This window comes from Lactuca serriola, chromosome 5 (genome assembly GCF_051521515.1).
Source record: "Lactuca serriola cultivar US96UC23 chromosome 5, Lser_US96UC23_V15, whole genome shotgun sequence".
Classification (NCBI taxonomy): domain Eukaryota; kingdom Viridiplantae; phylum Streptophyta; class Magnoliopsida; order Asterales; family Asteraceae; genus Lactuca; species Lactuca serriola.
In genome coordinates, this window is record NC_136412.1 from 18,827,805 (window position 1) to 18,899,893 (window position 72,089).

At 38.8% G+C, this 72,089-nt stretch overlaps 3 protein-coding genes and 1 long non-coding RNA gene across 4 annotated transcripts; 3 read left to right on the forward strand and 1 right to left on the reverse strand.

The window, feature by feature from the left end:
* Positions 1 to 28,320: 28,320 nt before the first annotated feature.
* LOC145049291 (uncharacterized) lies at positions 28,321 to 30,577 on the reverse strand. Its single transcript, XR_013683256.1, has 4 exons — positions 30,479 to 30,577; positions 29,912 to 29,958; positions 29,750 to 29,804; positions 28,321 to 29,460 (listed from the first exon to the last, which is right to left on the reverse strand). It is a non-coding gene; the product is annotated as an uncharacterized LOC145049291 (long non-coding RNA).
* Positions 30,578 to 31,706: 1,129 nt separating this feature from the next.
* On the forward strand, positions 31,707 to 34,998 carry BRIZ2 (zinc finger (C3HC4-type RING finger) family protein). Its single transcript, XM_078999910.1, has 12 exons — positions 31,707 to 31,900; positions 32,141 to 32,411; positions 32,916 to 33,031; positions 33,114 to 33,222; positions 33,321 to 33,432; positions 33,521 to 33,618; positions 33,696 to 34,040; positions 34,114 to 34,167; positions 34,259 to 34,408; positions 34,508 to 34,572; positions 34,644 to 34,698; positions 34,789 to 34,998. The coding sequence occupies exons 2-12, from the start codon at positions 32,163 to 32,165 to the stop codon at positions 34,840 to 34,842; spliced, it is 1,407 nt and encodes a 468-aa protein (XP_078856036.1). The 5' UTR covers positions 31,707 to 31,900; positions 32,141 to 32,162; the 3' UTR covers positions 34,843 to 34,998.
* A 223-nt stretch (positions 34,999 to 35,221) lies between these two features.
* On the forward strand, positions 35,222 to 37,405 carry LOC145052105 (RNI-like superfamily protein). The gene is made up of 2 exons (XM_078999911.1): positions 35,222 to 35,488; positions 35,861 to 37,405. Exon 2 carries the CDS (start codon positions 35,881 to 35,883, stop codon positions 37,282 to 37,284), a length of 1,404 nt encoding a protein of 467 aa, XP_078856037.1. The 5' UTR covers positions 35,222 to 35,488; positions 35,861 to 35,880; the 3' UTR covers positions 37,285 to 37,405.
* Positions 37,406 to 38,466: 1,061 nt separating this feature from the next.
* WIN1 (HOPW1-1-interacting 1) lies at positions 38,467 to 40,914 on the forward strand. Its single transcript, XM_078999912.1, has 4 exons — positions 38,467 to 38,657; positions 39,130 to 39,598; positions 39,665 to 40,099; positions 40,194 to 40,914. The coding sequence occupies exons 2-4, from the start codon at positions 39,170 to 39,172 to the stop codon at positions 40,731 to 40,733; spliced, it is 1,404 nt and encodes a 467-aa protein (XP_078856038.1). The 5' UTR covers positions 38,467 to 38,657; positions 39,130 to 39,169; the 3' UTR covers positions 40,734 to 40,914.
* Positions 40,915 to 72,089: the final 31,175 nt, after the last annotated feature.

Below are 72,089 nucleotides of genomic sequence, written 5' to 3' on the forward strand. Positions count from 1 at the left end.
GGCATCAGATATTTTGTAGGTTTGTTTATTGTAAAAGTCTATATTTCTCCCAAGTGTGACTATCATTAACAAAATATAGTTTTTACATTATCGTTTATGTGAGAATATCACAAATGAATGCAATGGGGAAATAATAATAGTACTGTAGTATTGTGTTATAATAACTATTGTTGTACTAATTGCCTTAAATTGATTATTAAGGTATAATGTGATGGCTAGTTCTCATACTATGTGCTCTCCCTGTCAAAAGATTTTGGGAACCAAATGCGACTCAAGCAAACCGGCGGTTGCATCGTGTACATCCACATTAAAGTTATATGATCATGTATACCCAATTTAACTATCACCTTTTGTTTAGAACAATGAGTTAGTGATTCGATGGTATAATTAGATCTTGTAGTTGTTCCATGCTATAGCATCTTAGTATGTTCGCTCTGTTATAGTATCTTAGTATGTATTGTATGTACTAGTGTATTGTATGTACTGGAGTATTGTAGGTACTCTTTATCTAGTATGTAGTATGTTCTCTTGTATAGTATAGTGTATTGTATGTATTGTTTCTCGTTATAGTATCCACTTAGTTTCTCATAATAGTATGTTCTCCTAGTTTCTCATCATAGTATGTTCTCTTAGTTTCTCATGATAGTATGTATTGACTCATGTATGAACTGACTCTTTGTGTGTTTCATTGTACTTGAAGTAATAAGTAGTATCTTACTAAACTATACCTTTTATAGTTTACTAGTAGAATTGTTTGTATATCTGAATGTGTTGAAATGAGATAACAAGCTTTTATGTCTGTACATATACACATAATATATAACTAAGGATCAAACGACACTCGGACAAACAATAGGGTACTCTAAGTCCACAACCAAACGAGGAACATAAAATAGAGTGTATTATCAGTCCTAAGTCCTTCAAACCTTACTTAGATACTATATATGCATTGGACATGATTTGAAAATATATAAGTTTAAAGAATTGAAAGTAAAGATTTGGTAACTAAAACTGAGTTTTATAAAGAGTTTAACATGTAAAAGTGTTTGATAATCATTTTGAAGTAGTTTTGTTGACAAGATAGTTAAATGTATAGTAATTCCATTTGTTTGCAAGTTATAAATCACATGTGATTGATATAATAACTATCATGGTTCAACTTGTATTCCCCCCATAAAAGTGTTTAAAAATATTTAAAAGGTTGATTAGGGGTATGAACTCACCTGTTGTGAGTGGTTTGGATGAATGAGCAATATAGGATGCTAGGTGTCAAGTGAAGACATGAGCACACACACTGATTCTATTTATCATATAATGATACGTATATGTATACAATTAGTGTTTAAACAACTAATTATACAAGTAAGGACACCCTATTTCATAGAAAACATTTAGATTAAAGTGCTAGAAGTACCAAGGGTTGCCTATAACGGGTGTATGGCCACACATAGGAGTGTAAGGCCAGAATATGGTGTCTCATGGGTGTGTACGGCCAGAGTGTACGGCCCAAGTGAGTGTACGGCCATACACTCATGGTGAAACATGCCATTTTGTATTTTAAAGTCTTCTTAAGCATCTAGGGGTGTGTCTTGACCAATGCTTTAACCTTATTGAAAGTACATTGTCATTTGGGGCCCTAAAAAGGGTGTGTATGGCCACACAAAGAATGTATGTCCGTACACCCTTGTTGATCATCTAAAAATGGTCAAAAGTGTATTTCAAGGTTCTATCTTCCATTTCTTAAGTGTCCTTGATCAAGTGTTGCCTAGAACATGAGTTTTATGGCCTTTAAGCATCAAATGGAGGGGTGTACGGCCACATGGGGTGTGTACGGCCGTACACTCCTATTTGATCATCATTTGGGTGTTTTCTAAGGATTAATTCAGTAAGTAACAAGTATGAGGAGTGGTACTTACGATATAGAAGCCTTTAGGGGTGTTTGTGGTCCAAAAACTTAGTAGGTGCTCTTGGTGTTATTGGTGTTCTTGATGAACACTTGAATATATAAATAAAATCAGTAGTTTTATGGATGAAATTGAAGATCTTTACTATATAGAGTAATGAATCATCAAATAGATGGAAGAAACACTTACAACTTGAAGATTTGAAGTCAAAATCGGATGATACTTGAGAGAGGAGTGATATTCGGCCTTAAGAGAGTGAAAAGGGATGAAAGGAGGCTAAGTCCCACATATATACACATAAGTGTATGGCCAGAAGGGGGGTGTATGGCCGTACACCCAGGTGTGCGGCCGTACACTCCTTAACAAGGGGTGTTTGGCTCGTTTGAAGGGTATTGAACTCCTATACACTCATCCCGGGACTCATACCTTGAATGTACTATGCTTAGAACACTCAAACAGGCTCTAGAAAGTGCTAAAAGATAGCGGAAACAAGTCTGACTTTGATTGAATTGATCTATTGTACATGGTAGAAATTTCGGGTTGTCACATCATCCCCTCGTTAGAGAGAATTTCGTCTCGAAATTAGAGTTTAAGAAATAAATAGTTATAAATAACTAAGCGAAATGATGAGGATATTTCAATTTCATTTGATCCTCGTGCTCCCAAGTAAATTCAGGTCCTCGTTTGGCGTTCCAGCGGACCTTCACTATTGGGATGCGGCTTTGCTTCGTTTGCTTGACCTCTCGGTCCATGATCTCTATAGGTTCTTCCACGAAGTTGAGGCTCTCATTGATCTCGATCTCGTCGAGTGGGATTACAAGAGCCTCGTCGGACAGACACTTTTTCAAGTTCGAAACGTGGAATGTAGAATGTACGTTGCTAAGTTCACGGGGTAGGTTGAGTTTGTAAGCTACTGGGCCGATTCTTGCGAGAATCTAGAAAGGACCTATGTATCTTGGATTTAGCTTTACACGCTTTCCGAAATGTATCAAGCCCTTCCAGGGTGAGACTTTCAAAAGAATGCGGTCTCCCACCTGGAATTCCAAAGGTTTCCTTCGTTTGTCTGTGTAGCTTTTCTGTCGGTCTCTAGAGGCGTTCAATCGTTCATGAATTTGAATGATCTTGTCTGTTGTTTCCCGAATGATCTCCAGACCTATGAGAGCGCTGTCAGGTGCTCGTCCTTTATCTAACTGTGTGTCACCCACCTCAGCCCAGCATAGAGGGGATCTGCACTTCCGACCATAGATGGATTCAAATGGAGCAACCTTTATGCTCGTGTGATAACTGTTGTTGTAGGAAAATTCGACAAGGGGTAAGTGACTATCCCATGCCTTCCCAAAGTCAATCACGCAAGCTCTCAGCATATCTTCCATTGTTTGTATCGTTCTCTCACTTTGTCCGTCGATCTGAGGATGGTAGGTTGTACTCATGTCCAGCCTTGTTCCAAGGGAACTTTGTAGCGACTGCCAGAACCTTGAAGTGAATCTACTATCTCTATTGGAGATAATGGATATAGGAACACCATGCAGTCGTAAAATCTCCCGAATGTAAGTTCTTGTGAGTCTCTCCATCTTGTCGGTATCTTTGATGGGTAGGAAGTGTGCGGATTTGGCCAATCTATCGACGATGAACCAAATGGTATCAAGTCCACCCGTAGTCTTGGGCAACTTAGTTATGAAGTCCATTGTGATCCGCTCCCACTTCCATTCCGGTATCTCCGGTTGTTGAAGTAAACCTGATGGTTTCTGGTATTAGACTTAACCTTTGCACAAGTAAGGCATTTACTCACGAAGGTAGCAAATCTCTGGTTTCATGTTAGGCCACCAGTATAGCTTTTTAAGATCCATATACATCTTATCTGAACCTGGGTGGACAGAATATCGAGTGTTGTGCGCCTCGGTCATGACCAAGTCTCTGAAGCCACCGTGTTTCGGTGTCCAGATCCGGTTTATATGATATAACGCTCTATCACCCTTGACTTCTAGATTCTTATCCATCCCTCACATGGATTCACCTGCCACATATTTAGGTTTCAAGGCTTCGAGTTAAGCTTCCTTAATTTGTGTGGACAGATGCGAATGGATAGTCATCGTCAATGATTTGACTCTTGACCGGAATATTCTTTCTGACTTAGGGCGTCTGCTACTACATTGGCTTTACCAGGATGATAACGAATTTCGCATTCGTAGTCATTGAGTAGTTTGAACCACCGTCATTTTCTCATGTTGAGCTCCTTCTGGTTGAATATGTGTTGTAGGCTTTTGTGGTCTGTAAAGATAGTGCTTTTCGTGCCATACAGGTAGTGTCTCCAGATCTTTAGAGCAAACACAACTGCTCCTAACTCAAGATTATGCGTGGTGTAGTTCACCTCATGTGTCTTCAGCTGCCTTGAGGCATAGGCGATGACCTTACCTCGTTGCATCAGAACACAACCGAACCCTTGATAGGACGCATTGCAGTAGACTACGAAGTCTTCTATTCCTTCAGGGAGGGATAGTATCGGTGCGGTGCATAAGGTTCGTTTGAGCGTTTGGAATGCCTTCTCTTGTTTCTCTTCCCAGTCAAAGGGCACGCCCTTCTGGGTCAATGTTGTAAGAGGTTTCGCAATTCGAGAGAAGTTCTGTATGAATCTGCGGTAGTAGCCATCGAGGCCTAGAAATTGACGAATTTATGTAGGCGTCTGCGGTGCTGACCAGTTCTTAATGGCCTTAATTTTGTATGGGTCCACGTGGATTCCCTCTTCGTTAACCATGTGTCCTAAGACTTCGACCCTTTGGATCCAAAATTCGCATTTTGAGAACTTCGCGTAGAGTTTCTCTGACTGTCGTGTTTCTAAGATAAGTCTCAGGTGCTTACTATGCTCCTCCTTACTTCGAGAGTAGATAAGTATGTCACCAATGAATACGATGACGAACTGATCCAAGTAAGGACGGCACACCCTATTCATCAAGTCCATGAATATTGCGGTCGTATTGGTCAATACGAATGGCATCACTACAAATTCGTAATGTCCGTAACGAGTTCGGAAGGCTGTATTCGGAACATACTCCTCTAATACTCGTAACTGGTGATACCTGGATCTCAGATCAATCTTTGAAAAGTAATTCTCCCCTTGCAGTTGGTCGAACAAATCGTCTATGCAAGGCAGAGGGTAACGATTTTTCACCGTTAGTTTGTTGAGTTCTCTGTAGTCGATGCACATACGGAACGACCCGTCTTTCTTCTTCACGAATAAGACTGGTGCTCCCCATGGTGAGAAGCTCGGTCTTATAAAGCCCTTGCTGAGCAGTTCATTAAGTTGACCGGATAGTTCCTGCATCTCAGCTGGTGCTAGACGATAGGACGATTTGGCTACGGCGGTAGCTCCTGGAACTAAGTCGATTTTGAACTCGACTTGACGTTGTGGAGGTAAACCTAGTAGTTCTTCTGGAAAGATGTCGGGAAAGTCGTGTACTACGGGGATGTTCTTTAGGTCTTTGGTTTCTTGGATTGTATCAACAACGTGTGCAAGGAATGCACGATATTCCTTACACAAGTACTTCTGAGCTTGAATACTTGAGATGATACGAAGGCTCGTGTCGGGTTTGTCACCGTAGATAATAAGAGTCTCATTAGACGGAAGATTAAGGCGTACAACTTTTTCATAACACATGATGTCATCACGATGAATACTCAACCAATCCATGCTGATAATGATGTCAAAACTTTTAATTGAGACCGGCATGAGGTCGATTGAAAATGATTGTCTATCTAAAGTTAGAGTACATCTTATGTATATATTACTAGTGCTCTCAGTTTTTCCGTTATCCATTTCTACAGTGAACGGTTCTTTAAGTGAGCGTGGTTATTGTTTAAGTAAGTGAGAAAATTTCTGGTTCACGAAACTCCTCTCTGCTCCACTATCAAACAGAATTCATGCATAAGATTCATTGAGGAGAAATGTACCAGTGACCACTGTGGGGTCGGCAGCTGCTTCCTCATGGTCTATAGCCAAAATTCTGGCTACTCCACCGGCATTCCCTGCCTTAGGGCAGTTTCTTTTAAAGTGGCCCACTTCGCCACAACCGTAGCATGCCTGGCCCACGCCATCGCCGGTGATTTGGTTGATTGGCCTTGCCAGAACTTTGCAGAAACGGATTGTGTGTCCCTTCCTGTTGTAGTTAGAACACTGCATTTCCTGATAGGCTCCTGTGTGGTGGAAGTTTCATTTGTTGCACTTAGGCAAACTTCCAGTGTACTGCTTTACCAGAGCAGCAGCGGCAGGTGCTATCGCGGCATGAACCGCCACGACATGCTGCTTTTTGGCAACTTTTTGCTTTTTCTTGTCATACCAGAACTTCCGCTTATTGGAAGCGAATTTGGAGGGTTCAGAGATGGATAGGGTTGTTGTTGATGATGGGGTACAGACCTTATGGTCAATGTGTCGTTGTGCCAATCGCTTGGCACTATCGAAGGTAGCCGGGTTTGAAGATAAGACATTTCCCTGAAATTGAGGCACCAGCCCTCAGATGTACCTCTCTATTTTCTTTCCCTCCGTGGGAACCATGTTGGGACAGAGGGCCACCAGCTCGCTGAACCTGGCGGTATAAGAAACTATGCCGGAGCCCTTCATGGTTAGGCTCCATAGTTCTTGTTCTAGTTTCTGGATCTCTCCCCGCGGGAAGTATTCCTCGATCATCAGGTCTTTCAGAGTTTCCCAGTCCATATCGTTTTCCACTGTTAGAGTTAGTGACTTGACATGGCTATTCCACCATGTCAGGGCTTTTTCCTCAAAGGTGCAAGCAGCAAATTTGGCTTTGCTCCCTACAGGGCAAGAGCAAATCTCGAAGATCGACTCCGTCTTTTCGAACCATTGCGAGAGGGCAATGACTCTGACAGTCCCTTTAAAGGACTTTGGCTTGCAGTTGGTGAAGTCCTTGTAGGAGCACTCCCTCGAGCGCACAAGGAGTTCGCCTTGAGTAGAATGAATAGGTGTTCCACCTCTACTGGCACCGGTAGAGTGATACTGAGCCATGGTTGTTGCCACAGCCGCAGCTACTACAACGTTTAAAGCTGCCGCATCGAATTATGGAGGAGGCGGTGGTGGTGGATTATGCCTTGTTGATTTGGGAGGAGGCATCCTTCAACTATAAGTTTATAAAGATGAACACAATAGTAAGAATCAATTGTAAGTATAGCGAGAGTGATCCATGGGCTAAATAGTCATAGTCCAAAAGTTGAATAAGGGTATGTTTTTGAAATAGAGGCATAATAGAAGAGTAGAGAAACACAAGAGTACAGATTTTTCCAACAGATTTGATAACTGCCAATATTATTGGTATTATTGATGTAACAAGTTCGGGAAAAATGACCTATTAGTAGGTCTTACATCATACCATAAGGGAAAAAGTTGACAGTTTTAGAAGTCTAGTTAAAGCACTTGGAAGATAGGAATATTTTACAGACAAGTGCTACATAAAGCACAGATAAGAAAAGGCTATTCCTTAAACCAAAAGAAAAGATGTACTAGACAAGCGCTCGTGAGCTCTCTGACGAACCCAAAGTTCTATGACTTCAGCTCGGGATGCAGTTAACTGTTGATGCAGAGCCTTATTGGCTCTTCTCGTCCCTTCGACAGCCTCTTCGAGATGGCGAATGCGGACAGTGTTAACGCCTGAGTTGGCATCAACTTCCATGACTCGGTCGATGGCTACTCGACCTTACTCATTATTACGAGTAATCCTGCAGATCATGACGGGCAGAGCTCGATCAGCTGAGCCACCTTCACTAAGGTTGTAAAAGCTTCGGTCCCCATAGTAAGGTAAGGGTTGACCATGTTCGTCACTCCAACGATTCAAGTTTGTCGCCTACAAGGGTGTGGGGCCTTGAAATGTTGGTCGGGGGTTGTTATTTGGGACTTGACCCACTTGGGGTAGGTTGTTGACTTCAGGATCAAAGTCATAACTATCAGAAAAGCCTTCAGCATGGTGATCATCCAAAGGGATTGGGTGATCATCTTCTGGTTCTTCCTCAAGCCATCCAACATTGCCTTCGTTTGGGAAGTACGGGTCGCCGTCGGGATGGAATCCAACCATGATATCTATGTGAGAAAAGGGATATAAGAATCTTATATAAATAGACGTACTGCTTAAGATAATTATAAGATAATCCTTACCAGTTACTTGAATACTTGCATGGTGTATAGCAGTTATATGAAATCAAAATAGGATAGACCTTCGAATAAGTGACCCTAAGTCCAAATCCACAACCAAACAAGGAACAGGTGTAACATCCAGATTTTCGGGGTTATTATTGTGTAGTTTAATCTTTTGGTTAAAGGAGAGACTCAACGAGTTGAGGATCCAACTCCTCGAGTCGAGTCGGGCTTTTAATGCGGATTTAATGAGTGGACTCGACGAGTCAGAGGAGGGACTCGTCGAGTAGGTGCTGGGCAGAGAAAGCCTCATTTCTCGGGTTTGGGACCTATTTAAAGGTCCTTATGGCCTTCATTTGTGGCTATTACACCCTGAGAAACCCTAAAGAGCAGAGAGAAAGCATATGGTGCAAGAGGAGGGCTAAGTCATCATCTTTTGGTGTGTCTTAGCAAAGGGAAGGATGGATTTCGAGCTAGGATGTCTTGTGGGACTCAAATCTTCTACCATTTCATTCAGAGCTGTTGTGAGAGGTAAGGATTCATGTCCATCTTCGTTTGGGTGATAGATTTCATGAATCTAGGGTTTCTTCTCTTCTTTTGGTAAGAGATCTAGAGTATGTGATGCCCCCTTGTGTATATATCTTCAGATCTGGACCTTGAGAGGTCCAGAGAGTCCCTATTTCCCAGCTTTATGCAGTCCTTTATGAGTTTGGAGCTAAGGTTATCATTTTAAGGGTCATTTCTCGATTTATGGCTTTATGTGAGTTGCATGAACTTAAAGTTTGAACCTTTATGTGTTTATTGAGCTTGGGAAGGTTGGATCTATGGATTAGAGGAACAGATCTGACCTCAGAAGGTCGTTTGAGTTTGATCATGAAAGCAACTCGCCGAGTTCATATTTAGACTCGACGAGTCGAGTTGGGTTGCCCCGCGATTCGAATCCAGTGGAAACCCGTCGAGTGGAAGGTTCACTCGACCAGTCGAGTGAGGCCTTGGAGGAGTCAGAAGACATGCATGGACTCGCCGAGTTACCCCTGTGTACTCGTCGAGTTTGGTCAGAGTTGATCGTTGACTTGAGTCGACTTTTGTTGACTTTGGGGTTTGGTCAACATAAGTAATAGAAGCCATGGAGGGGTAAAATGGTCTTTTACCCACTAACAGATTAGAGAGGGAAAGAGTAATCGCCGGTTTAATTAGAGTTGAGACTTCAAGTGTTAATTAGAGATATTTTCCTTATGTGTTAGGCGGTGGCGTGTTCGAGATTCAAGTGTGAGGATATCTGCTTTCTGCTTGCCAGGTGAGTCTTCTCACTATACTTTACCTAGAGTGGTAACAGAGTTATGTGACAGAGTTATTGTATGCTATCTATGCGATGTGTGGCACTGCATTATTTCTATGTGATTTATGGTGTGTGTATATCAGAGTTAGGACCGTAAGGTCCACAGAGCTAGGACCAGAGGGTCCACAGAGTTAGGTTTAGAGTTATGTGCCAGTGTATTTGTATGTTATTTATTTTATGAGATTTATTGTGATATGTGATATGCATGATTCAGAGTTATCGGAGTTAGGACCGGAAGGCCATAGAGTTAGGACCGGAAGGTCCATAGAGAGTTGGGACTGGAGGGTCCCACTGAGACACACTGACCAGAGGGTCAACAGATTTATAGCCTTGAGTGGCTAATATGTGTTATAGTGGTATTTTGGGGAACTCACTAAGCTTCGTGCTTACAGTGTTTTGTGTTATATGTTTCAGGTTTTCTCAGGATCACGACACCGGCTCGATTGTACACACCAGAGGAAGCGCTTGTTTTGAGGATCCTAGTTTATTAATTGATTGAACAAAAGAGTCATGTATTGTAATTAAAACAAAAAGGAGATTTTTATGAAAAGTGTTAAAGAGATAAACTATTTTAAATGAAAATTTTGTTTTGAAAATTTCGGTGTTACAACAGGAAGTAAAGCAAAGATAACAGATTCTAAGTCTATAACACCCTAATCCCATATAACCTTAGTGTATCCACTTAGCAACTATTGAACTGCTTAGTAAATACCCTTTTTAGTTCTCGAATAAGTAACTATAGTAACATAAAATACTCCTATAGTATTTTAGTTTTATGTTTTGTTCTAATGTTTTCATTGTAGTAGTGTTGGTAAGTTTTTAGACTTGTTTCCATATCACAACCATTCTCAATCATATGCTAATCACTCCTCGAACCAACATAGTTGATCAGGTTATGTCACTCCTAGGACTGACCATACATCCCCAATCCTACTTGTGGCATTCAACAATCGTAATACTTTTTTACTGTCCTAGTGACACTATTTAGTATGAATGCAGGTATGTATACTTAGTTAAATATTTTATTATTTAAAAGTATAAACTCTTGGTCAGAGTATTTTAATCCCATTGTGTCTATAGTTGTATATCTTTTATAGGTTGATATACTCAATTCATTATAAACAATGCTCTGATACCAATCTGTCACACCCCAAAATCGGAACGGCAGAAACGTTCTGGGGCGGAGGACGTCATGTATAGTAGCACAACACAGAATAATAGTAAACAAGCAAACAACATCATCCATTGCATTAACAAATGTATTTTAATACAAGAGCATTATGTGATTTATAGGACACCAAAATATGAATCAAAATAACATATGAGTATTGTATGTGCTCCATCTTCTCAAAAGCTGGCCTCGATACCTGTCTACTGATGACCTGAGAATACAAGTTATTTTGAAAGAGTTTATCAGCATTAAAGCTGGTGAGTTCATAAGCATTTTAATGTCATTTGTTTGTATGAAAATGTTTGTAAGTGCTGTAAGTATAAGTTTTGTAAACGTTTGTAGTAAATGTTGTATCACCTAGAAAATCCTATATTTTCTACTAAAAGTAGCCTTCTACCAAGGCATCAGATATTTCGTAGGTTTGTTTATTGTAAAAGTGGATATTTCTCCCAAGTGTGACTATCATTAACAAAATATAGTTTTTACATTACCATTTATGTGAGAAGATCACAAATGAATACAATGGGGAAATAGTAATAGTACTGTAGTATTGTGTTATAATAACTACTGTTGTGCTAATTGCCTTAAATTGCTTATTAAGGTATAATGTGATGGGTAGTTCCCATACTATGTGCTCTCCCTGTCAAAATATTTTGGGAACCAAACGCGACTCAAGCAAACCGGCAGTTGCATCGTGTACATCCACATTAAAGTTATATGATCATGTATACCCAATTTAACTATCACCTTTTGTTTAGAACAATGAGTTAGTGATTCGATGGTATAATTAGATCTTGTAGTTGTTCCATGCTATAGCATCTTAGTATGTTCGCTCTGTTATAGTATCTTAGTATGTATTGTATGTACTAGTGTATTGTATGTACTGGAGTATTGTATGTACTCTCTATCTAGTATGTAGTATGTTCTCTTGTATAGTATAGTGTATTGTATGTATTGTTTCTCGTTATAGTATCCACTTAGTTTCTCATAATAGTATGTTCTCCTAGTTTCTCATCATAGTATGTTCTCTTAGTTTCTCATGATAATATGTATTGACTCATGTATGAACTGACTCTTTGTGTGTTTCATTGTACTTGAAGTAATAAGTAGTATCTTACTAACTATACCTTTTATAGTTTACTAGTAGAATTGTTTGTATATCTGAATGTGTTGAAATGAGATAACAAGCTTTTATGTCTGTACATATACACATAATATATAACTAAGGATCAAACGACACTCGGACAAACAATAGGGTACTCTAAGTCCACAACCAAACGAGGAACATAAAATAGAGTGTATTATCAGTCCTAAGTCCTTCAAACCTTACTTAGATACTATATATGCATTGGACATGATTTGACAATATATAAGTTTAAAGAATTGAAAGTAAAGATTTGGTAACTAAAACTGAGTTTTATAAAGAGTTTAACATGTAAAAGTGTTTGATAATCATTTTGAAGTAGTTTTGTTGACAAGATAGTTAAATGTATAGTAATTCCATTTGTTTGCAAGTTATAAATCACATGTGATTGATATAATAACTATCATGGTTCAACTTGTATTCCCCCCATAAAAGTGTTTAAAAATATTTAAAAGGTTGATTAGGGGTATGAACTCACCTGTTGTGAGTGGTTTGGATGAATGAGCAGTATAGGATGCTAGGTGTCAAGTGAAGACTTGAGCACACACACTAATTCTAGTTATCATATAATGATATGTATATGTATACAATTAGTGTTTAAACAACTATTTATACAAGTAAGGACACCCTATGTCATAGAAAACACTTATATTAAAGTGCTAGAAGTACCAAGGGTTGCCTATAACGGGTGTATGGCCACACATAGGAGTGTAAGGCCATAATATGGTGTCTCATGGGCGTGTACGGCCAAAGTGAGTGTACGGCCGTACACTCATGGTGAAACCTGCCATTTTGTGTTTTAAAGTCTTCTTTTGCATCTAGGGGTGTGTCTTGACCAATGCTTTAAACTTATTGAAAGTACATTGTCATTTTGGGCCCTAAAAAGGGTGTGTACAGCCACACAAGGAGTGTACGGCCATACACCCTTGTTGATCATGTAAAAATGGTCAAATATGTATTCCAAGGTTTTATCTTCCATTCCCTAAGTTTCCTTGATCAAGTGCTAGCCTAGAACATGAGTTTTAAGGCCTTTAAGCATCAAATGGAGGGGTGTACGACCACATGGGTTGTGTACGGCCGTACACTCCTCTTTGATCATCATTTGGGTGTTTTCTAAGGATTAATTCAGTAAGTAACAAGTATGAGGAGTGGTACTTACGATATAGAATCCTTTAGGGGTGTTTATGGTCCAAAAACTTAGTAGGTGTTCTTGGTGTCATTGGTGTTCTTACTTAAATCATTATGTTCATACATGTGTTTTCAAAATAGTTTAAACATCAGAGTATCCCCCAGAACCATATCACATAAATCATAAAACATGAGGAGCGGTACGATCACGCCTTCGTCTTGCCACGATCTCCTGAAGTACCTGAAACAAAACACTGAACTGTAAGCCCGAAAGCTTAGTGAGTTACCCCCAATATACCAACCACATATAACCATACTCATATCATATCACAATACAGAACAACCATGCACATCGAATCTACTGTGTGATTGGTCCGCCGCATCGGGCCTTCAGTCCACCTAGTCCACCCTCCGAGTCTAGCCATGTACATCGAGTCTACAGTGTGATTAGTCCGCCCGCACCAAGCCTTCAATCCACTTGGTCCACTCTCTGAGTCTACAGTATGACTGGTCCGCCTGCACCGGGCCTTCAGTCGGCCTGATCCACTCTCCGAGCCTAGCCATGTACATCGAGTCTACAGTGTGATTGGTCCGCCCGCACCGGGCCTTCAATCCACCTGGTCCACTCTCTGAGTCTACAATATGACTGGTCCGCCCGCACCGGGCCTTCAGTCAGCCTAGTCCACTCTCTGAGGCTCGGCACGTCTGGTGATGTGCACAAAAGTACCCACTAATTTTAATATTTATGACCTAACAAACTTAGACTAACTATGCACTTATAGGCAGTGTACCTAGTCAGATTACAGTATAGCTTAGGTAAGTCGGGTGTCGATCACAGGGAACGGTGGTGAATTAATTTAAAATATTTGATTATAGGCTACAGGTCACATGAAAGAATAAAGAAATAGTTTAATAAATCTCAAACTAACAATTAATTAACAACTTTCGATAAACTAACAGGAAAACAAATCTCTTCAGGTACTTTGATTTAGATATATTACACCTTAAAAACATAGACAATTGCATACATAAATTCATTTATTTATGTTCACCGATTCCTAAATGATTAGATTCGCATTCACTACAACTAATCGTTTAGCAAACAAGTCAATTCAAGCAGTGATCAGTTGATTAAACTAACATGCTTCCTAGTGTTCAGTTCGTATCAAGCAAGACTTGTAAATATAGTTAATCAAATTACTAATTCAATTTAACCTCTTGTTGAGGGTCATCAAACAAGGCTCACACATTAACTTACTTATTCCCAAGTTAATCCTAGTTTCACATTCGTTATTCTTAGACTTATAATCTTGATGGTCATCAAAATCATAAGCAACAAGCAATCAAGCAGATGTTCATACAACTCAATTTACTTAATAATTAACAGCAAATAATTATCATTAATACGTAAGGATCTTCTAACAAGCTTGGCAAGATAAATTAAACATAAAAAAATAATTCAATATAGCAATTAGTCTAATAATCAAAGTTTCATTCAATCATAAACGCAAAGTAAAAGGTTTTTACACCCAAATCAGAAACTAAATACAGAATAGTAACACAATGGAATGCTAAACATGGTCACGTTAACAACCCATATGATTACCGACATGTATCCTCTCCAATCCTTCCGATCTCCGCTCCCGTTAGCTTAACGGCCTTCCGGCCGCCTCCTAGACCCTCAGAACGGCAACTATGAAGTTTTCTTGTTGCACAAGTCGAAGTGGAATATCATAGATTATAAAACTGGTGGAATGATATGGGGTATTTATAGTTGATGGAGATGGAATTATATGGAATATTAGAGTTGGATTGGAATAAGGAAACTAATGTGGCTTAGGGATTAAGCAAATAAAGATAAGGAAAGTGGTGCTTGGGGAATAAGTAACTTGGAGGGAATTTCCGTCCAGCTTTTATGCTTCATCTTCAAGGCCGATTTTAGATAAGATAAGTGTCGAATTAGCCAAAAGTCCCTCTCACATAAGTTGTAGGAAATTTCGTCTAGTTTTCATAACATTTTGAATCTAGTCAATTGGACTTGTGAGTCATCAGATATACCCAAAACACTGAAGAGGGGTCAATCTGCCAGCAATATCATTTTTGCATCTTTTCAGCTCCATTCTCTTTCTTTTGCATTCCATCTCCCATTTTAACTGTAATTAAATATTTCAAAGCATATTAAGTATATTTTAGTTCTAAATAATAATAATAAAGGCTAAAATATTAAGATATGTTATACATAAATATATATAAAAATACACATATCATCTGGTCTGCCCTCTTGGGGCCTAAAACCTATCCGGACCGCTCGCTGGGCCTTCGGGATATCCGGTCCGCCCTAGGTATGTTGGCCTACAGCACAAAGCAGGACCCGCCTCAACCCAACCCCAGTCAAACAACCATGTGCACATAAAACAATTAATCACTTAAAAATCCTTTACTAGACAGACGGTCTAACATATCACATAGCATATCAACATCCTAACTAGGATTCCGACCTAACCGGTCACTAGCATAACATTACTCTATATACTGGGATACCGACCTTAACCAGGTCACTAACATAATACCATCCTAAATACCAGGATGCAGATCTAGCAAATCAATAACATAGCAAACAATACCCGGATTCCCATCCGATAAAGGGTCGGCCTTGGTGCCGTAGACCCTGTCAATATAGTGAAGATAACTCACCTCACACTGCCGACTGAAAAGATAAGACCAAAATCCGACCACCGACACGATCTTCACCACAGAACACTACCAAAGAACCAATTCCATAAATACCAATATTACCAAAATACCCTTGGAAGTCAAACTGGTCAACTCTTGGTGAAAGTCAAAGTGAAAGTCAAAGTCAACCTTCTTCGTTGACTCTACTCGCTGAGTCACCCCGTCGACTTGTCGAGTTCCCTCACCCAGAAAACTCTCATAACACACTTAACTCACCGAGTCGCCCCAAGACTCGCCGAGTCCAACGATCTCTAAGTCCCATCCTACCCAACTCACTGAGTCGCCAACCTACTCACTAATCCAAGGCTTTAACCAAAAGAGGTTGGGGTTCTGCGATCTGACTCGCCGAGTCCAAGTCAATCTTCAACAGACTCGCTGAGCTGTTCTTCCAACTCGTCGAGTTCCTGCCCATCTTCATACAACTCGCCGAGTCCACCCATGTGACTCGTCGAGTCGCTTCAGTTCTTAATCCATACAGTGGCTTTTCGAGCCATGCAGGGGCTCCAAACTGTAGATCAACTCTTCTAAGGCCCACCCTTCACGTAAAGTTGCAAACTTTACGTGAAACCAAGGAGTTATAGGCTAACACCCTAGGGCTAGGGTTTATGACAAACACGCTTCACCAACACACCAAAGGCTGATACTTTACGGGTTTATGGATCAAGACAAGCCTAGATTTGAAGTAGCATGTAACATCCCAAAATTCAAGCCTGAAAATTTCATTTTTAAATTAATAATTTAATAAACATTTTACCAAAACATTGTCGATAAAACAACACTTTACAAAATCATAAGGTTGTGTCCCAAACCATGACATCAAAAGTAATGAAAATCAGAGAACAATCCCAGAAACTCAATAAGGAAACCTTGTGTGTGTGTGATCCGCTGCTACACCGCCGACTCATTCCCCTTCGACGAAGAGGTGCCTGAAACCAAAACCAAAACTGTAAGCACAAAGCTTAATGAGTTCCCCCATCATACCACATACCATAATATATCGTCGGTATCTTTCATCCGGTAACCTTCATCGGTATCTTTCAACCGGTAACCATCGTCAGTATCTTTCAACCGGTAACCATCATCAGTATCTTTCAACCGGTATTCATTATCGGTATCTTTCAACAGGTAACTGGGGACTATTCCACCCCTACCACTAGCATACAGCAACAGATATAAACATATAGTCAGGTATATCCGAGTACTGACCTACCCTTCGGTCCTAAGGACCGCTGTCAGGGAAACTATTCCCTACTATACACATAACATATCATACAGATAAATCTCATGGGCAAAGCACATAACCAGACCAAGATAATTATCACAAAGACAATCATCTTCTAAATACCCCTTTTGGTGGGTTGGCATTGTGGCCTTAGACCCACCCCTATTGGAAGGTAACTCACCTCAATGTCGTGCAGTGTTTGAATTATCCTCCGCGCACAATTCGACTCCCTTCGACTCCTTGATCCTTACACGACAACCTTCAAATCAACACACAGCACGTGCAACCCTAAATAGGGTTAGTCCAAGTCCAGTCAAAGTCAACTTCAAGTTGAGCCGACTCGTCGAGTTGGGTCGTCAACTCGTCGAGTCCTTAACCCTTTACCCGTCCTTATCCACAACTCGACTCGTCGAGTTTGGCAACGACTCGACGAGTTCCTCTCTTATATGAACATCGTATGAACCTCATCCGACTTGCCGAGTTGTATAAACAACTCGTCAAGTCCACATTCATATGATGAACAAGTCTTGTCCTCGACTCACCGAGTTGTATGAACAACTCGTTGTCACACCCCAAAACCAAGAATGGCGGAAACGTTCTGGGGTGGAGGACGTCATGTACATTATCACAACACAGAATAATAGTAAACAAGTAAACAACATCATCCATTGCATTAAATATATAATTTTAATACAAGTGTGTTCTGTAGTATATAAGACACCAAAATATGAATCAAAATATAAGATGAGTCTTGTATGCGCTCCATCTTCTCAAAAGCTGGCATCGGTACCTGTCTACTGATGACCTAAGAATACAAGTTATTTTGAAAGAGTTTATCATCATTAAAGCTGGTGGGTTCATAAGTATTTAGTGTCTATGTTTGTATCAAAATGTTTGAAACAGTGTTTGAAGTACGAATTTGTAAATGTTTGTAGTAAAAGTATGAATATGTTCGTAAAAGTTTGTAACTCCTACAAAATCCTATATTTTCTACTAAAAGCAGCCTTCTACCAAGGCACAACTGTTTTGTATGTTTGTTTCTTGTTAAAGTGTGTAGTTTTCCCAAGTGTAACTATCATTATCAAAATATAGTTTGTACATTAATGTTTAAGTGAAGTAATCACCAAATAAATGTAAAGGGTAAATTAATGTAGTACTGTAGTGTTGTATTATAGGAACTACTGTTGTACTAACTACCTTAAGCCGGATTTATATCGAGGTATTATGTGATTAATTGTACCGTACTATCGACTATGAAACACAACAATGTAAATCGTCAAAAGGTATGACATTTGGCACCCGAAGACCTGCCGATCCCACTGTAGCTAGCAGTAAGGTGTAGGATAGTCAATCCAGTATAGATCTATACGCAAACTCACGCTCTCCCTCCAAGAGATTCTGGTTACAACTCGGGCCATGACGATGAAGGCATGCTCCGATACAGTGGATCACATTTATGTTATAGTATACTTGTATATGTAATGTATGTACTTATGTAATGAATTTATTATTTCTCATCATAGTATCGTTATATAAGTTCTCATCATAGTATAGTTGTATAGGTTCTCATAATAGTAAGTAGTGACTCATGAATGAACTGACTCTTGTATGCTTCATTGGACTAGAAGTAGTAAGTAGTATAACCCTAAACTATACCTATTATAGTTTATTAGTAGACTTGTCTGTATGACTGACTGTATTGAACTGAGGTAAAAGTCTTTATATCTATACATATATACATAATATAAAAGTAAGGATTCAACGACACTCGGACAAACAACCGAGTACTTTAAGTCCACAACCAAACAAGGATAGGAAATAAAGTGGGTTATCTCTCCTAAGTCCTTCAAACCTTATTTATATAACTATATATGTAGTAGACATGGTTTTAACAATATATAAGTTGAAAAAATGTAAAAGAAAGGTTTAGTATACAAAAGTGAATTTGATAAAGAGTTTGACATGTAAAATAGTTTGATAAACAGTTTGAAGTCATTTGTTTGGTTAAACAATTTAACGTATAGAAAATCCATTTGTATGCTAGTTATTAATCACATGTGATTGATCTAATAACTAACATGATTCAACTTGTATTCCCCCCCCCACCCATATAAAAGCATTTAAAAACATTTAATAACATTTCAAAGGTTAATTAAGGGGTATAAACTCACCTGTCTGTGAATAAGTCGAATGTAAGATCGATATAGGAAGTTGAGTGACAATTGAAGACTTGAGCACAAACGAATCCTATTAACCATATAATAACATATATATGTATACAGTTAGTGTATGTAATAACTAATTATTGATTTGGAACCACCTTAGGGACTAGTAAACACTTATTATGAAGTGTTACAACCATATGAGATTGTATATGAGTGGTATATGACTATACAAGGGAGTGTGTAACATCCCAAAATTCAAGGCCAAAAATTTCATTTTTAAATAAGTCATTACATAAAACCATTAATATAAAAACATTCATAGTAATGTCTTGTCTCAAAACCCAAGTGTTAATAATCGAAATATAATATCATGAAACCATATCAGAGTGTAATCCTAAGGATCTCGTGTGCGGAAGACATAGTGTGATGCGCTGCGATCAAGCCGACATCTTTCCTTTGAAACAAAGCACCTGAAACCAAAGCTGTAAACCGTAAGCACGAAGCTTAGTGAGTTCCCCCATCATACCACATACCATACAATCAAATAGCATACATATTGTACAATCATATAACATACCATACTTGTCAGGCATTTCTGGGGTGCCCGACCTACCCGTGCGGCCATTCTGGGGTGCCGTCCTACCCGTGCGGCCATTTTGGGGTGCCGACCACCCTTCGGTCCTAACAACCGAACCTCGGGGACTGTTTCACCCCTACCACTAATACTATCACGTATCGTAACATAACATACTATCAGAAATATCTGGGGTGTCTGACTACCCTTCGGTCCTAACATCCGAACTCGGGGACTGGTCCCCTCCTACTACCCCTAACACATATCTCAGATCATGCTAGCATATAATCATGACATCACACACTGTCAGACGTATCTGGGGTGTCTGACTACCCTTCGGTCCTAACAACCGAACTCTACTACTACAACACATCAATCTAGCATATAACATATCAGGTAGTAGCAAAACTAGATGATATCACAAAGACAATCATCTAACACACAACTCCTACTGGTGGGCCAGCATTGTGGCCGTAGACCCACCGCTACTGGAAGGTAACTCACCTCACACTCCTGAAGTCCCGTAGACTCAACCTCGTACTGCTGAAATCCTACTGACTCAACCCCAGCTGCTGGATGACAGGTTCACGATATGTCAATATCAAAACATAACCCAATTAATAATTGGGTCCCACTACATAACCATAAACACTTACTTTGGATAATTACTACATTACCCCAAGCTTGGATTTGCCCAAGGCCCAATCCGTAGGCCCAAAGTCAACTAGGAATCAACACCCCACATATGGCCCAATTTTCCAAATTGGGCCCAAGCCTATATATGGTCTTCTTCTAAGGCCCAACATTATATAATCATTAAGGCCCAAACTATGGCCCATCTATGGCCTAATTTTCCAAATTGGGCCCAAACCCCTTACATGGGCCTTACCCCAGGCCCATTAAATTATTCTAGTTCAATTGCTTGTTCTTGGATGGTCCATTATTATCTCGATCATTTAGGCCCAAATAGAAAGGCCCAATAATAAACCCAAGTGAAGTTAGGTTTTCACATAAAATGCCGATTAGGGTTAAGTTTCCTACTTAACCCATTAAGGACTTAATCCACTAAGGACTTAATCCATTAAGTCCAATATGCATAGATTAATTTCTTCTAATGATTATTATTTAATATCTCCAGTTATTAAATAATTCCCGTATGACCCGATTAATTCCCCAAATTAGGTTTTTGATGGCATTAGGGATTTCCAAACCCTAATTAGGGTTTCCAACCCAAATACTAGCCCATTGAATAATTTGTTGGGCTTTTAGGTCAATTAGGGATTTATTGGGCCTATTAAGCCCACTATAATACCATTAAGCCCATTAGGGTTTTATTAGGGTCCATTAGAGTTCATTAAGCTTCATTGGGCCCATTTGAGCTTCTTTGGGCCCATTAGGGTTTCAAGCATCCCCAATCGAGTCAACTCACAAGACAAGCACACCGCCACCCGACACGGCGGCCGGTGGCGGCAGCCACTACCTAACGGTGGTGGTGACGGATTTTTCCACTATTCCGATTAATACAAAATTACAACGAAATAACCAAACACACACACTAAGCTACACACACACACACACCTAATTTCATAGCAAAATACACACACACACACACACAAGAACAAAAGTATAAACTCACACATAATCTGCTTGAAGGCGGAACCCAGCCACCCACCTGGTGGCGTACGGCAGCGGCGGCAACTCGGAGTGGCGGGGAGCAGCAACGTTATCTGTGACAGCCACCATGGCCAGAAACCATGATGGGTTTTCTCGAGTCTTCCTAGACAAACAATTAATGAACACATACACATGCCTCTCCATCAACCACAGCAAGTCCTCATCGGAAAGGAGCATCCAACCTCAGCCACCCCATGCGGCGGCGCGAGGCAGTCGAACAGGGAAGTGGTAGTGGGGTAGCCTTCGGAGCCATAGCAGTGGTGCAGCACCGGAACAGAAACGGAGAAGGGAAAGAAGGGAAACACGGCAGGAAGGTGACGGTTATTTGCCATCTGGAACAACAGCAACAGGGAGGCGCTCTTTGCGAACCTCGTCGGCGACAAGGCCGCTGAAACTACACCGTCGACGTCACGAGTGGCCACGAGCACCGTGATGGCGAAACAACGGCGTTAGGGGTGGCGATAAATCTTGACAGGGCGGCAAAAGGTTGTAACATAGCGGCTGGAGAAAGAGAAGGAGAAGAAGGCGGTCGTTCGGCGGTTCCAATCTCCCCGGTGGTGAAGGTGCGATGCCGGAAGTGAAGAAGCAGGTGGCGGCCGGTGGGAGGCACAAGGGGGGGAAGGGGTGACGGCTACTGCATAAGGGAGGTTTTAGGTTTAGGTTTTGACTGATAATGTGATTATATACCCGACTCCTCTTAAAAGTTTGCCATAGTGGCAACATCAGTCCCTCCATGCCCATTTTTCTTTCAAATGTCATCCCATATTTACCCTTTCAACCCAATCTATGGAAATCCCTTACAAATTAAGTCTCATAAATTACCAAACAGCCCCTAATATCTTAATTATGTCATAATCAGCCCTTCCACCTCATTTCCTTTTAAATTAAATCCAAGTAATTACCACGGAGCCCCTGCCTTCATAAATATTATAATCTGAGACCGAAAATTACACTTTTAACCTTCAACTTCTAAAATAATAGTAATTAACTCCTCGAGACCAACACATTGCCATATAATTATTGATTTTAGGCTACCATTTGTTCATTAATTTATTTATTTAACTAATAAATAAACGGGTGTTATAGAGTGTATGGTCAAAATGCACAACAATTGTGTGTGTGCGGCCACACACTCCTTATGGAATGTGCCGAAACGTGATTTTAAGCTATAAGAGACATCTAGGAAGGTTTCATTCTTCATGCCTTAGCCTTAAATGAAGTTTGTTGCCATTTTGGGACCTAAAAAGGGTGTGTGCGGCCACTATGAAGGTGTGCGGCCGCACACCCTTCATGAAGATGATGAACTAGAGATTTTCAAGTGTATCATCAAGTGTTCTTAGCATATAACTAGGTATAACAAGTATATACATGTTATAAAGACTTGAAAGAGGTGATTAGGCTCCAAAACTTAGTGTGTGTTCTTGGTGTTCTTGGTGCTCTTGGAGATTCACACCAAAAACGTGTTTTCATGGATCTAAGTGGGGACGAAGGCTAGTTATGGTCATGTAATAGTAATCAAGGGATGAATCACTTACTTGTTTTTGGAGATTGGAGTGAAAATTTGGATGATACTTGAGAAGATTTCAAGTTCTAGCTTTGAAGAAATGGGAAAAGTGTTCAAAATGACTAAGTGTGGTATATATAGGTGAGAGTGTGTGGTTGGGATGTGTGTGCAGCCACACACACCTGTGTGTGGCTGTACACTCTAGTATGCGGCCGCACACTCCATGTGTTGGAGTGTTTGGCCCGATCTTGCTTGATATGCATTGTTTCATCCCATTTCTAGGTTCCGACCTTAATTGTACTAGGTTTAGAACACCCTATTAGACCCCAAACAGTGTTAAGAGCTAGTAAAACGAGTTTAACTTGGAGTCAATTGGTCTTACATACAAGATAGAAATTTCAGGTTGTCACACTCGTCGAGTTCATCTTCAAACTTTAGGAGATTGCCTTGGACTCGCCGAGTCTGTTCTAGCACTCGTCGAGTCCCATGAACTCCAGGTCTAAAACTAAGTCCAATGCATTGGGTCACTCTTTCTGTCCAGCAACAACCCTTCTAACACCCAACTGAGTTCTTTTGACCCTCAACAGATATGGGACTCAAAGCCTTGGACTCGTTGAGTCGATAACGCCCACACCCTAAATACTCGATTTTTGATGTACAACACTTGTCCAAATGATATATCCAAGCCCCTAAGCTCAATCTAGCACGTAAAGTTACGAACTTTACGTGCATGCATGGGACTTTTTAGTCAAAAAGGCTTTAAAATGGTTCTTTTGTTGCATGGGGCCTTCCTTGGGTGCAAAAGCAACCGAAATCTGCCTTGTGACTCTCCCCAAGTGCTAGATCTGAAAATCTTTAATTACCATATATTACCATTAAAGGATAATTACAAGATATAGGATAATCCAAATCCCTAAAATTTAGGATCTTAGGCTAATTTTGAAAATCATGGGGTTTTTCAAACCCTAGATTTCGAAATCTTGAGGCTTAAGGAAAGGATTTGAAACCCCTTTCAAATTTTCGCAAATTAGGGTATAGAAAACCTAATCTCGAAATTTCTAGCCTCCTAGGGTTTATTGGCTATAAACCCTAGTATGTCAACTTCATACAATTGTATAATACTAATTGAAAACAAGTTAACCAAAGTCTCTGATACCACTGATGGGTTTTATACAAACAATCTTATGTGTGCATGCAACCCTAGAGTTGGATCTATGTTATCACTATTAGTTATACAACATTATGAATACTTGAAGAACCCTAAAAAGCTTCTAGGAATTTCGAAATACACATAGAAGATTAGATCACATACCTCTTGTTGTTATATTGCAATAACAACTCAAATCTTCAAACCCTAAGTCTTGAAAGCAAGTACCACAAGTGTAGTACCTCTAATGGCTCACAAACACCAAGAGCAAATGGAGAGGCAATAAAGAGAGAGAGAGAGAGAGAGAGAGAGAGAAAGAGGAGGTATGAAATCGGACCTAAGAAACCTTTAGGAAGGCATGGCCGAATTCATGTGCCAAAAGGGTGTTTATATAGGTGTAGAGATTAGGGTTTTAGTCCTTATCTTTATCTAGTTGCTTGCCCACCAAGTAACAATAAGATAAGCCTTGAAAACCCTTTATCCTTTATCCTTTGGACGATTTCAAGGATATCTTATCCCTTGAATTCGTCCAACCTATATCTAGGATAACCATTACCATATTTTGTAACCATCACATAATTACAATTCAGCCCCTCTAGTTTAATTAATTACACTTGATCACTAAATTAATTCTTAATCAATTATTAACCAATATTAATTAAACAAATATGATTTCTCCTTTAATATATTATTCTTATAACATATTAATAACTCAAAATAACCTCTTTCTCTATTATTTCTCCAGTCAAGTTGCTTTGGTGAAGGCAACCCAAAAGGACCATGCACAATCGGGTCAAGTATTTGAAAAATATGGTTACGGGCTTAGACACTAATCCAACAATAGCAACCTCAGATCTGGACTTCTAACTCAAAATGGCTCCTTAACATGCCAAAATGGCCCCAAAACAACATCCAAGAAAAGATCTAGAAGCAACAAAGTCAAGGTGACAGATTGTTACCTTCAAACTGATGCTCACAACCAAAGAGTTGAATCCTCCAGCTCCTTAGTGGTCAAATCCTCCAAATCTCCCTCTTGCAAAAGCCCCAAGCTCACTTTCCTCCTCCTCTTGCTCAAATTAGGGTTTGAAATCGCTTATAGAAGTTTCTGGCCTACAAGGGGGCTGAGGAGAGGACATAAGGTCCTTTAAATAGGGTGCAAACCCTGAGATTGGGGTTTTTCTCATTCCAGCACCAACTCGTCGAGTCCAGCTTCCGACTCGGCAAGTTGGTCACTTAATTCGCGACCCAAAACCGCTCTGACTCGGCGAGTAAGCGTACCTACTCGTCGAGTCCCTTCTTGGAAATTACACTATAAACCTTTAAATCATACTTCTGAAATTCGGGATGTTACAGAAATACTTACAACTTGAAGATTTGAAGGCAAAATCGGATGATACTTGAGAGAGGAGTGATTTTCGGCCTTAAGAGAGTGAAAAGGGATGAAAGGAGGCTAAGTCCCACATATATACACATGAGTGTACGGCCAGAAGGGGGTGTATGGCCGTACACTCCTTAACAAGGGGTGTTTGGCTCGTTTGAAGGGTGTTGAACTCTTATACACTCATCCCAGGACTCAAACCTTGAATGTACTATGCTTAGAACTAGGGATGAGCAAAAGAACCAAACCGGCCGGAACTGAAACGGACTGGGGAACCGACTTTGGCCAAAATGAAGAACCGAACCGGCCCGAGGGTTCTACCGGTTCCGGTTCCGGGTCCGGTTTTTGCCGGTTTTTCGATTTTGGAACCGGCTAAATTTTGATGTATCCAACGAATAAATTTTGATGTATCCAACGACTAAATTACTTTGCGTTTTATTGGTTGGTTGTGAAGAAGTAGATGTTTAAATACTAGTAAATAATCAACATCTTCATGAACATCCATAGTTTGAATCATTGAAGCAATTGAAGATGAAAATCGATGATTAATGATGAAGAATTGAAGATCGATTGAAACTTGGAGATGGAAAGTTGGAATCGTACAAGTAGGGTACTAGCCTGGATTCTTGGCAATTACTCTTGACACATCTTCAACCAACAGTGAACCTTTTTGGAAGATCTGAATGAGATAAGGTAAGCATGTCAGTCTAGAGTCTAGACTATCATAGGTATATGACAATATTAATTAAACAAAACTACATATGGGCTATGAGAAATGTAAATTTTTGACTAGGCAAATATATATATATATATATATATATATATATATATATATATATATATATATATGTTTAACTACTTGTTATATATGATATATCTAAAGCATTTTTTGTTATTGATGTTATTGCCAACGATTATTAATCAAAGTCAATGCTAACAATTGTTTTTGGAGTATTCCATACTAAGTGATCACTGTTACTTGATAGTGGTAAAAGAAGGTAAGTGTCAATTGTGGTAATATCCTGCAAAATTATTTTTGGTAACCCGTGCATATGAAGAAATAAATTTCAAGTAAAATGATTACACGATCCTTCTGTATGGCCAGTCAAAACCAAAAAACACTTGGTTTTCTATGGAAACTTCCCCTTGCATATCCAAAGATCTATTTTCATGGCTCAAACTCATTACATGAAAGAATAACCTTACTAGTCGATGCATGAATCAACCCATAAGATACATCTGTATGAAGGTAAATTAGTGCAAGTGATGAAGAGTAAGGGGTACTTACAAAGGCAAAACCTAAAGTGATAGGTTCAGAAGAGACCAAGTCATAGTCACCCGGGTACTTGCTAAGAAACATCTTGATGTACGGAATTTCATCAACAATGGCATCAGCATCACCATCTTTTGATAAAGCATGAGCATAATCCTCATATGAGTAGTATGCCCTCTTTTGATGACCTTCAAAGTGCACGTTCCTGATTGTCACTCCTCCCATAAAAGAGCCTCCATGAAAACCCACAATTCCTCCCTTTGATGCTAATTCAAATTGCTCTACTGTCAACAGTGATGTCAATGTTGCTGTGTAGCTCGTGATCAATATAAGCAAAATGAGTAACCAGATAAACATTACAAATCTTGACAGATTGCTCGACAGGGTACTAGCTTGGATTCTTGGATTCGATGATCGATGCTTGGATTCTTATTCCTTGGAGATGTCGAATTGCCGATCAATGGTAGACTAGCCTGGTAGGGGTCGTATCTTCGTGACTTGGGGAGTTGGGATCGGCGATCGTGTTTTTTTTGTCGATTGTGTTTTTTTGTTACGTCCGAAGTGTAAGGCAGAAGTTCAAGCGACAAAGCCAAATGCATGGGGTTTTTTGTATCCGGTCCGGTTCCCGGTTTTGGGCCGGTTCCAACGGCTGGTTCTTACTGGGTCCCGATTCCAAAAAATCACGAAATTATAGTATAGGTCCTGCCCCGACCGATTCCATCGGGCGCCGGTTTCGGGACCGGTTCTGGTTCTCGGACCGGTTCCGGCCGGTTCCCCGGTCCTTTTGCTCATCCCTACTTAGAACACTCAAACAGGCTCCACACAGTGCTAAAAGATAGCGGAAACAAGTATGACTTTGATTGAATTGATCTATTGTACATGGTAGAAATTTCGGGTTGTCACGGTGATGTACAGATGATGGGTGATGGCGTCGATGGCTACTCTGATGATTATCTTACACTTATAGTAGCTGAGATAGGGTTCGTGCGATGCACAAAAAGAAATAGATAAGATGTGTGGTCGTCGATTGGGTCGTAGAAGAGAGAAGACGGTGGCTGCGTAGATTTCATCGGTGGCTGCTTCATGATTGTCGACGGCTTCATGGTTGTTGTTCGTCGATAGTTAGAGAGGACAAGGGGGAAACGAGTATGGGGGGAAAGAAAAGGGGGAGGGAGGGTGAATATATATATATATATATATATATATATATATATATATATATATATATATATATATATATATATATATATATACTAGCCGTTTACCCGCGCCAAGCGCCGGGTGCGAAGGTGGCGGTGATGATGATGCTTAATGGTGATTCTAGTGGTTACAACTGGCTCTTTTCAATGAGTTTGTTTTTTGGTGAAAGCAGGTGTATTGTGGTGCAGAAGATGGTGCAACCATTTAATTAAAATCAAAACTATGTTGTTGATTTAACTTGTTCTTTGATTTTTTTCTATATTGTAGATTATTGAAAAGTAGATAACAAAGGTTTACAATGCTATTGAACAAAATTAATAATACAATTTTTTTAAAGACATGCTTAATGTCTTTAATAACTAACAAACATATCTTATAAGTTAATAAGAACGCAAAGTAGTGAGTTTCTCTTTCAAGTTAATGCTAAATATGAACTTTCAAAACAAAATGACTTGTAAAATAAAAACCAGATAGAATTGAATCGGATAATAATTAATTAATAAATTTGACTAAAAAATAAAAAACCATATAAAACGGTCCTAATCATATTAGCATTAGCAATAGGTTACATTAATCATATTAACAAATAACCAATAAAAAACCAAAGAAAGTAGCCCAAATCCTTTTGTTCTTCAACTCCATATCAGGATTCACACTAATACCGAGAGACTAATTTCTAAAAGTATTCTAATCCTATCAACAAAGAAATACTAAAAACCAAGCAAAGTGGACCATCATTGAAGAACCATTTTAAAAATAACTTGTTTAATAGCAATAACCTGTACAAAAGATAGCTAGCGAAACCGGAAAAAAAATACAGGAAAGAAAAATAGATGAACACAATCAAGAAATCAATTGTAAATATTATAAAGCCTCATCACCAGTGATTTAGCATTATCAACATCAGCCAAAAAATCAACCCCAATTTGAAAATCTGCACATGTAAGAAGCTTGCCAAAAAAAACTTTATCTAGTGATCATCACACATCCTAGCATAAAAGATCAGCAAGATTACAAGCAACACCCACATCAACTTAAAATTGCAAATACCATCTTCAGGGGTAAAATCGTCCAACTTTGATCAAAAGTAGGTTACACATCAGCAACTCAAGATAACATCCTCAATAAAACTCGCATCAAGGGAAAAACCGTCCAGTTTAGGCTCTAATTATAAATATTAGGCTCTAATTATAAATATAAAAGTCATACCAACATATAAAATCAAAATCATAAAACCAGTAAATTTACCCAGATTCATCTTTTCGTATTTCTCGAAGCCCCAGACCACACACACACGATTCTACTTAATAATTTACAGGCTATGCATTTAGAATTCTCAAAAGAAAAGAAACAAAATACAGAGAATATGTTTTTTTGTTTTTGATTTCATATTTAGAATTTCAGATTTAAGAGTTTGGGAATTCAAGCAAAGAACAAAAAATGTAGCTTCTTAAAGCAATAATTTTTTACCTTTGCTTGCAAGACTCAAGACAATATATTTTTGATTTTGGGCGTGATTATTGCATGTGTTTGACTCCTCGTTTTCTGATTTTTACGCGTGATGTTGAGCTGCATTTTGCCACCTTCTGCCCCTTCTATTAGCCGACGCCTCATGCCTTTCTTAAAATGAGATCAAAGATTGTGCATAAAATTAATATTCCCATAAGAGATGGACTAATTTTTATGCACCCCTCAAAGTGATGCCCTGGGCAATGGCCTAGGTCGCCAGGTCGCCCTAGGCTTGGACTAGCCCCGAATGAAATCATCAATTCTACAAATATGGACAACAATTAGGTAAAAAACAACAATGGGTGAGAATATGCTTTAGAAAACATCTCACATTAACATTTGAAGAAGAACTAAAGTAATAACATGCTAGCTGGTTATAGAATTCAGGAAGAAACAACCCCAAATGCATATATATATATATATATATATATATATATATATATATATATATATATATATATATATATATATATGCCATAGGATATAAGAAGAATGAATCAAGATGTAAATTTGGATAAATACTATTTGTAACCCTGGATTTATACACATACCATGTCTTTATTTTTGGTAGCTAAAAGAATATAGACGTTTCTATTATGATTAAATCTGAGAACACAGAAAACAAAAACAAAATTATTTTGAGCAAATAAGAGGATAAACAGAAAAACACATCAAATCAAAAAATATGTTTTGAGCAAATCTAAGATACCTACCAAAACGTTTCTTAATCTCGAGAATAACTTCACGTATACACTACAACCTGCAAAATTTATAGAAAAAATGCAAAAAGGTTAGAGATTTGTAACCTGGAGATAAAAATAAAGGTTTCCTTGGGTTTTTTGTGACGGTGAACGATTGTGAGCGGTGATGAATGTGTATCTCTGGCATTTTACGGTAGGTCTAGGGTTTTTAGAATGGCATGGAGAAGAAAGATCTGGAAGATGAGGAGAGTGGGATGACTTTATCATCCATCTTGAGATGGGTTTTCATGAGTATATAAGAGATGTGCTTCGTCCTTTTGGGGGAATTTAATTAAGACGATGGTGACTGGGTTGAAAGGACTGCGGTGTCGCTTCGGTGGTGCATTGATTATATGACGAAGGAAGGGTGAGCTTTTCATCTCTGTATAATCAACCCTAAGGATGAGAAAGAGATAGATGGTGACAATGGAAAATGTAAATTGTGGTGGTGCTCCGATAGTGGCAAGCATAAATCATGACAATATATTCAATAAAAAACTCACACAGGTAAAAAGAGCCCAAAAGATAGAATCGATGTACCTTCAACGTTTGTGTGTGGAGCAAAAGGTTGGTGACGATGTCGACGACAGTTGGTGGTGGAGCGGTGGTTGGTCATGGTGTTGGCTAGGGTTGAAGGTGGTGAGGGCAATAACTGAGTTTCTTGTAGATATATAGAGTGAGACGAAGAGAGATCAACCTTAGAAGTTGTGTTAATTTAGCTTATTTTTTTGACCAATTCAAGTGGTTGAAAGTCAGGTTTGACCGAATCTGGAGGAATACTAATTCAAACTTCAAAGCCCGGTTAATAAACCATCTTCAATTCTTATCTTGACTTTTTCAATTGTTGACCAAAATAAGATTATGATTTTTTAATGCATAAATTTATTGTACAAATTGTATAATGTCTTGTACCTCTTAAATTTCAGCCTTTGACCAAATATACATATTAAGGTATAATATATATATATATATATATATATATATATATATATATATATATATATATATACTTTTTAATGCAAAACTAATAAATGAATAAAAGAAAATTAAAAAAGAAATTGTTAAGGGTAAAATAGTCATTTCATGTCCATAGGGACTATCCGTGCAAGAAAAAACAAATCCAGGGACAGTCCGAGTTAAATTTTGAAAATAGAGACTAAACACGTTTTATGGGATATGCACGAGGGTCGAGGGACGACTGGTGTAATTTACCCTAAAATCTACTAACCATCAAATATAACTATCAAAACACAAAAAGTTTCGGTTTTTTTTTTTTTCAAATTTTTTTGGAATAAATCGTAAATAAACAAGGCTTAATGTTGATAAATGATGATTAAACCACAAAAGGAGTAAAGATATTACCATATTATTGGGATTGTTTATTAAATCGTCTATAATCGCAGATGGGTTAAAAAAAATCGTTTCTTAGAGAGAGTTTTTCAACAAAAAAAGTGAAAAATAAAGCAAAAAAAAAAATCATTTTTATACTAGCCAAGCTAGGTTCGCAGATGGGTTTATATATTCGTAGATCGTACAAGTTGCTAAATCACGTTTCTGCTTTAATCACTTATACGTTCGAAGATGGGTTGCCAAAATCATAGATGGACGATTTTGGTGGCTAAAAATGTAATTTATATTTTCTTTTTTATTATTTTCCACAAAATAATTAACATTTTTTTTTGTCGAATTTGCAATTTTCTCTAATTTATAACATTTTAAGAACGTATAAATTAATCGAAAGACAAAACATCATTTTTCGTATCGTTATAAGCTAAGCCAATAAACTCCCAAACACGGATCACCAATATCCGTCTCATTCCGGCCCATTGCCATCCCTGCTTGCATCGGCAACTTCCAACTCTGAGTGCAGATTTCTCTCCACATCCGTGATACGTCCCTAACATACCAATCATCACCATCGTCAAGCCCACTGCCAACCGCTGGCTGCTTCCATTATCTCAGGTAATCTCTGATTAGTCTCGATGCCTTTGATTTCTGATTTCTAGTCAAGCCTGTTGATTTCAAATCTACTGTAAAACGTATGATTGTATAACAGTAGCAGGACGAAATGATGAACTCGTGCATATTCTAAAGCACTATGACCAAGTGATTACTATTTAGTAGAGCTTATTAATTTGAAATAGTAATTGAATTTGACCTTTTTGAATCCATCTAAAGCAAGCGTGTATGAACTATGAACAGTTAATCCAATCGGGAAAGAAAAATGTCCGAAGCGATTTCAGTAAGCGCGGCCGCGAACTCTGCAATAGCCGGCGCCGAGGATTACTTCCGGCCGTCGTCCATCATGAAACTTCCAATCACAGATATTGGCGACTCATCAACCTCCTCCTCTTCCAGTGCATACGTAACCCAGGCATTTCCATTCTCTTCTGGAAACCCTAGAATCGAACAGACGAGAGGCGTCATGCATCTCTTTCTTGACGACGCCGCTTCTTCCTCTTCCAATTTACCTGTAAGTTTTATAATTCTCATGCGTTCCGCTATCTTCTACACGCAGATGGTCTATTTTTCTTGCGCTCAATTGATTAGGGTTTTATACGGTTGTCTGTTCGATTGATTCTATTTAGTTCCTGCTTGGTATGAATGATTGGCAATCAGTTCATTAATTGTTAAGGAATGACGGATGAATCAAGTTACCTTTCAATTTGTTGGTGATTAAATCTGTTTATGTTAAAGTAATTGAGGTACTAAAGAATCTTCTTGTCTGACAACCAAAGATGAAGATCCTTGAACATGTGTGCTAATTTTAATTGACAATTGAGAATGTAGACAGAATCACAAATATGTCAAGGACTTATGACATGCATCTTTAGGGAAAGAAACTAGATATGACAACAATACAGAGTCAAAACTACTTGACTTCCAACCCTCCTTATTAGCACTAGAAAGTTACATATTTCCTCTTTTTTCAAATCATTATCAATGATCGACTTTTGATTTCTATGATGGCATTTAGGTTGGAAGAATGCCTCTTATTTGTGTTCTTGGGGTGCCAAATCACATGACATATGCAGACTTTTGTCAGTTTTGTGGTTCCTTTATTCATCACATCATGGAAATGCGCATTGTCAGGTAACCTCTCTATAATTTCTAGTATCTACTAATAACCCTTTTATCACCAGGCTTTGCTAATCCTTCAATATGTTGGTTTCAGGAATGATGGAATGGAAAATCGGTATAGTATCTTAGTAAGATTTGATGATCAAAGCTCAACAGATTCATTTCACAAACATTTTAATGGAAGGCGTTTCTCATCTTTGGAGGTTTTCCTTCTTCAATTACCATAGTTACGTAAGCATATCATGCAATGCAAGTAAAAATAGTTATTCTAATTTTTGTAAATTCTGGTTTCTTTATACAGACAGAATCATGTCGTGTGCTTTTCACTGTTGATGTGCAATACACAAGCTCAATTGAACACACACAGACTTCCCCTGCAAATACAGAGCAACCCTCATGTCCAGTCTGTCTTGGTAATTTATATTATATATTATATACCAAATATCACCTGGTTTTTTGTGTATGATTTTTAGAGAGATTGAATCAATGTTCTTTTTGTAGAGAGATTGGATCAAGATATGAGTGGGATTCTAACAACAATCTGCAACCATTCATTCCATTGTTCTTGTATTTCAAAATGGACTGATTCTTCATGCCCTGTAAGTAAATTATTCTTTACAAAACATATTATTGACTATTTGATTTTAGTTTTCAATGGTATTAATGTTTGCTGTAGGTATGTCGCTATTGTCAACAGCAGCCTGAAAAGTCAAAATGTTTGATTTGTCAAACATCAGAAAATGTGTGGATATGTCTTCTGTGTGGGTTTGTTGGGTGTGGGAGGTATAAAGAAGGGCATGCAATTGAACACTGGAAACAAACACAACATTGCTACTCTCAAGAACTGGAAACACAACGTGTGTGGGATTATGTTGGAGATAATTATGTTCATCGTTTAATCCAATCCAAAACAGATGGAAAATTGGTTGAGTTGAATCATCATCAACATACTGATGGTGATTGTGGATGTGACACTGATCCTGCATTTAGTGAAGCTCTTTTGAACAGTCGAGTTGAATCTGTATTTTTTTTTTTCTCTTCACTTTAAGCATTTGTTAACAAATGGGAAAATTTGACTCTTGTTTTGTTTACAGATTGTTAGTGAGTATAATGAGCTGCTGACTACCCAACTTGAAAACCAAAAGCTGGTGAGGTCACTGATTGGATTTAAATCATTTAATGTTTTGTTTGAGTTCTGTATTGATGTTTTGAATTTGAATGTTTGGATGGGATTGGAAGTACTATGAATCATTACTCCAGGAATTTGAAGAAGAAAATGAGAGGGAGATTTCAAGTGCTGTAAGAGATTTTATGAAGCAGAATACGAAATTGCAAAAGATGCAAGCGAAGCTGGATAAAGGTCTTAAAGAGAAGAAGTTTCTAGATGATGTATGTAACTGATTATTCCATTTCCTCCTACTGTTTCTTGGTTTTTGAATAAAAAATGAAGTAGACGTAAACTAATGGTGTGTTGATATTTGTTTTTAGATGAATGAGAATCTTTTGAGGAACAAGGAGACGTGGGAAAGCATAATAGCTAAAATTGAAGAAAGGTATGTTTGGAAAAACTTAAATAGTATTTTGTTGGGAAAGAAAAAATTAAAAAATGTTGTGACTTGGGTAGGGAGAAGGAGGCTTTGAGGGTGAAAGATGACAAGATACAAGAACTGGAGGCCCAGGTATAAGTCAACAGTGCCACCTCACCTGTTGAAAATAAGTATTGAAATTTGTATTTTGATATTTTGATTTTATTATTTTTGAATATGCAGCTTCAGGGGCTGATGGTATCTCTTGAAGAAACGAATACAGTGGATGTACAATGATCAGCATGAACCGAATAATTTGTTCTTTTTTTTTTTTTTATGGCATCATTTTATTGTATTCTTTGTTGATATGTAAAGTGAATTTTATATAGAATGATGCACATGAGTTTAGAGTTTGAAGTGAATGATGAATGAAAGATAACAGTGGATTTGTCATTGTCGTATTGCAACCTTGATGAATGATCAACATAGCCTCGTTGCTTGATGAATTTTTCTTTATAATTGTCAAGAGGAAATAGGAAGAAGATGGAATATTGTGAATGTTATGTAAAAGAGAGGAGGAAGTTACGTAATTATCCTTGATGATATCCGATAACGATTCCTATTCAATGACGTCTACGACAGATTGGAACGGAACTCAACTTGAAATTTAAAATAAAAAAATGAATTAAAATGTTTCTATTGATTTTTTGGCTCAAATGTTGTAAAAAGTGGAAAAAGAGATCATGTGTTTGTGTCAAATCAAATCATACGGAATACCTACACGCAAGATGAATACCGAGTTCCTCATGTAGGTTTAGGGCAAATGCAAACTGAATTCCACCCAGATAGATATTCCATGAATCTAACAAAGTATCCAACACCAAGGGTATCATCATTTACAATCGTCTGAAACTCGATTCAGTCTCATCCTTCTTCTGTTAAGGTAAGCTACATCTCAATCCTCCATCTGCTTATCCAATCACCTTCAATTTTCCATTCATCCTTCCCTAACTTTATTGATTTTTCTTTAAATACTGTTTTTCTCCGATGATAAGAATTATGAACTTGAATGAGAATTCATTAATTCTTTAAGCGAGTATAGTTAAAATAGATTACTGATATGAATTCAATCTGCCTACCGTAATTGAACGTAGAGTTTGTTTTTGAGATCGATAGTGCCATTTACCGGCGTTTCCAATTTTCTTTTTGATCATCAGATATCCAAAAGCTAATTGCGATAACAAAACTGATATTTCAGCTCTGTCTGCTTAGAAGCCTGTATGCTTTCTGAATTATCATTTTCTCTTTCTCCCAGGTTTTCCAATAAACAAAAACATGGTTTCAATCGATAATCTCCCAGATCAGTTAGTTTGGGAGATTTTCAACAGAATCAAAAACACGAAAGACCGAAACTCCATATCTTTGACCTGCAAACGCTTCCATACTCTTGATAACGAACAAAGAAACTACATCCGCATTGGCTGTGGATTAAACCCAGCAATCAATGCTCTAACCTCTCTATGCCACAGATTCCCAAACCTAAACAAAATCGAAATCACATACTCAGGTTGGATGTCAAATTTAGGCAAACAACTAGAAGACCAAGGCCTCTCCATCCTCTCAAAAACCTGCCCTCTTTTAACCGATCTAACCCTAAGTTACTGCACATTCATCACCGACACCGGCCTCAGCTACATATCATCATGCTCAAAACTTTCATCTCTAAAACTAAACTTCACTCCAAGAATCACCGGATGTGGCATCTTCTCAATCATAGTAACCTCCAAAAACCTCAAAACCCTTCATTTAATCCGCTGTTTAAACGTCACCAATCTCGAATGGCTCGAGTGTCTCGGAAAACTCAAAACCCTCGAAGATCTTTCCATCAAAAACTGTCGCGGGATCGGTGAAGGCGCTCTTATCAAGCTCGGGCCCACTTGGGGCAACATAAAACGGTTACGCTTTGAAGTGGATGCGAATTACAGGTACATGAAGCTTTACGACCGGTTAGCAGTTGACAGGTGGCATACGCAGTGGGTCCCATGCGATAACATGGTGGAGGTTAAATTAGTCAATTGTATAATCAGCCCGGGGAGAGGTTTAGCTTGTATATTGGATAAATGCAAAAACTTGGAGAAGATCCATTTAGACATGTGTGTAGGCGTGAGAGATGATGACATCATCAGGCTCGCGGAAAATTCGAAAAATCTGCGGGGTATTTCGATCCGGGTCCCGTCTGATTTTTCAATAATGGAAAACCCGCTACGCCTCACAGACGGAAGCTTGAAAGCCATAGCTCAAAACTGTAAACTGCTTGAATCCGTGGCCTTATTGTTTTCAGATGGTGAGTTTCCTTCTTTATCCTCGTTTTCTCAAAATGGGATTTTGAATTTGGTCAAAATGTGTCGTGTGAAAGAGCTTGTTCTTGATCGGGTTTATTCGTTCAACAATGTTGGGATGAAAGCTCTTTGTTTTGCTGAGAATCTTGAGATTTTAGAACTTGTGAGGTGTCAAGAGATAAGTGATGAAGGGATTGAATTTATGGGTAGATATGGGAATTTGCGGGTGTTGAGGTTGACAAAGTGTTTGGGAGTTACGGATGATGGGTTTAAAGGGATTGTTGGATTGGGGAAATTGGAAGTTCTTGTTGTCAATGATTGTCCTCAGGTGTCTTTAAGAGGTGTGGAAGGAGCTGCTAAATATGTGTCTTTTAAGCAGGATTTGTCATGGATGTATTGACTATTATGGAATGTTGAAATTTGAATTTGATAGTTTCCTGAAAGTGTTATTATGTTGTAAATAATGACTTTGTGTCGATGTTACTTTTATACTAGTATATGTTATTTGTTGATTTATCGAATGATTTGTGCCCTTTGTGGCATGTTATATACACGTACATTTTTTTTTTCATTTGATTGTGAATTTACAAGCTTATGATTTTTTATTATTTTACCTCAGTAGTTTGTGTTACAAATGAGTTAGCTTTACGGTTTGTGAAAAGGTTTTGCTCTTAAAACATGTGATATAAAAAACGTGAGATGGTCGATGATGGTTTAGAAAACATTAAAGAAACTTGGGTTGATGAAAAACTAAAATGAGTAATTGGACCCAAATCAATGTTAATTGGTTGTTTCAACTTTCCAACCCCTTTTATTAATTGGTTGTTTAATTTGATAAGGTAATTAAAAAATAAGTAGGTGATTGGGATAACTTTTAAAAAGCTTATTAGCTTTTTAGTTTTTTAAAAAGCTAATAAGCTAAAAAAATGTTTGTCTATTTAAAAAATGCTTTTTAAAACAATTTTTAGGATGAGAAAAAATAAATCTTTTAAAAAGCTGAAAAATCCTAACTTATTAGCTTTTTAACCATTTTATTCCTGAAAAAGAGTTTTTCGCATCCACACTTTTTAAAACCAGCTTTTCCTAAAAACTATAAGCTAGTAAACATTTTTTCTTAAAAATCACTTTTGACATAAAAAAGTTAACGGAAAGAACTTGATCACAAAAATGGGGTTAGAACAATAATTTTAGATCAGTTATGTAATAAATAGGGTATTTGGCCGAACTTAAAAAACTAGTTTTTTAATTTATTTTCAGGGTATAAGTTTTTGTAAATTCAATAAATAAAAAAGAATGAAAATTTTGATAGAAAAAAAAAGGGAAAGAAAAATATTTATTATTCGGTGTTTCCGAGTTAAAAGAAATAAGAAGAAGTAAAATAGAAATTTTAAGTTATTGTGTTCAGAAATTTGATAATAATAGAAAAAAAAAAAAAAAAAAAAACTTCAAATTTTCATAACCCTAAATTTCTTCTCAAATCCTCCCGATTTAAAAAAAAAAATTTGTAACTTTCCAAAATTAGTAACGATTTACCTTGGACGCCCTTGTGAAAAACACCTTATTTTAGGAATCTATCAAGATACCCTTACCCTAACAAAACCTTATACACACATTGTACAGCGACACATTTCACAGACGCCTATCGTTGGCTCCTCAAGCTACGAGTCCTCCCTGCTCGCCGCCATTAGCCATCGCTTCCCTGTGAAGCCACCACCGGCCGGAGACAGTCGCACCCCACAGCTACACCGGAGACCTTCGACCTCTCAGCTACAGGTTCGTTTTTCGTCCATTTTTTCCTGGGTTCCATTCATATTTTTTCTTCCTGCTATCGGTCTTCCTTCTTTTACCTGCTTTATGATATTCCCTTCTTATCTGTGGTATTGAACCTATCCTTATTCCATTCTTATCAATTTGCTTATTTTGGTTCTCTGAATTTATGTCAATTGATGCATAACTCATAAAAGAGCTTTAAAATCGAAACATTTGTAATGAAATTAGTTTAGCTTTGAATGTGAAATCGGATTTGATTTTGAATGAATATTGGTCTGTTTGATCTAAAATGTCTAATTGTGTATGTTTTTGTGCTTCAATTAGCAATTGAACCTAGGTTTATACGTTAAACCTGTAACAGTAGCACCCACTTTTTCTGTTCAATTCTGTTATTGTCAAGCTTGGGATAATCATAATATGGTTTAAAAAAACTGTTAGTTATCATATAAGCAGTTTTTTTGCCCTGTTTTTGAAGGCGGCGGACATCGTTCTTTGATCATACACAATCCATCCCGATGAGTTCGGTTTTCAATTTGAGCAACCCCATTTTTCCTACAATCGATCATCGCCACCATTGTTTTCCCAATGTGAAGCCCCAATTTGCATTTTCTAGAAGCTCGATTCATCTCTCAAATTCTCGTATAACCGAGGTTCGAGCACAACTAACAGACACTATACCAGTAGCAGCGAAATCGATTAGCAAAGATGAGGTGATGAAGGCTGAAAAACAAGTGATAGTTGGTACATATGGCAGAGCTCCTCTAGTGCTTACAAGTGGCAAAGGGTGTAAATTGTATGATATTGAAGGTCGCGAGTATCTTGACCTAACCTCAGGTATCGCTGTTAATGCTTTGGGCCATGGAGATCCCGATTGGGTCAAAGCTGTCACCGATCAAGCTAACCTACTTGCCCACGTTAGCAATATCTATTACTCCCTTCCTCAGGTTCGATTCCATATATACTTTTCTGTTTGATTCAAAAATAGAAATTAATTGCATTTTTACTCACAGGTGAATCTCGCTGAACGTCTTGTAGCAAGTTCATTTGCAGATCGAGTTTTTTTCAGTAATTCAGGAACAGAAGCAAATGAAGCTGCCATAAAATTTGCAAGAAAGTTTCAAAGATTTTCACATCCTAACAAGACAGATCCAGCTACTGAATTCATCTCCTTCAGTAACAGCTTCCATGGAAGGACAATTGGTTCGCTTGCTTTGACTAGCAAGGAGCATTACAGAACACCTTTTGAGCCTGTGATGCCTGGTGTAACTTTCTTGAACTATGGAGACATTAAAGCTGCTCAAGAACTAATCTCCAGTGGCAAAATTGCTGCTGTATTTGTTGAACCTATTCAAGGGGAAGGTGGAATATACAGTGCTACAAAAGATTTCTTGCAAGCTTTGCGTGTTGCTTGTGACAAATCTGGATCTTTACTTGTTTATGATGAGGTAATAAATAACATCCTAACTCATTAATGCTATAATAAGTATATCTTAGTTTTGGTAATTTGGATACCAATAAAAAATAATTTGTTAAATTTAGGTTCAATGTGGGTTGGGTCGAACTGGGTATCTGTGGGCACACGAAGCTTATGGTGTAACCCCGGATATAATGACTCTTGCGAAGCCTCTAGCTGGAGGTTTACCAATAGGAGCTACACTTGTGACTGAAAAAGTAAATTCTGCAATCAACAATGGGGACCACGGAAGCACGTTTGCAGGTGGGCCCCTCGTGTGTGCTGCTGCAATTGCTGTGTTTGATAAAATATCGGACCCGAGGTTTCTGGGGAGTGTTATAAGAAAAGGAAATTACTTGAAAGAAATACTGGAGGAAAAAGTCGGAGGAAATAGTCATGTGAAAGAGATACGAGGGTTTGGTCTTATTGTTGGGATTGAGTTGGATGTTTCTGCCTCAAAGCTTGTTGATGCGTGTCGTGAGTCGGGTCTTTTGATATTGACAGCTGGCAAAGGAGACGTTGTTAGACTCGTGCCACCGTTGATCATCTCTGAGGATGAACTTGATCGTGCGGTTGAGATCATATACCAGTGTCTGCATGTTCTTGATGAAAAAGTTTCCAATTAGGAACGCAATCGATTAGGTTTTTTTTTTTTTAATTACATTATGATGGGGACACTTTTGTCATTTCAAATGTTTGCTATGCAAAGTGTTGTAGAGTGGTATGAAAAATGTCTTTCAAGCAATATTTGCCATGGATAGTTTTGTGGACAGTTACTATATGAATGTTAGTTGTAGTTTTATTGAATGATTTGTAGTGTATGATTCATCTACCCTTTGGATGTATCTGCGTGTTCGATCAAATCATCAATCTAGCAAATTCATCTAATAGATCCATAAATTCTTCAATCAAAACTTGATCCATACATTCACACAATTAGGGGTGGTAAATCTTGCACCTGTGTCGTGTTTTTAGCCAACATGAAAAAAAGATTATATTAAAGAAACATGGCACCACGTTGTGTTTTGCTTTAATAACATGCAAATGATTAAAATTAAAACACGATAAAAACAACCAATACAACAAACGTAAAAAAAGATAAAATAAAACAAACTTTTAGTTTATTTAATTTATAATTCTTAATACAAAACACAACAAACACATGTTAATATCATGTTGATCTCTAAATATAAACACGACATAATATGACACGACATTAAGCTTTTACACATGATACGAACACAAATTCAAAAAAAAATCCGTCCCAATTTCAAATCATGTTAGTGTAATGTATTGACATCCTACCTACAGACGATCCATCTAACCATCTAGCTGATCCATCTATTCTTATATAATTGATGCATCCATATATCCATCAATCAGTCTGATCAATGTTGTTTAATGGCAAAGAAGCAATTTAGTTTATCAGTCATTCCTCCTGAGCAATTGGAGTTGGCTAACATGCATGGACTTAATTGCTTTCCATTATTGGTTTTGGTATGGGCCAAGTAGAATAAAAAACGATTGGATGTATTGTGCTATAGAGTCATGCAACTATATATACTCCATGCTATTGATTGGCCAATTCGGTTATATATATATATATATATATATATATATATATATATATATATATATATATATATATATATATATATATATATATATATATATATATATGAAAAAATGAATATACAATATACATTATAGTTCCACCTAAGCTTAGGTACTAAACCTCATGAAACTACGTCGTTTTATTAGTTAAAGATTTTCCTAGAGAAAAAAAATACTAAAGTGATTTCCTAACAAATCGTATCCTTTCTAAAATATTACGTGATTTTCTGGAAATAGTTTTTTTTTTTCCAAAAGATTTTCTTCTCATTATTGATTGTTGGGTACAGAGTGAAGAAATAAACGATAATTGAGGAAAAAAACACAGATAGTTAAATGATAATGGAAGAAAGAAATGTTATGGGGATGATATATTTACCAAGGGAAAACCGAACCGGATATATTTACTAATTTAAAACGGTATAGTTTAGAGGTTTAATACTTAAGTTTAGGTGGAGCTGTAATTTATATTCTTTATCCTCATATATATATATATATATATATATATATATATATATATATATATATATATATATATATATATATATATATATATATATAACGTCCGCAGATTCGGGCTAATCAATTTAAAGACAAGGAGTATTAAAAATGACCTTTTGATAGAAGGTTATTTAGAGTAAATAACCTTAACCAAGATATAATACATGTCTCAAGGGTTCTGTACATATAAAGAACGCCGAAATCCGAGTTATAACGAAGAAGTTATGACCTGTCGAAGTTTCGCGACAAAACCGACACGACTCTCTGTGACGTAAAAAGTGAGTTTACGATAAAGTCCCTTTTAGCCTTAGCGATCTAAACTAAATCCGTAGTATACGTTAAACGGAGAGTGCATAAAAAGAACGTCCAAATCTGAGTTCGTATGAGGAAGTTATGAATTTTCTAAGATTTGGCATAACAATGTGCAGCCCGAAGTTCGAATTTTAGATCGAGTGATTTTTAGCCAAAACAACCTAAATGCAAATTGAAGATTTCATTAATAGGAGTTCAATGATAAAAAGACAGTCGAAAACGGAGTCCGTGTGTAGAAGTTATGAATTCTACACGATCGTTTAGCAGTGTAATCTTCTCATACAGTTAAATTTCAAATCAGTCGAGAATTAGCCGATGGAGTCTAAAGGAAAGTTGTAGTTCCTGTTCCTACCTACGTGTGGATATAAAGAACATTGAAAACAGAGCTCGTATGAGAAGGTTACGGGGTTTAGAAGTCGGTAGGGTGCTATAGCGGAATGGGTGACGTGACGCAATCTGAGCCATTGCTTTCTTCGCACCAGATGACGAAAACGTGTCAGCAACTCGACGAGTTGGACCAGAAACTCGACAATTTGGGGGTCAGAAACTCAACGTGTTGGGCCAGAAACTCAACGAGTTGGAGCCTTTTCTAGCCTATAAATACCACTCGAGAGCCCCTTTGTTTCTCACACTTTTTACCCTTTCTTTCCCTCTCTATTCACTCTCTAAGCCCTCCCAAACACCCCTAAAATCCTAGGAAACTTCCCTAACACTTGAAAAGCCCCGGAGTGCCCGGAGGCTCCGAGAAAAAAAAAGAGTTTTTCGGTTCAGAAACTCTGCCCCCGTAGAGTCCGGTTTTCAAGCAAACCACCCGGTTTCGTCGAAGCGAAGCACTGTCCAAGTTGGAATCACCACCTTATCAAGTGAGTGCATAGTTACTTTCATCTTACACATAGATATGAAGTATTTTATATAATTTACGTGCTATGTGTGCATATTATCTGTTTACTTGAGATCTGTGCTAGATGAAAGATTTAAACTTTGTTTTTTAGATCTAAGTTGTATATGTATTTCATACTTTGAGATCTATGTTGGATGAAAGATCTAAATTTATTTCTTTTCAGATCTGAACTTTTTTCTTTAGATCTAAACTGTATATGTATTTTAAACCTTGATATCTACGCTAGATGAAAGATTTAAACTTTGTTTTTCAGATCTAAGTTGTATATTTATTTTATACTTTGAGATCTATGTTGGATGAAATATCTAAACTTCTTTTTTTTTTTTTTTTTTTTTTTTTTTTTTTTTCCAGATCTGAACTTTTTCTTCAGATCTAAACTGTATATGTATTTTATACCTTGATATCTACGCTGGATGAAAGATTTAAACTTTGGTTTTCAGATCTAAGTTGTATATGTATTTTATATCTTCAGATCTATCCTGGATGAAAGATTTAGACTTTATTTCAGATCTTATTTGTATTTTTTATCTATGAATATGTTGGGTAGAACATGGGTAGATAAGTGATAAGGGATGGAAGATGATATAGATGAATATTAGCAGTTGCGCCGCAACCTGTAGATGTTTTTGGATGAGGTACTCTAAACATCCTAGCAGCTGCGCCTATAAGATAATATTGGCAACTGCGCCTAATAGAGAACATCATAATCCTAACAGTTGCGCCTAATAGATGATATTGGCAGCCGCGCCTAGTCGAGAACAACACAATCCTGGCAGCTGCGCCTAAAAGGTAATATCGGCAGTTGCGCCTAATAGATGACATTAGCAGCAATTGACTACACGCGTACTCCCTAGGATAAACCTTAGGAATGAATGATTGAAGGATAGCTGATTCTTAGGGTAGATCCTTAAGAATAAAAAAGATAATGGGGATGAGTAATTCGGTTGATTGTTTGATGGTTAAACATAATAATTATATTATTGTGGGTTGAAAACCCTATGTACTCACCAGGTTTCCCAACCTAACCCACTCAGTTTATTTGTAACACAGGTTTCGATACAAAGTCAAATTACACTGAGAGATTAAAGAAGATGTAAATCACTAGTGTAAATGAATGTAAGGTCTGTTTATGCTTATGTTTCTGTATTGATGACATCCTAATGTTTTAAAATGAATAAAAATACATTTCTTCGAAAAATGCTTTGATAACATATTTATCATGATTTCTTGAAACAAATTCTGCAACATATTTCTTTAAAAGTTACTCTGATTTTCAAATGAAGCATAAACAAAACGGTCTTTTTTGGCCGTGAAAATGGGGATGTCACAGTTGGTATCAGAGCATTAGTTTAAGCGAACTAGGAATTTGTAGGATTTCTACACTTAACTTAGAATGCTAAGCGATGATTGTGAGATGAGTGTCTTTTAAAATTTAGACACGAGCACTAGTTTAATTTAGGAAAGATGCCTAAAATGCTTCTATGTGCTAAATGTTTCATGTTATAGCTATATAGATGACTTATATGCTACTATTTGATCGAATCTATGGTCTGTTGCCAACCGGATTTGGAAATTTTATGTGTTCAGATTTCTAAGCGTTTAATTACGGTATTAGAACTGCCATGTAACTTTTCGGAGTGACGATGAGAATTTAAACATCTATCGTAAATAAAGATTTAATGCACCTACTTTGGTGTATAGATCGAAATGGCAAGAACCCAAAGTGGAGTCGGAAACGCGAATGGAAACAGGAATCAGTAACCTCATCCCCAATGGATTGAGCAAGTGCCAATAATAGAAGCTGCACCTGAGCCAGTCACAATGGCTGGAGTACAAGCCATGATTCGGGTTATGATGGTCGAATAAAGGAAAGATATGAGGCAAATGTTGCTAAACAAGAGGGATGAACCTTCGATGCCTGTTGAACAACCTGAACTGATCGTTAAACAGTCAGAGGAAGGAAATTACAGTCGCACTGTGAGTCAAGCTGGACCCCAAGGGGAAAGGAGGAATGACCCGGAGAGAGGAATCGACAGAGATGAGCGTATGTAAAAGAACTTCTTGGGTGCCAAGCCACCAAGTCTTTCCAGAAGCCCGAAACCAGTAAAGATTATGGATTAGATCTCCGAAATGGAAATGATATTTGAAAGTTGTAACTGTAACACTCGTGCTTCTAGACTAGGCACTAATGATGATGTAATAGTCTATGTCAATCTTTGTAACTTATTTTGAAATAATAAAATGTATTATCTTATTATTATGTGTTTTATGCTTAATTATTATAATTTAATGAATTAAGGGTAAAAATAAGCGTCGAAAATAAACGTTAGATAAACCCGATATTTAAGAATGAAGTTGTAGTGGTTGGAACAAGGATTCCGGAGATATAAAGAGTACTGAAATCTGAGTTATTATGAAGAAATTATAACCTGTCGAAGTTTCACGACAAACCTGGCACGACGCTGAATGACGTAAAAAGTGAGTTTTCGATAAACTACTTTTTAGCCTTGGTGATCTAAAGGAAAGTCGTAGAGTTTGTTAAACCGAGAACTTTCATAAAAAGAACGCCCAAATCTGACTTCGTATGAGGACGTTATGATTTTTCTAAGTTTCAGCTTAGCAGTAGACAACTAAAAACTCGAATTTTAGATCGAGTGATTTTTAGCCAACACAAACTAAAAGAGAATCAAAGGTCTCGTCAATAGTAGTACAATGATAAAAAAAGACAGACGAAAACGGACATCAGATAAAGAAGTTATGAATTTTTAACGGATTTTCCTGTCCCGGTCTGTTAAAAATAATAATATTAAAATTAAATTCAAAATTAGCCAATGGAGTCTAAACGAAAGTTGTAGAGCATTATTTTACCTAAGCGTGCATATAAAGATTGTTGAAAACAAAGCTCAGATGCGAAAGTTATGGATTTTAGAAGTTTGGGACACAAAATTCGAGAAAAATGCTAAAACCGAGGAATTTCGCATGGTTGGGGTTCGGCCACGTCACCTCACATGCGAGGCCGCCTTGTGTCCGCCACATGCTCGTTGTTGATTCGACCGAAGGTGCGGCCCAGTAAGAACTCGACGCACCTCGCACTAGTGGCAGATCCGAAGCGAGCCACGTACCTCGCCCTCGCAACCGACGCGTACCCTGTCCGAGCCTCGCTGTTGCTGCTGCGTGTCCCTTCCTTCAGCCAGAGCTCCAAACCTCGCCCCTATAAATAGAAGGGTTGCGAGATCTCTCGGGTAATTTTGGAAAATTGCTACTTTTCACCCCTTAAACAATATTTTTATCATTTCGACTTCCCCCGAAGCCTCGACATCATTTCCAACACCCAAAATACGTTCCCGAGTGCCCGAAGAACCCGAGAAATTTATCTTTTCGGTTTGAAACCCAACCCTCGCAAGGCCTGGTGTTTGGGAAAACATCCCGGTTTTATCAGAAAAGATTATTTTAAGAGACGAGGTGCTGCGCAATTATCGTCTTAACAAGTGAGTGTATAGTCACTTTCTTCTTACACATAGATATGAAGTATTTTCTATAAAATACGTGCTATGTGTAATTTTATTGTTTGTTTATTTGAGATGGGTGTTGAATAAATATTTTATACAAGTTTTAAACTGTATATGTATTTTTATCTACAAATATGTTGGGTAAAACATGAGTATATATAATAGTTGATGTGTGTTAATATGATGAGAGGCCTCGATATTGTTATTGTTTCAGTCATCTAGTGGAGTATATATGATGACCACAAACTTTTCTAGACAGTCCAGTAGAACGCTAGCAGACTCACAACCTGTAGGTGTTTGTGAACTTAGTGTTCAATAGTATAATCCCTCCCCCACATGGTTGCCTTATTTGACATAAATTGCTGAGGAATCCCCTAAAACAGTATTGTCACCCCGATGAAAATCCTTAGGCTAGGTCCCTTATGCAAGGTGTTTAGGGGCGTAAAGTGAGGATAACGGGAACGGGTAATCAAGTTTATTGTTGTTTGCTGAAATTAATAAATTTATTGTTGTTTGATGAAAATTAATAAATCTATTATTTGTGGGTTGAAACCCCTATATGCTCACCAGGCCCCGAAGCCTGACCCACTCAGATTTTTATACTACAGGTAGTGGACCCAGAGCATAGTTTGGAGGTTGAAGAGGGATTTTTGGATTATAGGCCAGTCGATGTAAATATCTGTTGTAAGGCTTATAATGTACTGTTTATGTTTTTGGTCTGTATCGGAACATGATATCCCGATGTTTTGTTATATAATGAAAATATATTTCTTTAAGAAATGTTTTAATAAATTTTTATTATATTTTGTTTTGGGAACAAATTCCGCATCATCTTTTGGAAAAGTACTCTGATTTTATTTTAAAAGCATAAACTAAATTGATATTTTCTGGCCGAGAAAAATGGGGATGTCACAGTAACTGTAGCTACAAGCAGAAAACTGTCTTTGCGGTCAGACAACTAAAGATCGGAGTTTTAATTTGGTGGAAGTTATTGGCAGATACGATGCCACGAGGAGAAGCCTTGAAGATGTCTTGAGAAGCGTTCATGAAGCAGTTAAAAATGCAAAACTGCTCCGAAATCGATCTGATAGATCTAAACAATGAGTTCCAGAACTTGAAGATGAGGAGAATGAGCATTGATGACTATGCTAATGCGTTCACCGAAAAGATGAAGTTGTTTCCATACTTGGTGCTAACAAATGTTTTAAAAACCGGTTTGAACCGGCCGGTCGAACTGGTTGGACTGGGAACCGGGAGAGTGATCGGTTCAACTATTACCGGTTATATGTCGATTTCTTAACCGGATTAAACCGACCAGTTTTTAGAAAAACCCGGTTGAACCGGTCAAAATAAACCGATTGAACCGGTTAAACCGAATAAAAACATATGAAAAAGATCCATTTACATAATAAACTTTGGTGTTTTTTTTTCAAATCTATTTAGTTTTCTCTAAATAAAAACATATGATAAACGTTATAAAGTTTTTTTTATGTGTTTGTATTCTTCTAAAACTATATTTTGTTTCGGTATTATATTTTATTTTCTTTTTGACGTCTATGGATTGATGTAAAACACTAAAACTTATGGTTATGTGTTATTTTAATGTATTTGGATTCATCTAAAACTTATTTTTATGTGCGTTATTAATGTTTGAACTTGTAAACATCAAATTCATGATTTATATATGTATGTATGTGTAGAAAAAAAAGGAAAAAACATGAAAAATATTAAAACCGGTTGACCCGGTGGTCGACCCGAGAACCGGTCACCATACCGGTTCAACTAAAAAACCGGTTTTTAAAACATTGGTGTCAAGTGAACTTGCCAAGATAGAGAAGTTTGCTAACAAATTGCCATCAGACTTTGGTCCAACGGTCAAAATGGCGAGCACGTTGAAGGCAGCCTTTAGAGCAGCCAAAAATGTTGAGACCCAGTTAAGGTAAAGGGGTCTGGAGAGAGTCGGCGTTAGTGATAAAAGGAAGTTCGATGGATCATCAAAATCCAACAAGAGGAGCAAGTCTGGTTCAAGGTCTGAAGGAGGAGGAGGTGAGGCAAGATGGTGCGATAAGTGCTAGAAGAAACACGTAGGAAAATGTGGCGCGGAGGAGACATGTTTCAAACGTGGAAAGTCTGGGCATTACGCCGATGAGTTTACATTCAATAAGAGGGTGTGTTACGAATGTAATGAAGAAGGGCACTACAAGTAAGACTACCAAAAATTGGAAGGAGCTGCAAGGCCAAACGTACCACCAAAGCCAAAGGCAAGGGCATTCCAGATGATCCTTCATGAAGCAGGCGAGGATGTAAGGGATCAGGAGTGAGGATCCACATATCCAAATATCGGGATATGAGGTAGCCATGCAGAAAGTATCTTGTAGTGTAGCCTATTAGGGGCATAGCGTAGGTTGAACTTGAACATATGTGTAATCGTTTCAAGAAGTAATATAAAACTTGGTTTTGTTATCTGGTGTGCTGAATTGTTATGTGATTTTCTTGTATGGTGACTTGGAAAACTACGATACAATACTTGGGACAAGTATGAGTAGTTGTGAATGGTAGTGGAGGCCTATACTACCGGAAGCACAAGACTCACACTTGGATAAGGGAAAGTCACAAGGTTACCAAGGAACTAGTAATTGATTATGTTTTGTTCATGTCTGTTGTTACCATCGTGTCAGTAATGACTAAGGAGATGATTGTTAATATTCCCCTAGTGGTCATATCAAATCGAGTCCGACTAAGATAAGTATATTACATGGCTCAGAGGACCAAGATCGATGTAGCATCTGACTTAAGCTAGATGATTGAAGTAAAAGATAATCAAAGTGATCAATAGAAGTACCGCGATATGATAATTTATTAAATAAACTTGAAGATCGATTAGATCTTTGTAACAGGTAGTGCGAAGAACATAAAACAATAAACAAGACAAGATTGAATCACAATGTGTCGAATGATTAATTCAAACAATCCTCAGCAGAGCTCGACTAAGAACTTCCGCTGTAGAGGATTTAGGGTTACAAGAACGATAATTAAAACTTCTGAATAATGCTCTGATCTATCGTTACTATCGTTAACCTAAGATGCATGCAAGCACCTATATTTATAATAAACCCTACTATACTCACGGATGGACAGGCCTATACCGGAGATACAAAAACGGACTAGCTAACGAGCCCAATGGACGCAACACTTAATACAAAACACAACCCAACAATCTCCCCCTTTGCGTCAGATTGGAGCGAGACTACTTCTTCTTACTTGGGCCAGCAGCGGGTGTCTTCTTTACAGTATCAAACAAACGTGTGATAAGAGCGAGAATAGTCTGTCTGAACCGAATGTACCATTGTATCATATCATCGAAGTACTTGACATCATCCGCTGAGTTTTGCTTGCATCTGTGGATGATCCCCAAAACATGCTCTAAGCAGGAAGTAGTGTACAGATGTTTGTCAGCCAAGGCAAAAAGACATTTCTGTCCTTCGTGTCTGGTAAACATGACTGAATTCTTCTTGAGTCAATTCTGCCCATCTGCATTTGGTTCAGATCACTGGCAGAGCCAACAGGAGATATTTTTGGTTTCTTCTTAAATACGCTTGCTATCTCCTGATCCATCAGTGCAACTTCCATGATGTAGCACACCAACATCCTCTTGAGATGGTCGATGATCGGACCATATTCAGCTTCGTTGGTGAGAAGGATGTTGTGCAAGATAATCCAATCATGGGGATTGAGATTCGGAAGATCTGCAAGGGAAATGGCATGCTCGGTTTTGGCAGATCCCCGAAGTACCTTGAACCGAATGTTAATGAAGTTCCCTTCAGTATACGACTTCAAGACCCGAACGTTGATAATCTTCTGAGCGCTCCAAGTCTGATACTGAGGTTGAGCAGCCTTCAGATAGAAATCGATTAAGTCCTGATCAACCTGTGGATGAGGATGCGGGAAATCTGCAACGTTGGAGAAGGCATGAAAGATGAACGCCTTTCGGGTCAGTGGCATGTCAAACTGAGAGTCGACAGTATTGGAACAATCAAAAGAAATTACAGGTTCCAGCCACAAGATACTCGGTGTGTCGATGGCTTCTTTTATCATCCTCTCGAGGGTCCAAGCAGGAAAAAGAGTTTTCCTACTCTCAAGAAGGTCGTGGGCTTCCTTCTGTTTTCGTTTAGCTTCTTCAGCCTCTTTTGCCACACGAGCACTGACATCAGCCTCATTGCGTCGACTTCTACGCTTCAACAAGTTGGCAATTGTTTCTTTGTCTTCTTCCTCTTTTTCCTCAGCAATATTTTTGCCTTTGTCTTTCACACCCGAACCGGAGGCTTGGCCTACTGGAGGAGGTTCGGTAGTGTGAGTTGCCTTTGAGGAATGAGGTGGTTGGGATACAGACTCCTTCTCTCCCCCTTGTTTCGGAATGGACACGAAATCAAGTAGCCCTTCGATTTTGCTTAGCAGGGCAAGGGCGGGAGCGAGCTTTTTTGCAAGGGTACTCCTCACAGAATAGTTAAGGATAGGATCATGTGCTTCGAGGATGTTTGAGATGGCTGAGTGGACATCCGAAACACACGTCTTTATCACCTCCTTTTCGGACCGAAGAGAGTCAATCTCCTGTTGAGAATGGGAGAGTTGAACACTCTTGACCTTCAGAGCAGTGGTCTTCTTGGCAAGAATATCCATAAGAGAGTTCTCAGCAGCCAAATCTTCTTGGAGCTTCGAGGATGCTCGTCTATGGTTGTGCGAAAGGCTGAGTTGTCGTCGGAAAGTGTTTGACGAAATGAAGCGAAGGACATCAAATCAGTTGAGACAGACGTTGTCAACTGTTGAACAATTGGTTCCAACGTAGTCTTAGCAACATTTGCACTCTCCTGTAAAGACTTTAACAGGAAAGAGGCATCAGAAAATAGTTTATCTACTTTTTCGGTCGCAGCCTGACAGGCTTTTGTTGAGGTGTCGATGGCAGAGGTTGCAGAAGCAATGGAATCTTGCTGAGCCTTAGAGAAAGCATCAACAATCTTCTGAACTGCATCTTCAGAAAGGGATGACTGAGAAGTGGAAGAGGAGGCAATGAGCAAATCAACTTTGTCATGGAGCTCCTTGAGATGTCGTTTTGTAACGGGAGCATCGTCATCGTCATCACTCTGAATTTGAAACGGACTATAGTAGACCGAGTCAAACGTCATATTTTCCCCGCCAAGGAATGGTTCGTCACCCTCTGAAACATGACCAGGAGAAGGTGGTGGTGGTGAAGCTGGTGGAGCTGAAGTATGGGTAGGTTCAGGTTGGGTTGTTTTGGGTATAGATGTAGGTTCGGATGCTTTTGTGGTTTCGGGTGCTGGGGTGGTTTCGGGTGCATCAGTATGAACCCCCGTATCAGATATGTTGGCTCTAACATCTGCAGTGGATGTTGTGGTTGCTTCGGTGAATATTGGTGTTGGTATTGGGATTGAAGTGGGTGGTATTGAAGTAGTGGAAGTTATGAGGGGAATAGAAATAGGAATGGTTCTAGGTGGAGAATTAATGGGAGAAGTAGAGACATGAACCTTTGGAGTAGGAGATCTGGGTGGAGTGTTGCCTCGTGGAGAATCGTCAGAATCCGAACTCTCACCCTCAGACTCGCTTGAGGAGGAAGCGATGATCAGCTTTCGCTTGGGCTGAGTTTTTCGGCGCTTTGGCTGCGGAGACTGAGCAGCCTTGGTTGGTTTCCTCTTCTTTGGAGAAGGGCCTTTAGCCCCTTTCGCCACCTGTTTCCCTTTATCAGCCTTCTTGCCTCTTGGAGCAGGCTTGTCGGCGTCATGAATAGACTTCAACATCTCCGGAGTGAGATCCCTCGGACCAGAACGCTTGAATCCTTTGTACGTCTGGATAATCCGGCTATCAGCAGGAACATCTCCATACATGGTTTCCGGAATTGAACCGTTGAATGGAAACTTGGAAGCGTCCGAGACAATAATCTTCGTGGTATGGAATGTACCAATCGAACACATTGAAGCACCGGCGACAATGGGGACGTGGTACTTGTCCATCACCCATTTCGTGACCAAAGTCCAGAACCTGGCGTAAGAAATTTCAGAATGCCTGGATGTAGAGGAGAGACTCTGGATGAGTTGTTGCCACAGAACAGATGCATAATCCATGTTGATGCCATTGTAGACACCATACATTATTGACAATAATAACCGACTGGCACCATCAGATCCAGCGCTTCTTTCAGATAACCCTTTGAATAGAACAGTGAACATCCCGTTCCACTGTGGCGGTAGGCACGACTTCTTGAACTTCGCGACTGAAGAAAGCACCTCCGTATAACCCATGTTGAACAAATGCCCCATTGGAATCGTTTCTGGGTTAACCCTCGAGGAATCAGGTTCAAACCCTAACAACCAGCAAAATCTTTGCTTTGAAATCGAGGCCTTGTGCTGAAAAATATCAAAGAAGATTCTGTCAACGACCTTGTCGTAGTGAGCAGTCGCAAAGATCTGCGACAAGAACTCCATCGGAACGGATTCAGCTCTTGTAAGTGCAGGAGCAATCGGCGAAAACTTCAAGCACTCGATAATGGGGAACATGAAGGCATCGTAACATGAGGGGATAAATCGATGATTAGGCTTTGTTGTGGGCGAATAGGCAGTATGTGGGATGTTGCGTGAACAGAAGATGAATCTGCCATTGCTTGAAGAAAGTGGAGAAGATGATGAACAGTTAAGGTTCAGGGATTTCTTGCGCTCTGGGAATTTTAATTGCAGTAAAGAGGTAAACGGTGGAGGATGTTGCCTTTTATACTGTGGGGTAAGGAGAGAGAAAGATCTTCCCAAATCTTCTATCAAAAAACGAAGAGTTTTCCGGAGTTGACTGATGCGTGACAGTTGGGGTAGCCGATGATCACGCATGAGAGAGAGTGTCAGATCCCAAAGAACACGCCTCCCATCAAGCGCCGTTTGGATATGAACCGTTTCAGATTCACACGCGCCCCTTCTGCGCCATTTGGAGATGAGACGGTTCCAATTCGCACGCGTTCCCTTTTGCGCCGTTTGAAATCAAATCGATTAGACTCCCGCCTGAGTCAGCATGTCATCATCTTATCCCTTTAAATTGTAACGAAATCTTTTGAAAAATACCGCCACGTGGATTAAAATCAACCACAGCCTTTAATCGACTGCCAATCCAAGTAAAATACATGTAATTAATAGAACCTGAATTTTGGAAAAACAAAGATTTCCGTGCTAAGGGTGTAAAAGAAAAGAAATAAAGCAATAATTTTTGTGAAAAATGTGATGTCAATAAAGACACGAAACAGATGATCCCGGGCATGAATCTCTTCCTTCAAAGTCAAGAGAGACCTTAAAGTGTTGGTGTGGTTTCCCGTTGAATGACGATCAAACACTTATTAAGAAGTGTTGAAAGGCTTCTTTTAATTAGGCTTATTAGGGTGGCTTTCGCTTCGATTCAACATTCCTAATCTTGATATAAGATAGAAAGTGAACGAAGTACTTGTGAGACCGGTGTAGTCTGTTGAACAAGTAGGTTGAGAATAATTTAAACTGGCTGGGAATATAAAATCTCAAAAAAAAAATTAAAACCGGATCCCAAGGGAAGAAATGTTATGGGTTGTAACAGTTTCATAGGAATCACAAAAAAAACTTGAGATAGCATTAAGATACATCCGTCAATTCAATGGTGAAAACTAGAGCAAATTAATTGTTCACCGTCAATTCGTATTGGGTATTGAATTTTGGGTTTCACTTAGCTCGTAGTGGCACGAAACAAGGTTTGTGTATACCAAGTCAATAAGGCCTATTATTCGGAATCAAGTGAGGCTTTGGACACATACAACAGCATGCTTCTAGGGACACTTAGCTAATTCAATAATTTCCCCATAAACGAACACACAATTAAAATTAGAGCCAAAAAGAAAATAAAGAAGAAAATATTTTTGGAGTTTTTGATAATAATAAAAAATTGAAATAAAATAAAAAAACAGATAAAAAGAAATATTGGAATTTTTGAGAAAAGAAAAAGAAGGAATGAAAATAAGAAAGAAAAAAAATAATTTAAAAAAAAAACTTTGGAACCGAACCCGAGCGTTCGGTCTATTTCGGTTGTGAAAAACTTTGGGACCGAACCCGAGCGTTCGGTCTATTTCGGTTACCAAAGAAAATAGATTTTCAAAAAGAGAATAACTTTGATAATAAAATAAATGCAATTGGAGCAATTATACATAAGATCTACAACCAAGAAAACTACCTTTGATAGATGAGCGAAAAGCAGATTATTCAACCGAACCCGAGCGTTCGGTTCATTTCGGTACATTAGTAGAAGACCCGAACCCGAACGTTCGGTCTATTTCGCTTCTCACTTTTGAGTTTGAGAGGTAATGTGTGGTACTGACTCCGATTCCATCATACCTAGCCCTTGTAGAATTTTGTTGAACGATGCTTCAGGAAGAGCTTTGGTGAAGATGTCAGCCAGTTGATCAGTGGTTCGAACAAAATGAATTTCGACGTTCCCATCTTCCACATGATCTTTAATGAAGTGATACCTCAGTGCTATGTGCTTAGTCTTCGAGTGTTGCACTGGGTTATGACAGATCCTAATTGCACTTTCTGAGTCGCAATATAGTGGGATCTTTTTCATATTGAGTCCATAATCTCGGAGTTGACTTTGGATCCAAATCACTTAAGAAGTACAGGAGGCAGCTGCAATGTATTCTGCTTCAGCTGTAGATAAAGACACACAAGTTTGTTTCTTTGATTGCCAACTAACTAACTTCCCGTCTAGGAATTGGCAGCCTCCCGTGGTGCTTTTCCTGTCTAGTCCACAACCTCCAAGGTCTGCATCTGAGTAGGCTTGAACGAAGAAGTCTGAGTTGGATGGATACCATAGGCCTAAAGAGGTAGTTCGCTTGAGATAACGGAGTATGTTCTTCACTGCAAGCATATGAAGTTCACGCGGATTCGCCTGAAATCTAGCACAGTAACAAACAGAGAACATGATATCAGGCCTGCTAGCAGTAAGATACATCAGTGAACCAATCATCTGGCGATATAGCGTAATATCAACTGCTGGCTTATCCAATGATGGAGTAAGCTTGGTGCCGAACGCCATTGGAACTTTAACCTTTGAACCTCCCATCATGCCAAATTTTGCAAGGAGAGTCTTTGTGTAAGCTTCCTGATTAATAAAGATGTCTTCGGGTCCCTGTCTAATGTTTAAACCAAGGAAAAAGTTAATTGGACCCATTGAGCTCATTTCAAATTTAGTCTCCATCAGCTTTCTGAATTCAGCTGTTAAGCCAGGATTCGTTGAGCCGAAGATGATATCATCGACATAAATTTGAACGATCATAAGGTGGTTACCTTCCTTCTTACGAAAGAACGTTGGGTCAACCGAACCTTGTTTAAATTTTGACATCTTTAAAAATTTGGTTAGCGTTTCATACCAGGCCCTCGGAGCTTGTTTCAGTCCATATACGGCTTTGTCCAAAATGTAACAATGATTGGGGAACCTTTCATTGACAAATCCGGGAGGTTGCTCCACGTACACGGTTTCTTCAAGTTCTCCATTTAGAAATGCACACTTGACATCCATTTGGTAGACCTCAAAGTTTTTGTGTGTAGCATAGGCAAGAAATATTCTAACGGATTCCAGCCTAGCAACAGGAGCGAAAGTTTCTTCATAGTCGATTCCTTCCTCCTGACAATATCCTTTCACTACTAGACGGGCTTTGTTTCGTATCACGTTGCCTTCCTTGTCCATCTTATTTCTGAAGGCCTATTTGAGACCAACAACTGAGGCATCTTGAGGAGTTGGAATGAGACGCCAAACTTTATTCCTTTCGAATTCATTTAGTTCATCTTGCATAGCTTGAACCCAATCGGAGTGATCAAGAGCAGTGTTAACTGTCTTTGGTTCAACTTTTGAGACGAAGGAGTTAAACATACAGAATTCTACTTTTGAAAATAAGGAAGTTTGTTTTGCCTTTAGTTGTGATTGGGTCAGGACCTTTTCAGAGACATTACCGACAACCTGAGAAACAGGATGATCTCTGGTCCATTTGACAAGAGGAGGGTAGTTTGGATCATAAGATGGATCCAATTCAGTGTTTACCATCTCTTCTAGTTCAGATTTACTATCATAGTCGTAAGACATATTTGCATTCTCCCCCTCGACAGATAAGCTTTCAGGTGTGTCTTGAGTTTCTGGAGCTATAGGAGTTTCGTGCGGTGTTGAGCTTTCCGGTACCACTGGACTTTCGGGTGCAGATGAGCTTTCGGGAGCAGCTGGAGAATAATTCTCCACCTCAACATGAGAGCTCGCCTGTGATGACGAAGATGTGCCCTCCCCCTCAACTGAAGTATCGTGTTGTGGAGGGTCGTTAGAACTTGATCCTCCTTCATTCATTCTCTTTGCAGTATCTTCGATGAGTTGCTTCAGATGATCTACTTTGTTGTCTGATGCACTCGCTTCTGAGAGAGTTGCCTTCTCTGGTTCATCAAATAACTCGACATACTTCTCAAATAGGTTTGCAATTGAGGCTGTGACTTGGCCTGTGTGAGAAAAGATTTCTCCAACTGTTTCTTCTTTGGCCTTAAGCTTTTTGACATAGCTATCATCAAAAGTCACATAATAGGTTTCTTCTATTTTCCTCGAGCGCTTGTTTAATACCCTGTAGGCTTTAGAAGTGAGAGAATAGCCCAGAAATATCCCTTCATCGGCTTTGACATCGAACTTGTTACGATGTTCTTTAGAATTGAAGATGAAGCACCGTGAGCCGAATACATGGAAAAATTTGACATTTGGCTTCATGTTGTTGATGATCTCATAAGGAGTGAGAGTGAATCGCTTATTGAGATATGACCTGTTCTGCGTAAAACAAGCAGCAGCAATAGCATCAGCCCAAAAATATAAAGGTAAAGAAGCAAAACTTAGCATGCTTCGGGCCGCCTCACACAAAGATCGGTTTCGTCTTTCGACAATCCCGTTTTGTTGAGGAGTGTAGGGAGCTGAGAAGTTATGACTGGTTCCTTTGTCGGCTAAGAATTCTTCGAATCTATTTTTGAACTCTAGACCATTATCGCTCCTGATGTTGCGAACGACTTTCTTTAGCTGTACTTCAATCTGCTTGATAAACATCTTCAGCTTGAGAGTCGCTTCAGATTTGTGCTTCAGAAAGAACACCCATGTAAAACGCGAGAAATCATCAATGATGACAAGAATATACTTGCTACCGCCGATGCTTTCGATAGATGATGGACCACACAAGTCAATGTGAATTAATTCTAATGGTTCAACAACTTTAGTGTTTACAATCGATGGGTGACTTTGACGACTCTGCTTCCCCATTTCACACGCAGCACATAAATGTTCTCGATCGAATTTGAGCAATGGAAGACCTCGAACATGACCACCTGTGACAAGTTTGTTGATATCCTTGAAGTTGAGATAAGAGAGCCTTCGGTGCCACAGCCAACTTTCGTTAGATTGTGCTTTGGATAACAGGCAGATAGTTGGATTCCCTTTGATGGGTTTGAGGTTCAGGGGAAACATTTCGCCTTTGCGCTCCTATTTGAGAATGACTCTTTTCGTTTTCTTCTCAATTATTTCCGAACCCTCATCATCGAATGAAACCTTGAGACCGGTACCTCCAACAAGCTGAGATACACTGATGAGGTTGTGTTGTAGTCCTTCAACATATGCAACCTTCCTAATCGTAAAATCACCATTTGTGATCATTCCATAGCCTTTTATGGTGCCGAAGGAGTTGTTCCCGAACTTGACATTTCCACCGTTTGAAAGAGACCTAAACTCCCTCAGTTATTCCTTCCTTCCTGTCATGTGACGTGAGCAGCCACTGTCAATGTACCATTCTTCGTCAAACTGCTCGTCACTAATAACCTACAAAAATTAACCAGATTTAGGAACCCAAAGTTTCTTGGGTCCACGTGAGCCTTTCACTGGAACAGGAATAGTTAGAGAGATGTCAACAAGATATGTTCTTTTTATTAACGTTGTTTCATCTTTCCTTTTAATGGTGAAAACCTTAATTTTGTTGTGATTTGTTTCTTTCGGTTTGGATTCTGGTTTAGGTATTTGGACTCTGGGATTATTTTGATTTGTTTCAACTGATGAAAACTTTGATTTTCCTTTCATATATGTTGATGATTTAGGTTTTTGAGTGCGAACAGAGTTGAATTTAGAAAGAGGTTGAGAGGAATTAGAAGAATTAGAAGAAGAAGAAGAAGAACGAGAGAAGTTAGACTGAGATGAGTTCTTGGCTTGAGATTCTAAGTGACCCTTTTGTTTTTGATCATTAGTGGGACCGAACCTAGACCTTTGGTCTCTTTTGCTCTCGGAACCGAACCTCTGCTTTCGGTAGATAGTGTTTTCTGAACCGAACCTTTGCTTTCGGTTGTCAAATTTTTCAGAACCGAACGTATCCTTTCGGAAGTTTTGACCTTCATAACCGAACCTCTCTCTTCGGTTGTTATGACTTTCTTGTGACCTAACAGTGTTTTTCTCTGACTTTAAATTTCTGTCATGATAAGAGAAATGGGCATTTTGAGATTGCCAGAACTGTTTTCTTTCAGAGAGATTCTTCTTGTATCTCTGATTCCTTTGCTGTTTCTGATTTCTCACCTGCTTCGGCTGAAGATGGATATTCGCCTTTTGTTTTTGCTTTCTGTCAGCTGATTCACTTTGAACTGATGATGTGTCGCTTGAATGAGTGACTTCTTTTGCAGAAACTCCTTTTTCTTCAGGAACATCTTTTGTACCACTAGTACTTGGCACGTCGAAGCTATCAGGCTTGTTCAAAGGCTCTGGCACATATCTGCCTTTGGTTTTCCATGAAGTCCTTTCTGACAGACCAACTGTTTCGTCAGCATTGTCGATAGGAGCAGACCAGAAGAACTCATCACAACCATCAGCATTATCTTCGTTTACAATAGCTGTGAGTTCGGCTGTCTGATGTTCTGTTACGCCTGTGAATTTATACACCTGATTTGGAGTTGTTCTCACTTTTTGGTATACAACAGCCTTTTCTTCAAGGATCGGGGACTTTTGTTGGGACAGATGAGCAAACTCCACAGAATTTTCTGAAATAAGATTTTTGTGGTTTTTGGGTTCACTCTTGACAAACTCTGAACAGTCAACTGTGTCTTCAACAGAAATTTCACTCATATCATCGTCCTCATTGAGCTCAGATGCATTTTCAACATCAATTTTATTTTCTGAGCTCAGGTTGGCATTCAATGAGTCAAACTTTTGTATGATTTCGGTTCTTAGTTTTAGTTTATCATTTTCATGCAAAAGATTTTTCAGCATGCCTTTATGGTCCTTGGACTTTATGAAAGATTCGATTTTGTCTAGACCATACATATATGTCGGATTAACATCCTCAGACGAAACAACACTTTCACAGTTATATGCTTCAGCGTCAATTTCATCCTCCTTAAACTCAAGGAAGGGCAAAATCATGCGACAAATTTTCTGCCCTATTTCACAGTTTAAATGAAGTTGAGTGATATTAGTGTAAAGACGCTTAGCAATTAAACAAAAGACATTTCTCTGTTTTAAAAGTTTTTAATTGTCTCTTTGTAAATAAATTTTTTCATCCTTGGATTTGATTAACTCCGACTCCTTTAGCTCGATCCACATCCTTCGTTCCTCACTCTTTGAAGATACCCTGCTTATTTGGTCAGTTAGGTTAGAATTGGTGACTCGTGTTTGAGTTAAACTGCTGTCTAGATGAGAGATTCTTGAATTAACATTTTTTAATTCCTTTTCATATGAACTTTGTGGGACTTTGAATGAAACAAAAACTGATTGTACCTTCTTGATTAATTCATCAAGCTCGTTAAACTGCACGCTGAGAGGTTTTGATGTGAAGCACAAGTCCTCTCGCTCCTTTGTGTCTTCATTCCCACCATCTGTGTTGTATCCCCTCATCTAAGACACGTCTGACACCATTAAACACTTTCCACTGCTCCCTTCACCTTTTGCAACATAGGCCTTTCCATGAGATGGCTTCCTGACTTCATCGTCCTCAGAATCGGTTGACCAGACCTCCACGCCACCGAACTCATCATCCGCTACCGAACCCTGCACAATTAAAGCATTCATAGAGGGTTTAGCAGTGGATTTCTTTCTTTTGATCTCTTCCAGCTTTTTCAACATCACAGTTTCTTCGTCTTTTTCCTCATCCTTTTCTGCCATTTTCTTGAGAACACAATCTTTGGCATAGTGGTTCTTTCTTCCATAATAATAGCAGCTCATACCCGAATCTCCTTCAGCTTTTGGTTCCTTCTTTGGTTCTTCTTCTTTCGGTTTTCCCTAACCTTTTCAGAACTGTAACTTCCCTGCCAATTTCGGTTCTTATTTGTAGGGAACCTTTTCTTGATGAACCTCTTTGGGTTTGAGACCATCATTGCATATTCTTCAGATGTAAGGTCATAATCCTCTAGGTTGAGGTCTTCATCTTCCATCACATCTTTGCTTTTGGACAGAAGGGCCAATGATCCCAAGCTTGAAACCACATTTTTCTCTTGTAACACAATCTTTTCTTGAGATTTCAAAATCCCTACCAGTTTCGCCAAAGAGTAAGATTTGAATTGCTCTTGCGCTTTAACAGTAGACACAACCGCTCTCCACTCAGATCTGAGACCGTTTAAAAATGTAACCTTTTGTTCAATCAACTTCCTTTCAATATCATGTTTAATCATCTTACTAAGAAGATGATTGAAGCGATCGAACGTCTGAGTTACAGTTTCTTCAGGACTCTGCTTGAATTCACCAAATTCGGACAAAAGCAAGGTTTGAATGGAATGCTCGAGATCTTTGTCCATAGAATATAACTCTCGCAGCCTATCCCATATTTCTTTGGCAGTGCTACATGAACTCACTAGCCTGAAAGTGTCAGATTGAAGAGCGAATCTGATTAGTCTCAATGCTTTAATATTGCACTGAAATTTTTCTTTTTCGTCCTGAGCAATATCTTTAACGTCTTTCAAAAGATCATTATACTCCTTCTGAGTTTTAATAATTCTTGAAGTTGCTGAATGAGCGAATGGCTCGGATACGATTGCTTCCCAGATGAGATATCCATTGTCCTCAGATCCGATGACATAATCTTCAAAGTGATGTGCCCAGACCTCGTAATCTTGGGTGTAAAGGATGGGAATTTTTGTCGTTGATCCAATGTTGTTTGAGATGTTGATGGGATTGGATTGTGACTCGTCCATGGTTGATCGAATAACCTGTTTAAAAGATCAGACTTGTAATATATTAAATTAGGGCAACACAAATAAATGTTGAGTTACGTCAATTATGGGATGACGGCTCAATAAATATCAGTAAATGCGGAATAACCCTAATCGCAACCTTTTTCACAAAAAGGAAGTGTATGAATTACACAGCCTTCTGCTCTGATACCAATTGATAATTTATTAAATAAACTTGAAGATCGATTAGATCTTTGTAACAGGTAGTGCGAAGAACATAAAACAATAAACAAGACAAGATTGAATCACAATGTGTCGAATGATTAATTCAAACAATCCTTAGCAGAGCTCGACTAAGAACTTCCGCTGTAGAGGATTTAGGGTTACAAGAACGATAATTAAAACTTCTGAATAATGCTCTGATCTATCGTTACTATCGTTAACCTAAGATGCATGCAAGCACCTATATTTATAATAAACCCTACTATACTCATGAATGGACAGGCCCATACCGGAGATACAAAAACGGACTAGCTAACGAGCCCAATAGACGCAACACTTAATACAAAACACGACCCAACACGATCACAGTTAGAGTAAGAACTAGTAGCTAGAAGTGTTGCATGCTAGAATGTGCTGCAGCGAAATGGGTGACATGGCGCAATCTGAGCCATTGCTTTCTCTGCACCAGATGACGAAATGTGGCACCAATTCGACGAGTTAGGGATCATAAAATCAACAAGTTGGGCCAAAAACTCAACGAGTTGGAGCCTTTTCCATCCTATAAATACTACCCGAGGGCCCTTCGTTTCTCACACTTTTTACCCTTTCTTTCCCTCTCTATTCACTCTCTAAACCCTCCCAAACACCCCCAAAAGCCTAGGAAACTTCCCTAGCACTTGAAGAAAGCCCCAGAGTACCTGGAGGCTCCAAGAAAAAAAGAGTTTTTCGGTTCAGAAACTTTGCCCCCGCAGAGTCCGGTTTTCAAGCAAACCACCCGGTTTCGACGAAGTGAAGCGTTGTCCAAGTTGGAATCACCACTGTAACAACGTAAATTTTCAAACGAAAATTTTCATTTTTAAAACACATAAAAACTCATAATATATTTCTCAAAAACATAATTGTCCCAAGTGTCAACACAAATCCATATAAAATGTCACTATCCCAGAATCATCCACAAAATCTCGAATCAGTGTGTACAATCAAGCCAACGCCTTCCTGCGATCCTGAGAAATACCTGAAACACATATCACACAACACGGTAAGCACAAAGCTTAGTGAGTTCCCTAAAATACCACATACAAAAATTATAAGCCTCTCATGGCTATAACTCGGCATGGACCCTCCGGTCTCATACGTCTCGCTGTGGACCCTCTGGTCATGTGTCTCAGTGAGAACCCTCCGGTCTCACAGCTCAGTTTAGACCCTCCGGTCCTATCTCAGTGGAAACCCTCTGGATCCACAACTCGGTTTGGACCCTCCGGTCCTGTCTCAATGGAAACTGTAACGCCCGTAGATTAGGGCTAGTCAATTTAGAGACGATAAACGTCAAAAATGAATTTTTGATGAAAGATCATTTAGATTGAATAATCTTAACTAATTTATAGTATATGTTACAAGGATTCCGTACATATAAAGAACGCCGAAATCCGAGTTATAACGAAGAAGTTATGACCTGTCGAAGTTTCGTGACAGAACCGGCACGACATTGAATGACGAAATATATGAATTTAATATAGAGCGATATCTAGCCTTAATGATCTAAACAAAAGTCATAGAATACGTTAAACCGAGAGCGTGCATAAAAAGAACACCCAAATCTGACTTCGTATGAGGAAGTTATGATTTTTCGAAGTTTCGACTTAGCAGTATGCAACCCGAATACTTGATTTGAGATCGAGCGGTGTTTAGCCGAAACAATCTAAACGAGAATAGAAGATCTCGTCGATAGTAGTCCAACGGTAAAAAGATAGACGAAAACGGACGTCGAATGAAGAAGTTATTAATTTATAACAGAGTTTTCCTGTCCCGGCCTACTAAAAATAATATAATAAAAATAAAATCAAAATTAGCCGACGGGGTCTAAATGAAAGTTGTAGATCATAATCTCATCTACGCGTGGATATAAAGAACGTCGAAAACGAAGCTCGTATGCGAAAGTTATGAATTTTTGAAGATCGTGGCATGCATACCAAAGCTTATCCGAAGCGTACGCCCAACGTAAGACTTATTACGCCCAACGTACCGAGTACGCCCAACGTACATCGATTTACGCCCAGCGTAATCGAGGTTTCAGCACCCTATAAATAGATGTCGAGGGCTGCCGATTTCTTTTGTTCAAACTCTTCCTTCTCTCTCATTTTTGCATCGTTTTGCGTGCATGAAATATCCCGAAGCCCCGGTATCATTCCCGAGCCCCGGAGCAAGTTCTGAAGCCCCGAAGATCCCGAGAAGAAATACTCCCGAGCCGAAGCTCTGCCCATTTTGAAGGAAAACATCTCGATTTCGTCGCAAAAGATTATTTTAAGAGACGAGGCGTTGTCCGATCATCGTCTTATCAAGTGAGTGTATAGTCACTTTCGTCTTACACATAGATATGAAGTATTTTATAAAATACGTGCTATGTGTATATATATTGTTTTTTATATGTGTGAGTGTGTGGTTATTTTCTTCTAAAACATAAATATGTAGTATTTGCTATGAAATACATGCTATGTGTTTATATATTGTTGTTTATTTGAGATGAATGTGGAATAGATGTTTTATATAGTTTTTAAATGAGTTAAACTGTATATGTATTTTATATCTACAAATATGTTGGGTAGAACATGGGTAGATGAGATAGATGGTATGTGATAAAATGGTGAGGTAGATGATGAGGACGCGCTTAAGAATAATATTGGTAGATGCACCGAATAGAGAATGTCATAATACTAGCAGATGCGCTTATAGGATAATCCTGTCAGATGCTCTTATAGGATAATCCTGTTAGATGCGCTTATAGGATAATCATGTTAGATGCGCTTATAGGATAATGTCGGCAGATGTGCCTAAAAGAGAATGTCATTAACCTGGCAGCCGCGCCTCATAGTGTATGACGTAATCCTTGCAGAGGCGCTTAAAGGATGATGTTGGTAGATGCACCTTATGTAGCAATGGATTTTGTGCCAATTCCTTAGGTCAATCCTTGGGAATGAATGAATGAATGATAGTTGAATTCTTAGGGTAAAACCTTGAGTAATAAAGAAGATAACGGGGATGGGTAATTGGGTTGATTGTTTGATGATTGAATATAATAATTATATTATTGTGGGTCAAAAACCCCATATGCTCACCAGGCTCCCAAGCCTGACCCACTCAGTTTTCTTTGTATCACAGGTATAAATACGAAGACATATTTTACTGAGAGATTAAAGGAGATGTAAATCATTAGTATAAATAAATCTAAGTTCTGTTTATGCTTTTGGTCTGTATCGGAACATGACATCCCGCGATTTTGTTATTTAATGAAAAATACATTTCTTTAAAGAAAGGCTTTGATAAATTCTTATCACATTTTGTTTTGGGACGAATTCCGCAACTGTTCTCTTTAAAAGATAACTCTGATTTTAAAACAAAGCATAAACAAACCGGTCTTTTCTAGCCGTGAAAATGGGGATGTCACAATTTGTATCAGAGCATTAGTTTAAGCGAACTAGGAAATTGTAGAATTTCTAGACTTAAACTTAGAATGCTAAGTGAAGATTGTGAAATGTGTGTCTGTTATATTTTAGACACAAGCACTAGTTTATTTTAGGAAAGTTGCCTAAAATTCTTTTATGTGCTAAATGTTATATGTTTCCATATATGATATTATTTGTTCGAATCTATGGTTTGTTGCCGACCGAATCGGGAAACCTTATTTGTTTAGGATTCTAAGCGCGCGTCTACGATATTAGAACTAGCATGTAAACGTTTCGGAGTGATAAAGATGATTTGAATATCTACCATGAATGAAGATCTAAAATCATATTATTCGGTGTATAGATCAAGGATGGAAAGAACAAGAAGTGGAGCTGGAAACGTGAACGAGAACAGGAATCAACCACCTGTGGTTCAGTAAGCACCGGTTGTAACAGCAACACCTGAGCCGATAACAATGCCTGGAGTACAATTGATGATTCAAACGATGCTGGATCGTCAGATGGAAGAAACTAGGCGTCTACTTCGACAGAATCTTGAAGAACTGTCAATACCAATTGAAGAGCCCGAAGTGAATGGAGGGCAGTCAGAAGGAGGTAACTTCAGTGGGGTGATTGGTCAAGCTAACCCACCGATCGTTAGACAGAATCATCACGATGGAGGAAATAATGGCCTTGGATGCAAGTATAAAGACTTTTTGACTTGCAAACCATCGACCTTCACTGGAAAGGAGGATCCGATCGGAGTCATGGATTGGATCTCGGAGATGGAGCTAGCTTTCATAACTTGTGGCTGCAAGGGCAACCTACAAACCACATATGCAGTGCGTGAGTTCAGAGGTGACGATGTTCGCTGGTGGAACACTCTGGGGAAGACCATAAGCCCCAACGAGCCACTGCAACTGACTTGGGTAGAATTATTGGCGCAATTCAAATGAAAGTTTTGATCGGCCCAAGATCTGCTAGAGCTAGAAAACAAATTCCTGACATTAAAGAAGGACAACATGTCCATTGATGAATACACCAATGCCTTCACAAATAAGATGGAATTTGCTCTACGCATTGTCCCAGACGAGCTGGCGAAAATAGATAGGTATGCAAAGGGACTACCATGGGAGTACACTGTGCCAGTACGCCAGGTACTTACCCTAGAGGCATCCATCTGGGTTGCCAAGTATGTTGAAGAAATGATCAAGTGCAGGACCGCCAACAAGGTTGAAATTGGCGAGAAAAGAAAGTTTGAGGGATCCCCAAGGTCCGACAAGAAGATAAAATTCTCAAAGTCTAGTTCGAAGAAGTAGGAGATGAAGCAAGATGGTGCGATAAGTGCATGAAGAAGCACTCGGGAAAATGTGGCTCGAATGTGACATGTTTCAAGTGTGGAAAGCATGGGAACTACGCTGATGAATGTATATTCAACAAAAAGGTATGTTACGAATGTAATGAAGAGGGGCACTTCAAGCAAGACTGCCCAAAAAGGAAAGGATCTATGAAACAAAATGTGCCACCAAAGGCAAGAGCATTCCAAATGATCCTCGACGAAGCAGACCATAACGCGGGAAATCAAGGATGAGGATTATATATCCAAGGATCAAGTTATGAAGTAGCAGTACAAATAGTAGCTTATGATGTAGCCTATTAGAGGCATAGTATAGGGTGAACTTGAATTTTTGTGTAATCGTTTCAAGTTTTAATATAAACCCTGGTTTTGATATTTATGTGATATTTATGGTTTTAATACCTGATGTGTTAAATGATTGTGTATTTTTGTATAGTGACTTGGTTCGATTGAGAGACAATACTTGGGACGAGTATGAGTAGGTGTGAATGGTAGTAGAGATCTATGCTACCGGAAGCACAGGACTCGCACTTGGATCAGGGAAAGTCACAAGGTTACCAAGAAGCTAGTAATTGATTCTGTTTTATTCAAGTATGCCATTACCATTGTTTCGGTAATGACTAGTAAGATGGTTGTTATTCCGACCCTAGTAGTCATATCAAATTGAGTCCAACTAGGATGAGAGGTCATCAGGACACGACCCATCAGTCTGTTACAATAGATAAATGAATGTATTTATCCTAAGAAGAAGAAGAAGTCCACAATAAGGATTTATTTTATAAATTGAAGGTTACGATTGAAAGTCCAACATAGTATGAAGAGCAGATGTAATATTGAACATCACGGTTATTAATTAGGATGGAAAGTCAACGTATAGAATCATTATTCAAGCCCTATTTCGTTGGTGATTCTGGGACGTAATCATCCTAAGGGGGAGATAATTGTAACGCCCGTAGATTAGGGCTAGTCAATTTAGAGACGATAAGCGTCAAAAATGAATTTTTGATGAAGGATTATTTAGATTGAATAATCTTAACTAAGTTATAGTATATGTTACAAGGATTCCGTACATATAAAAACGCCGAAATCCGAGTTATAACGAAGAAGTTATGACCCGTCGAAGTTACGTGACAGAACCGACTCGACATTAAATGACGAAAAATATGAATTTAAGATAGAGTGATATCTAGCCTTAATGATCTAAACGAAAGTCGTAGAATACGTTAAACAGAGAGCGTGCATAAAAGGAACACTCAAATCTGACTTCGTATGAGGAAGTTATGATTTTTCGAAGTTTTGACTTAGCGGTATGCAACCCGAATACTCGATTTGAGATCGAGCGGTTTTGAGCCGAAACAATCTAAATGAGAATAGAATATCTCATCGATAGTTGCCCAACGGTAAAAAGACAGACGAAAACGGACGTCGGATGAAGAAGTTATGAATTTATAATGGAGTTTTCTTGTCCCGACCTACTAAAAATAATATAATAAAAATAAAATCAAAATTAGCCGACGGGGTCTAAATGAAAGTTGTAGAGCATTATCTCACCTACGCGTGGATATAAAGAACGTCGAAAATGGAGCTCGTATGCGAAAGTTATGAATATTTGAAGATCATGGCACGCATACCAAAGCTTATCCGAAGCGTATGCCCAACGTAAGGCTTATTACGCCCAGCGTACCGAGTACGCCCAACGTACCTGGATTTATGCCCAGCGTAATCGAGGTTTCAGCACCCTATAAATAGATGTCGAGGGCTGCCGATTTCTTTTGTTCAAACTCTTCCTTCTCTCTCATTTTTGCATCGTTTTGCGTACATGAAATATCCCGAAGCCCCGGTATCATTCCCGAGCCCCGGAGCAAGTTCCGAAGCCCCGAAGATCCCGAGAAAAAAAATTCTAGAGCCAAAGCTCTGCCCGTTTGAAGCCCGATTTTGAAGGAAAACATCTCGATTTCGTCGCAAAATATTATTTTAAAAGACGAGGCGCTGTACGATCATCGTCTTATCAAGTGAGTGTATAGTCACTTTCGTCTTACACATAGATATGAAGTATTTTATAAAATACGTGCTATGTGTATATATATATATATTGTTGTTTATATGTGTGAGTGTGTGGTTATTTTCTTCTAAAACATAAATATGAAGTATTTGCTATGAAATAAATGCTATGTGTTTATATATTGTTGTTTATTTGAGATGAGTGTGGAATAGATGTTTTATATAGTTTTTAAATGAATTAAACTGTATATGTATTTTATATCTACAAATATGTTGGATAGAACATGGATAGATGAGATAGACGGTATGTGATAAAATGGTGAGGTAGATGATGAGGTATGAAAGATGCGCTTAAGAATAATATTGGTAGATGCACCAAATAGAGAATGTCATAATACTAGCAGATGCGCTTATAGGATAATCCTGTCAGATGTGCTTATAGGATAATGTCGGCAGATGTGCCTAAAATAGAATGTCATTAACCTAGCAGCCGCGCCTCATAGTGTATGACGTAATCCTTGCAGAGGCGCTTAAAGGATGATGTTGGTAGATGCGCCTTATGTAGCAATGGATTTTATGCCAATTCCTTAGGTCAATCCTTAGGAATGAATGAATTAATGATAGTTGAATTCTTAGGGTAAAACCTTGAGAAATAAACAAGATAACGGGGATGGGTAAGTGGGTTGATTGTTTGAAGGTTGAATATAATAATTATATTATTGTGGGTCGAAAACCCTATATGCTCATCAGGCTCCCAAGCCTGACCCACTCAGTTTTCTTTGTATCACAAGTATAAATACGAAGACATATTTTACTGAGAGATTAAAGGAGATGTAAATCATTAGTATAAATAAATCTAAGTTCTGTTTATGCTTTTGGTCTGTATCGGAACATGACATCTCGAGATTTTGTTATTTAATGAAAAATACATTTCTTTAAAGAAAGGTTTTGATAAATTCTTATCACATTTTGTTTTGGGACGAATTCCGCAACTGTTTTCTTTAAAAGATAACTGTGATTCTAAAAACAAAGCATAAACAAACCGGTCTTTTCTGGCCGTGAAAATGGGGATGTCACAGAAACCCTCCGGTCCCACAACTCGGTTTGGTCCCTCTGGTCCTATCTCAGTAAACACAAAAAACATAGCATATATATCACACAGACAAAATGCATAATATCACATAACTCTAGTAAGCACATAAGTCCCTCCATTCACTCATAGATGCCAATATGGTAAGTATAGTAAGAAGACTCACCTCAGATGATGAAATGGTGGCCAGAAATGAGGCCATCATGTTCTTTAAATAGGGACACTGCAAAATATTAGGGTTTCTTCCTGGATCTAGTCCACCCAGCGTACTAGGTGGCCTTCACGTTCCTTCCACGCACATGAGTACGCCGAGCGTACACATAATTACGCCCTGTGTACTCAATTGCCACACATTTCACAATGAGGACTAAACTTGCCAAAACTTCAAACTATCGTAGCTTCTTTGTTACAAGTCCGTTTACAGCGAACCTTATATCCCCGGAAAGGTGGTGAGAAGCCCTACGCTTCTAGCAACGCATCACAACCTCAAAGATCCATTAATAAAACTCAAAATTCATAAATGATCAATCAGGATGTTATAATTCTCCCCCACTTAGATTAGATTTTGCCCTCGAAATCTCCCTTATCTTCACGTAGATTGAATTAAATACCCCTAGAAGCAAAACCAGAAAATCTCATAACATATAATGATCTCCCAAGATAAACGAAACCCATCGAGAAGTTCCAACCCGGAGGAGGATGGACCCCTTTGCCATTGCAGTACCAACTCTGACTCTCCAGAACTCAAATATTGTAGTGGTCCGTCTCCCCGACAGACTACTCATGCAGAAAATCACCGTGTTAATCGCTCATCGAATAATAGACCTAATAAAACAATTCCAACTCTTTCTATCTTGTTGTGACAAGTATTTAACCACAGATAGCTACTGAACACCTATGCCCGACTCACCTGTCGATTCCGATCGAAACCCAAAGAAACGAGGTCATCTCACACCAATGAACAACCCCCGATAATGTTATCAGAACCCATATGAAGAGTGAACCTCAATGCCCGGTCCTCAACACTAAACGAAGACCTGCCAATCCACTTGGGAATCGAAACTCTACTCTAGGTACGACCTCCCGTCAAACAAACTCATTTCACTGCTGACCCCAGGATGATTAAGCTCCAGTCCCGAAATCAATGTCCATGCCTGACCGAACTATCCACTGATAGCCAGAAACATAACTCCAGCTGCCTCTCAATGCTAGACACCAAATCCGAATACGAGATCGACTCTCGACCCAACAGTTGAATCTATGAGGCTACCCTAGCCCATTTGGCAATAGGACTTCACAGTAGTTATACTCAACCAAGCTGACTTGTCCATTCACGCTGAACTCCACAATCACGGAGCTCGCTTTACCCCAAACGATTTCTACACTCGATTTGAAATCTCATTCCACACACAACCTCGGTCGTTTGCCACATGTTACCTCGTGCGCATCGTGGTCCTCCTCAAACCATTGAATAGGTTCACCCAGGTCTAAAACATCAAATGGGAAACATATCCCTCCTAGAATGTAATCCACCTGAAATTCCCACCTGCTCGTTCTCCACAAAGATATAGCCAAACTCACCCATCAGATTCTGGTCTGCCATAGAGTTGGAACCATTCGTCTCAACCCAGTACTCAACTCATGAACCATGTTCCACGAATATACGCATGCATTACACCTCGATCCTTCTGACTCGCGACACCCCTCTCTAACTCAAAACACCATGGATTCCGAACATTGCTAAGACCCCAATCTCGCCCCGGTCCGGCCACCAGGTTCCCATATACCCATTTGGCAAGGCGACCCTCTGTGCCACCCCTGAC

Excerpts from the sequence above, each read along its gene's own strand:
- BRIZ2 (XM_078999910.1), top strand. The coding sequence starts at position 32,163 with ATGTCCGAAGCGATTTCAGTAAGCGCGGCCGCGAACTCTGCAATAGCC. Across the intron at positions 34,409-34,507 it reads AGAAGAAGTTTCTAGATGAT|ATGAATGAGAATCTTTTGAG; the intron begins GTATGTAACTGA and ends ATTTGTTTTTAG. Across the intron at positions 34,573-34,643 it reads ATAGCTAAAATTGAAGAAAG|GGAGAAGGAGGCTTTGAGGG; the intron begins GTATGTTTGGAA and ends TGACTTGGGTAG.
- LOC145052105 (XM_078999911.1), top strand. The coding sequence starts at position 35,881 with ATGGTTTCAATCGATAATCTCCCAGATCAGTTAGTTTGGGAGATTTTC.
- WIN1 (XM_078999912.1), top strand. The coding sequence starts at position 39,170 with ATGAGTTCGGTTTTCAATTTGAGCAACCCCATTTTTCCTACAATCGAT. Across the intron at positions 39,599-39,664 it reads TCTATTACTCCCTTCCTCAG|GTGAATCTCGCTGAACGTCT; the intron begins GTTCGATTCCAT and ends TTTTACTCACAG. Across the intron at positions 40,100-40,193 it reads CTTTACTTGTTTATGATGAG|GTTCAATGTGGGTTGGGTCG; the intron begins GTAATAAATAAC and ends TGTTAAATTTAG.